Consider the following 71,237-nt stretch of genomic DNA (forward strand, 5'->3'; position numbering starts at 1 on the left):
TTTGGTGAAGATATCGGCTAGCTGGTTCTCGGTGCTAATGTGATAAATATCGATATCTCCCTTTTGCTGGTGATCCCTCAGGAAGTGATGCTGGATGCCTATGTGCTTAGTGCGGCTGTGCTCAACAGGATTATCCGCCAAGCGGATTGCACTCTCATTGTCACATAGGAGTGGGACTTTGCTCAGATTGTAGCCAAAGTCCCGGAGGGTTTGCCTCATCCAAAGTAGTTGTGCGCAACACTGTCCTGCGGCAACATACTCGGCCTCATCGGTGGATAGGGCAACAAATGTCTGTTTCTTGGAACTCCAGGACACCAGGGACCTTCCTAGAAATTGGCACATCCCTGATGTACTCTTCCTATCAACCTTGCACCCGACATAATTGGAGTCTACGTATCCAATTAAGTCAAAGGTAGACCCCTTTGGATACCAGATCCCGAAGCACGACGTAGCAACTAAATATCGAAGAATTCGCTTAACGACCACAAGGTGACATTCCCTAGGGTCGGATTGATATCTAGCACACATGCATACACTAAGCATAATGTCCGGTCTACTAGCACATAAATAAAGTAATGAACCTATCATGGACCAGTATGCCTTTTGATCAACGGACTTACCTCCTTTGTTGAGGTCGACATACCCGTCGGTTCCCATCGGTGTCTTCGCGGGCTTGGCGTCCTTCATCCCAAACCTCTTGAGAAGATCTTGAGTGTACTTCGTTTGGGAGATGAAGGTGCCGTCCTTGAGTTGCTTTACTTGGAATCCAAGGAAGTATGTCAACTCGCCCATCATCGACATTTCGAATTTCTGCATCATCACCCTGCTAAACTCTTCACAACACTTTTGGTTAGTAGAACCAAATATTATGTCATCGACATAAATTTGGCACACAAAAAGATCACCATCACAAGTCTTGGTGAAAAGAGTGGGATCAGCTTTCCCAACCTTGAAAGCATTAGTAATTAAGAAATCTCTAAGGCATTCATACCATGCTCTTGGGGCTTGCTTAAGTCCATAGAGCGCCTTAGAGAGCTTATACACGTGGAAAGGATACCTGTCATCCTCAAATCAGGTGGTTGTTCCACGTATACCTCCTCCTTGATTGGACCATTGAGGAGAGTGCTCTTCACGTCCATTTGAAACAGCCTAAAAGAGTGGTGAGCAGCATAAGCTAACAATATTCGAATTGACTCTAGTCTTGCCACAGGAGCAAAAGTCTCCCCGAAATCCAAACCTGCGACTTGGGCATAACCTTTTGCCACAAGTCGAGCCTTGTTTCTTATCACCACCCCGTGCGTCTTGCTTGTTGCGGAACACCCACTTGGTGCCACAACGTTTTGCTTTGGACGTGGCACTAGGCTCCAGACTTCATTTCTCTTGAAGTTGTTGAGCTCTTCCTGCATGGCCAACACCCAGTCCGGATCCTGCAAGGCCTCTTCTACCCTGAAAGGCTCAATAGAAGAGACAAATAAGTAATGCTCACAAAAATTAGCTAAACGTGAGCGAGTTGTTACTCCCTTGCTTATATCACCCAGAATTTGATCCACAGGGTGATTTCTTTGGATCGTCGCTCGGACTTGAGTTGGAGGGACCCGTGGTGCTTCTTCCTCCATAACATGTTCTTCTTGTGATCCCCCTTGATCACGCTCCTCTCCTTGAGGTACTTGTCCGTCATCTTGAGTCGGGGGATGCACCAGCGTCGAGGAAGAAGGCTGATCTTGTTCCTATAGTTCCTGTGGTCGCACATCACCTATCACCATCGTGCACATTGCGGCCGTTGGAACTTCATCTTCATTTATATCATCAAGATCAACTTGCTCTCTTGGAGAGCCATCAGTCTCATCAAATACAACGTCGCTAGAGACTTCAACTAATCCTGATGATTCGTTGAAGACCCTACACGCCTTTGTATTTGATTCACACCCTAGTAAAAAACCATTCTACTGCCTTGGGAGCAAATTTAGAATGTCTACCTTTCTTCACTAGAATGTAGCATTTGCTCCCAAATACACGAAAGTAAGAGACATTGGGTTTGTTACCGGTAAGGAGTTCGTAGGAGGTCTTCTTGAGAAGGCGATGCAGATAGAGCCGATTTATGGCGTGGCAATCTGTATTCACAGCTTCCGACCAAAACCGCTCGGGCGTCTTGAACTCTCCAAGCATCGTTCTCGCCATATCAATAAGCGTCATGTTCTTCCTCTCTATCACACTGTTATGTTGTGGTGTGTAGGGAGCAGAGAACTCGTGCTTGATGCCTTCCTCCTCAAGAAACTCTTCAACTTGTAGATTCTTGAACTTGGACCCATTGTCGCTCCTTATCTTTTTCATTTTAAGCTCAAACTCATTTTGAGCCCTCCTTAGAAAGCGCTTTAGGGTCCCTTGGGTTTCTGATTTGTCCTGCAAAAAGAATACACAAGTGAAGCGGGAAAAATCATCAACAATTACAAGACCATACTGACTTCCCCCGATGCTAAGATAGGCAACGGGTCCAAAGAGGTCCATGTGGAGAAGCTCCAGTGGTCTTGATGTCGTCATCACAATCTTGTTGTGATGAGTGCTTCCCACCTGTTTCCCTGCCTGACAAGCTGCACAAGGTCTATTTTTCTCAAAGCAGACAACAGTTAGTCCTAACACATGATCTCCCTTTAGAAGTTTATGAAGGTTCTTCATCCCAACATGTGCTAGACGGTGATGCCAAAGCCAGCCCATATTAGTCTTATCCATTAAGCATGCATCTAGATCGGCATTCTCTTTCGAAAAATCTACTAAATAGAGTTTGCCGTCTAATACACCCTTAAATGCTAATGAACCATCACTCCTTCTAAAGACAGATACATCTATATTTGTGAATAAACAATTATAGCCCATGTTACATAATTGACTCACAGACAATAAGTTGTACCCGAAGGATTCAACTAAAAACACATTGGAGATAGAATGCTCGGATGTAATGGCTATCTTTCCCAATCCTTTAACCTTGCCTTGGTTCCCATCTCCAAAGATAATCGCATCCTGGGAATCCTTGTTCTTGACGTAGGAGGTGAACATTTTCTTCTCCCCGTCATGTGGTTTGTGCATCCGCTGTCGATAATCCAGCTTGAGCCCCCGGATGCATAAACCTGCAAGGCAATTTACGCTTGGGTTTTAGGTACCCAACTCTTGTTGGGTCCTACAAGGCTAGTCACAATAACTTTTGGAACCCATATGCAAGTTTTGTCTCCCTTGCATTTAGATCCCAACTTCCTAGCAACTACTTCTGCATTCTTACATGAAAGAACAAAAGAAGTGTTGCAAGCATGAAAAACAGTAGTAGGCTCATTGCACATTTTCCTTGGCACATGAGACACAACATTATTTCTCCTAGGCCTACTTCTACCATGCACAAAAGTAGAGCTAGAGGCTAACATAGCATGTGAATCATTATAAGCAGTATGAACATAACTCTTATTATAATGAGGACGACTAGCAATTTTCCTATCATAAATAAAAGCATGGTTCCTTTGAGGACTACTAGCCATATGGGCCTTCCCTTTCTCCTTGTTGAGAACGGGAGCCTTTTGGCTTGTTAAGTTCTTGGTTTCCTTTCGAAAACCAGGTCCATCCTTAATTGAGGGGTGTCTACCAATAGTGTAGGCATCCCTAGCAAATTTTAATTTATCAAAATCATTTTTGCAAGTCTTAAGTTGAGCATTAAGACTTGCCACCTCATCATTTAATTTAGTAATAGAAATAAGATGTTCATCACACGCATCAACATCAAAGTCCTTACATCTATTACAAATACTAACATGATCTACACATGAACTTATTGTACTAACTTCCTCTAGCTTAGCGTTTAAATCATCATTTAAATTCTTTAAACTAGAGATTGATTCATGGCAAGCAGATAACTCAGAAGATAGCATTTCATTTCTCTTAGTTTCTAAAGCAAGAGACTTTTGTACACTAACAAATTTGTCATGTTCCTCATACAAAATGTCCTCTTGCTTTTCTAGCAATCTATATTTTTCATTTAGAGCATCAATTAATTCATTAATTTTCTCTACTTTGGCTCTATCTAAACCTTTAAATAAACTAGAGTAATCTACTTCATCATCGGAGGATTCCTCATCACTAGAAGAAGAGTACTTAGGGGAATCTCGAATACGTACCTTCTTCTCCTTAGCCATGAGGCAAGTGTGGCGTTCGTTGGGGAAGAGCGAAGACTTGTCGAAGGCCGAGGCAGCCAATCCTTCATCGTCGGAGTCAGATGAGGAGCAGTCATAATCCCACTCCTTTCCAAGGTGTGCCTCGCCCTTCGCCTTCTTGTAGTTTTTCTTCTTCTACTTCTTCCCGTACTTTTCTTGTCCCTGGTCATTATCGTTATCGGGGCATTGTGCTATGAAATGACCAGTCTTACCGCATTTGAAGCAGGAGCGCTTTCCCCTTGTTTTGTTCTTGTTGGGGTATTCCTTATGTCGTTTGAGCACGGTCCTGAAACGTTTGATAGCGCCTCCCTGCTGCTTGTTGCTTTGAGAGCAACGGGCTATGGCTCGTACACGGGTAGTGGACCATTTAGTGCATCGTCCACATATCGAGCCTCCTTCACCATCATGCGCCCGCTCACGAATTTTCCAAGGATCTCCTCGGGCGTCATCTTGGTGTACCTAGGGTTTTCGCGAATAAGATTGACAAGATGGGGGTCAATTATAGTAAATGACCTTAGCATGAGTCGGACGACATCATGATCCGTCCATCTTGTGCTTCCGTAGCTTCGGATCTTGTTAACCAGGGTCTTGAGCCTGTTGTAGGTCTGAGTTGGCTCCTCTCCCCTGATCATCGTGAACCTTCCTAGCTCGCCCTCCACCAGTTCCATCTTGATAATCATGGTGGCATCATTTCCCTCATGTGATATTTTGAGGGTATCCTAGATCTGTTTGGCGTTGTCCAAGCCACTTACTTTGTTACACTCATCCCTACAAAGTGAAGCTAGCAAGACAGTAATAGCTTGGGAATTTTTATGAATTTGTTCATTAATTATCATAGGGTTATCCGTACTATCGAAATGCATCCCATTTTCCACAATTTCCCAAATGCTAGGATGGAGAGAAAATAGATGACTACGCATTTTATGGCTCCAAAATGAGTAATCCTCTCCATCAAAGTGTGGAGGTTTTCCAAGAGGAATAGAAAGTAGATGTGTATTTGAATTGTACGGAATACGGGAATAATCAAAAGAATAATTTTGATTAACCGTCTTTTTCTTTGACGAGGAGTCGTCGTCGTCGTCATTTCTTGGTGAAGAAGAGGAGGCATCGCTGTCATAGTAGATGATCTTCTTGATGTGCCTCTTCTTCTTCCCGTCCCTCTTCTTGTGACTCGAGCCTGAGTCAGTGGGCTTGTCATCTCTTGGCTCGTTGAAGAGGGACTCCTTCTCCTTATCGTTGACCACCATCCCCTTTGAGAGCACCTAGAGGGGGGGGGTGAATAGGTGATCCTGTAAAACTTAAAACTTAACACCACAAACTTGATTAAGAGTTAGAACAATGAAATCAAGTGAGTGGAGAGGAGAGCTCTTGTGAAGCACAATAGACACAATAAGGACAAGCACAAGAGACACGAGGATTTATCTCGTGGTTCGGCCAAGTACAAAACTTGCCTACTCCACGTTGTGGCGTCCCAACGGACGAGAGTTGCACTCAACTCCTCTCAAGTGATCCAATGGTCAACTTGAATACCACGATGTTTTTCTTTACTTTACTCTTTCCCATTTGCGAGGAATCTCCACAACTTGGAGTCTCTCGCCCTTACAATAAGAATCACAATGAAGCACTAGAGTAAGGAAGGGAAGCAACACACTCAAATCCACAGCAAATACGCACACACAAGATCAAGACTTGAGCTCAAAAGAGTATCACAAGGTTCTCACTAGAACGGAGCTCAAATCACTAAGAATGTCGAACAAGTGCGCAAGAATGAAGTGTGAGTGATCAACAATGCTCAAGGAATGCTTGGTGTACTCCTCCATGCGCCTAAGGGTCCCTTTTATAGCCCCAAGGCAGCTAGGAGCCATTGAGAGCATTTCAAGAAGGCAATTCTTGCCTTCTGTCGCCTGGCGCACCGGACAGTCCGGTGCACCACCGTGCACCACCGGACACTGTCGGGTGCGGATTTCTTTCCTTCTTTGGCGAAGCCGACCGTTGGAGGTTCAGAGCCATTGGTGCACCGGACACTGTCCGGTGCACATCGGACAGTCCGGTGCCCCTTCTGACTGTTGGCTCTTGCCACGCGTCGCGCGCGGATTATGCGGCCGACCGTTGGCCCGGCCGACTGTTGGCTCACCGGACAGTCCGGTGCACCACCGGACAGTCCGGTGATTTATAGCCGTACGCCGTTAATTGCTTCCCGAGAGCAGCAGTTTGACAGACGCTAGCTTGGCGCACCGGACACTGTCCGGTGCGCCACCGGACAGTCCGGTGCACCCAGACCGAGCTGTCTTTGACTGAACAAAGTCATCTCTTTTCCAACTTGATTTCTCCTGTTTCCAGCACTTAGACACAATACATTAGTCTCCAAAACAATGTACTAAGTTTTAGAAACATACCTTTTCACTTGATTTGCACTTTGTCCATCAGTTTGCCTAGATTAACATAAGTCCACTTGTGTTGGCACTCAATCACCAAAATTCTTAGAAATGGCCCAAGGGCACATTTCCCTTTCACCCTTACCCTTAGGATCCATCTCTTCGGGCGGTTAGTCCCTTAGATGAAGAGTACGACTCCGATATCAATTGAGAGCACCTAGAGGGGGGTGAATAGGTGATCCTGTAAAATTAAACACTAAATAGCCACAAACTTGATTATCAAAGTGTTAGTGAAATCAAGTGGCTAAGGAATGCGCTCGTGAGAACAAAGCAATCACAATAAGCAACACACGAGACACACGATTTTTATCCCGTGGTTCGGCCAAGTAACACTTGCCTACTTCCACGTTGTGGCGTCCCAATGGACGAGGGTTGCGCACTCAACCCCTTTCAAGCGATCCAATGATCAACTTGAATACCACAGTCTTTTCTCTTAGAGTATTATTCCCGTTTGCGAGGAATCTCCACAATTTGGAGTCTCTCGCCCTTACAATCGAGATCACAAAGAAATCACATAGTAAGGTTGGGGAGAGCAACACACGCAAGACTCAAATCCGCAGCACAACAACGCACACAAGTGAGAACGTGAGCACACAAACACAGCGCGAGGAGTTTACAACTCGAATAGTGCTCAAATCTCAAGAACGATGATCCGATTGCGTGAAAGCGGAGTCTAGATGTCTTAGAATGTTTCTTGTAAGCTTGATTTACTCCTCCATGCGCCTAGGGGTCCCTTTTATAGCCCCAAGGCAGCTAGGAGTCGTTGGAGGCTAACTTGGAAGGCCAAACTTGCCTTCTATCGGGTGGTGCCACCGGACAGTCACTGTAGCTGTCCGGTGTGCGATCTCCTTCCTTATCTGGCGCATCCGACCGGTGGTCCTCGGGGTCGGTTGGCGCACCAGACACTGTCCGGTGCACACCGGACAGTCCGGTGTGCCCAACCGACCATTGTTGCGGGTCACGCGTCGCCCGCGGATTGCACAGCCGACCGTTGGCGCTGGCGACCGTTGGCTCACCGGACAGTCTGGTGCACCACCGGATAGTCCGGTGCACCACCAGACAGTCCGGTGAATTATAGTCGTACGCCTCTGTATTTTCCCGAGAGCAGCCAGTTCACCGCCGGCTAGCCTGGCGCACCGGACAGTCTGGTGTGCCAGACCAGAGCTGATGTTTGCTGCTCATAGCTAACCTTTTTTCAATTCAATTCTTCTTGTCTTGGTATTGTTTCTAGCACTTAGACAACCATGTTAGTACATAAAACAATTCACCAAGTCTAGAAACATACCTTTGTCTCTGATTTGCACATTTTGCCCATAAGTACTCAATTAATGTGTTGGATATCTAATCACCAAAATGCTTATAGAAATTGCCCAAAGGCACATTTCCCTTTCACTTGTCAATTCTCATGATAATGTGAATGGGCATTGAGCCATTGATTCAATTATGCGGCAATAGTTTATTGGAAACAAATATGACACGCACTCATGCCTAACATGGAGTGTTTTTGGTTCATTATCATTCTTTTTAGTTGCTAAGATGCTGTGGTTATCTGCAGCTTGAGTGTTCATTTCAGTTCAGTTTAGTCTGTGTTCATCAATTAGTGAAAACAGTATGTGTTCATTTTTCAGGTTCATTTCAGTTCGGTTGACAGAATGTGTTCAGTTCCGTTTTCAGTTCAGTTATCAGGTTTTAAGTTGAGTTTTAGTTCAGTTGAGGTTCATATAAGTTCAGTTCTGTTTTCAGTTGAGTTTCAGTTAAGTTTTCAGGTGTTCAGTTTAGTAGTAATTTGTGTACTGTGTTCACTTCAGTCTGTTCAGTAGTACTAAGTTGCCACCAAGAGCAGTCTGTTCAGGTGTTGAATTCAGAAAAGCTGTTGCCACCAAGAGCAGGCTTGACAGCAAGAGTAACTCAATTGACAGCAAGAATATGGAATTTGGCAAAATATTTTTTTCTGAATCATGTCCTCCTTTTTCTGCAAGAACTTTTTCTGAATGCTTTCACTGTAGAAATTAATAAAAAAAGTTCCATGCTTTGAACTTCAGTGGAAAAAAGGGCAAAGGCCTGGAAAAATGTCTGCTATCATCAGATAAGTGATGATGGCAATGTTTATTTCTTGATGCATGTTCATGTTCTCCCTATTTCTTCTAAAGGCGGTCTGAATATATCAAGATGTGCCCCAAAGGGACTTGAGAAGCGGACCTGGAGAAAAGAAGCCTGTGATACATGGTCCAAGAGCACAAAAGAAGCGCGTGAAGTAGAATCGACCATCTTCTACTCGAACATCAATTTCAATGACACTATCAGGTGACTTCTGCAATACTGCCTCCTTCCAACTGTACAAAAGTTGAAAGCTCTCTTCCCAGGTCCCATACAAGACTTTCAAGGCTTTTTCTTTTCCATACCAAACTGTGTCATAAGCAATTGTGCATTTGTAGGTATCTTGAAGTGTAGTTTGTAATTCCTTAGCACCAATATGTGGTTTCTTAACAATAATAGGAAGAGCTTTTGAAGCAACCCAAGCACTTGTTGGTGTGCTAGTCCTCCTCCGTCCACTAGAAGTACAAGTGTGATGATCATTCAACACTGTCACCTACAAAAATAGCAACAACAATAACACTCTCATTGTATTACTTCGAAGGTCACAACAATATAAATAAGATAAGTTCTTGACATAAACAAAAAACATACAATTATGGTCGGCGAACCATCCCTCTCAATTCTTGCATTTATGCTCCAAGGACAGCCGCCTCCACGACAATAGCCTCTATATTTCTTTGTTGTACTTGCCTCAATACCTAACTCGAACTCTTTGTGAAAGGGAAATAGGCTTACACCTTTTCCTAATTGATTTTGGTGGTTGAATTGCCCAACACAAATAATTGGACTAACTAGTTTGCTCTAGATTATGAGTTCTACAGGTGCCAAAGGTTCACAACAAACCAATAAAAAACCGGAAAAGGATTCAAATATTGAGAGCTAAAGTAAGCCGAAGTGTGCCTTGGTCTGGCGCACCGGATAGTGTCCGGTGCACCAGGGACTCCAACTTCGAACTGCTCACCTTCGGGAATTCTAGGAAGCCACTCCGCTATAATTCACCGGACTGTCTGGTGTGCTAGCGGAGCAACGACTACTTCACGCCAACGGTCGTCTGCAGAAGGCATTAAATGCGCTACAGTGCGCGCCAGAGTCAGAGCAGAGCCAGAAGGCGCACCGGACAGTGAACAGTGCATGTCCGGTGCACCACCAAACTGTCAGGTGGCCCAGAAGACAGAAGCTCCAACGGTCGGAATCCAACGGTTTGGTGACGTGGCAGGCGCACCGGATAGTGTCTGGTGCGCCATATGACAGCAGCCTTCACCAAACGACTAGTTTGGTGGTTGGGGCTATAAATACCCCCAACCACCCTCCATTCATTGCATCCAAGTTTTCTGACTTCCAACACCTTACAAGAGCTATAGCATTCAATACAAGACACACCAAAGAGATCAAATCCTCTCCCAAGTCCATAGATCATTCCCAATCAATTAGTGACTAGAGAGAGTGACTTGTGTTCATTTGAGCTCTTGCGCTTGGATTGCTTCGTTTTCTCATTCTTTCTTGTGATCAACTCAAATGTAACCAAGGCAAGAGACACCAATTGTGTGGTGGTCCTTGCGGGGACTTTGTGTCTCGTTTGATTGAGAAGAGAAGCTCGCTCGGTCTAAGTGACCGTTTGAGAGAGGGAAAGGGTTGAAAGAGACCCGGTCTTTGTGACCACCTCAACGGGGAGTAGGTTTGCAAGAACCGAACCTCGGTAAAACAAATCATTGTGTCTCGCTCTTTATTTGCTCACGATTTGTTTTTCGCCCTCTCTCTCGAACTCGTTCATATTTCTAACGCTAGCCCGGTGCTTCATTAGAGCTTAACCGCTCAAAGTGATGTCGGGAGATCACGCCAAGAAGATGGTGATCGGCGGTGAAAAGTCCGCTATAAGCCACGGAAAGGCTCCATCAAGGGAGTCTGCCAACAAGAAGAAGGATGGATCCCCTTCACGCATTCGATCGCATAAGAGTGGCGAGAAGAAGAAGAAAATGAAGAAAGTGGTCTACTACGAGACCGACTCTTCCTCGCCCTCTACATCCGGATTCGACGCCGTGTCCATCACTTCTAAGCGCCAAGAGCACAAGAAGTATAGTAAGATCCCCTTACGCTATCCTCGCATTCCTAAGCATACTCCATTACTTTCCGTCCCATTAGGCAAACCACCGACGTTTGACGGTGAAGATTATTCTAGGTGGAGTGATATGATGAGATATCACCTAACCTCACTCCACAAGAGCATATGGGATGTTGTTGAGTTTGGTGTACAGGTACCATCCGTAGGGGATGAAGATTATGATGAGGACGAAGTGGCCCAAATCGTGCACTTCAACTCCCAAGCCACCACTATACTCCTCACCTCTCTAAGTCGAGAGGAGTATAACAAGGTGCAAGGATTGAAGAGCGCCAAGGAGATTTGGGACGTACTAAAGACTGCGCACGAAGGAGACGAGGTGACAAAAATCACCAAGCGGGAGACGATCGAGGGGGAGCTCGGTCGCTTCCGGCTTCGCCAAGGGGAGGAGCCACAAGAGATGTACAACCGGCTCAAGACCTTGGTGAACCAAGTGCGCAACCTCGGGAGCACCAAATGGGATGACCATGAAATGGTCAAGGTTATTCTTAATCACTCGTTTTTCTTAACCCTACGCAAGTTCAATTAATACGTGGTGATCCTAGATACACACTAATGTCTCCCAAGGAAGTAATAGGAAAATTTGTGAGCTTTGAGTGGATGATCAAAGGCTCCAAGAAAATCATCGAGCAAGATAGCCCCTCCACACCCGAAGCACAACTGGTCGCATTCAAGGCGATGGAGGAGAAGAAGGAAGAGTCTACATCAAGTAGACTCCCCATCGACGCCTCCAAGCTCGACAACAAGGAAATGGCGCTCATCATCAAGAGCTTTCGCCAAATCCTCAAGCAAAGTAGGGGGAAGGACTACAAGTCCCGCTCCAAGAAAGTTTGCTACAAGTGTGGTAAGCCCGGTCACTTTATTGCAAAATGTCCATTATCAAGTGATAGTGACAGGGATAACGACAAGAAGGGCAAGAAGAGAGAAAAGAAGAGGTACCACAAGAAGAGGAGCGGTGATGCCCATGTGTGCCGCGAGTGGGACTCCGACGAGAGCTCCACCGACTCCTCCTCCGACGAGGACGCTGCCAACATCGCCGTCGCCAAAGGACTCCTCTTCTCCAACGTCGGCCACAAGTGCCTCATGGCAAAGGACGACAAAAGGAAAAAGGTAAAATCCAAATCCTCCACTAAATATGCAACCTCTAGTGATGAGGATAATTCTAGTGATGAGGAGGATAATTTGCGCACCCTTTTTGCCAACCTAAACATGCAACAAAAGGAAAAATTAAATGAATTAATTAGTGCTATTCATAAGAAGGATGAACTCTTGAACTCCCAAGAGGACTTCCTAATTAAGGAAAATAAGAAGCATGTTAAGGTTAAGAATGCTTATGCTCTAGAGGTAGAAAAATGTGAAAAATTATCTAGTGAGCTAAGCATGTGCCATGATATTATTGCCAGCCTTAGAAATGAGGATGCTAAACTAATTGCTAAGGTTGATTCAAATGCTTGTGATAATTCAATTTCCAATCTTAGAGATGATAATGTTAGTTTACTTGCTAAGATTGAAGAATTGAATGTCTCTCTTGCTAGCCTTAGAGATGAGAATGAAAAATCAATTGCTAAGGCTAAGGACTTAGATGTTTGCAATGTTACCATTTTCAATCTTAGAAATGAAAATGACATTTTACATGCTAAGATTGTTGAACTAAAATCTTGCAAACCCTCTACATCTACCGTTGAGCATGTTTCCATTTGTACTAGATGTAGAGACATTAATGTTGATGCTATTCATGATCACCTAGCTTTAATTAAGAAACAAAATGATCACATAGCTCAACTTAATGCCAAAATTAATGAGCATGACTTAGAAAATGAAAAATTTAAATTTGCTAGAAGCATGCTTTTATAGTGGGAGACGCCCTGGCATCAAGGATGGCATTGGCTTCCAAAAGGGAGACAATGTCAAACTTAATGCCCCTCCTAAAAGATTGTCAAACTTTGTTAAGGGCAAGGCTCCCATGCCTCAGGATAACGAGGGTTACATTTTGTACCCTGTCGGTTATCCCGAGCACAAGATTAGGAGAATTCACTCTAGGAAGTCTCACTCTGGCCCTAATCATGCTTTTATGTATAAGGGTGAGACATCTAGCTCTAGGCAATCAACCCGTGCTAAATTGCCTAAGAAGAAAACTCCTATTGCATCAAATGATTCTAACATTTCATTTAAGACTTTTGATGCATCTTATGTTTTAACTAACAAATCCGGCAAGGTAGTTGCCAAGTATGTTGGGGGCAAACACAAGGGGTCAAAGACTTGTGTTTGGGTACCCAAAGTTCTTGTATCTAATGTCAAAGGACCCAAAACCGTTTGGGTACCTAAAATCAAGAACTAAACTTGTTCTGTAGGTTTATGCATCCGGGGGCTCAAGTTGGATCATCGATAGCGGGTGCACAAACCATATGACAGGGGAGAAGAAAATGTTCTCCTCCTACGAGAAAAACCAAGATCCCCAACGAGCTATCACATTCGGGGATGGAAATCAAGGTTTGGTCAAAGGATTGGGTAAAATTGCTATATCTCCTGACCATTCCATTTCCAATGTTTTTTCTTGTAGATTCTTTAGATTATAACTTGCTTTCAGTTTCGCAATTATGTAAAATGGGTTACAACTTTTTTTTACGGATATAGGTGTTACTGTCTTTAGAAGAAGTGATGATTCAATAGCATTTAAGGGAGTGTTAGAGGGTAAGCTATACTTAGTAGATTTTGATAGAGCTGAACTCGACACTTGCTTAATTGCTAAGACTAACATGGGCTGGCTCTGGCATCGCCGACTAGCACATGTTGGAATGAAGAATCTTCACAAGCTTCTAAAGGGAGAACACATTTTGGGACTAACAAATGTTCATTTTGAGAAAGACAAGATTTGTAGCGCATGTCAGGCAGGAAAGCAAGTTGGGGTTCATCATCCACACAAGAACATCATGACGACTGACAGGCCACTCGAGCTCCTACACATGGATCTATTCGGCCCGATTGCTTGCATAAGCATCGGCGGGAGTAAGTACTATCTAGTTATTGTGGATGACTATTCTCGCTTCACTTGGGTGTTCTTTTTGCAGGAAAAATCTCATACCCAAGAGACCTTAAAGGAGTTCTTGAGACGGGCTCAAAATGAGTTTGGCTTAAGGATCAAGAAAATAAGAAGCGACAACGGGACGGAGTTCAAGAACTCACAAATCGAAGGCTTCCTTGAGGAGGAGGGCATCAAGCATGAGTTCTCTTCTCCCTACACACCACAACAAAATGGTGTAGTGGAGAGGAAGAATCGAACTCTATTGGACATGGCAAGGACTATGCTTGATGAATACAAGACTTCGGATCGGTTTTGGGCCGAGGCGGTCAACACCGCGTGCTACGCCATCAACCGGTTGTATCTACACCGAATCCTCAAGAAGACATCATATGAACTCTGAAAGCTCTCTTCTGGGTTTTGGTGGTTTGGATGACAACCCAATTAAAGGACTAACAAGTGTGCTAAGTGTTGAACAGGTGCTTAATGCAAAGCTAACAGGGTTCAACACAAGTGAACAAGTGTGATGGTCCAAAGACTGGATTATCTATAGATAATGGACATCACAAGTAAGATGGACATTGCTTAAGTGAGACTCGGTGTGCGTAACTCAGAGACAATCGATCAAGCCAAGGATGGAGGCAAGAAGAGGTTCGAGGTACCGAGTGCATGGGAGAAGGTCAAGGAGACCAGGAACCCAAAGCCAGGGGTGAAGAAGAAGACTTGCAAAGTCAAGGTTGATCGAGTTAAGAAGAGTTATGGTGCATCAAGGATCACTACATAAGGACATGACTTACAACCAATGAGGTAACATCTACAATTATGTGGTGTAAGTCATAAGGCTCAAGATCAAGCTCGAGAAGTGAACGGGGGTTGGGGCTCAGATATGTCAATCTAGATCAAGTCAAGTTGACTTGATGGTTTAGAGTCCAACATCGACCTCAAACAAGCCAAATTGGGTAAAACGATGAAAAAGGTTAAGTATGTAAGGTTTGAGTGTTCAACCATTTTGCATACACCTCTTACTACAAGTTTGGTGCTTTGGTTTGCTCTCTAACTCTTTCTGTAGAGAAAGTACCATTCTGAGCTCTGCTGGAGGAGAAATAGAAAAGCTAGGAGAAGAACAAGAAAGATGTAAGTTTCTAGGACTAAATCAATTGGATTATACTCTAAATGTGTTTGTTTAAGTCTCAGGAAAATCCTCCCAAAAGTTGAAGTCAAACGGAGAAAGAACGGAGGAAAAAGCACTTAGTGTGCTGTTGGATGGTGCACAGGACAGTGAATAGTAGCTGTCCGGTGCACAGGACAGTGAATAGTAACTCTGTCCGGTGCATAGGACAGTGAATAGTAATTGTGTCCGGTGCACAGGACAGTGAATAGTCGCAGCGTCCGGTGCACAGGACAGTGAATAGTAGCTGTGTCCGGTGCACAGGACAGTGAATAGTGACCTATCCGGTGCACAGGACAGTGAATAGTAACCTGTCCGGTGCACCAACGGCTAGCTGTTCCAGAGGAGGAAACTGTCAATCAGATCCGTTACTGTTCACTGTCCGGTGCGCCACCGGACAGTCCGGTGCACCCGCAACCAGGGAAGGCTGGGAGCTTCCAAATGAAGCTCTAACGACTCCTAGGCCATTTGGGGCTATAAAAGGGACCCCTAGGCGCCTCAAACAAAAACACAAGTGCAGCCAACAATTGTATACATCACTCGGATCGATTCTCTCTCTCCCTCTTGTGTAAATCTCTCTAGTTTGTGTGAAGGCAAAGTTATAAGCCTTTAGAGAGTGGAGAGGTGCTGCAAAGAGCTAGAGCAAAGTCTTGAGCGCATTGTTACTCCGCCGGAGTGCTGTCAAGAAGATTGTAAGCAGTCGCGGCTTTGTTGTAACCCAACTCAACATAGTGGAAGGCTCTATCTGTCATACTGACAGATCTGAGCAAACGGAGGAAGGAGTTGAAATAGACTCCAAGCCCAGGTGTGGCTAACTCCAACGAGGACTAGGCAAGCATTTCAGGCTTGGCCGAACCTCGGGATAAATTCCTGCGTCTGTGCTTCGCTCTGTATTGTGTGCTGACTCTCTGTCTTACTCACTTTTTATATCTGCACTTCAACACTTATCTGTGGTACAAGTTATATTTGAAGTGCAGGGCATTTTGAGACAGGATCTTCTATTCCGCTGCAACCTACTCGAAGGATCTTTCATTCCACTGCGATCTGGTCTTTGAGTAGAGTAAGAACTAAAGTTTTAAAGTGATAATTTTTTATTCGCCTATTCACCCCCCCTCTAGGCGACATCCAGATCCTGTTCCCGGGCAAAGGGAACTTTCAAACTCCTAACCGGTAAAAAGCCCAATGTTTCATATTTTAGAGTCTTTGGTAGCAAATGTTTTATTCTTGTTAAAAGAGGTAAAAAATCCAAATTTGCTCCTAAGGCCGTAGAAGGCTTTTTACTAGGATATGATTCAAACACAAGGGCATATAGAGTCTTTAACAAGTCCTCTAGACTAGTTGAAGTTTCTTGTGACATTGTGTTTGATGAGACTAACGGCTCTCAAGTAGAGCAAGTTGATCTTGATGAGCTAGACGATGAAGAGGCTCCGTGCGTCGCGCTAAGGAACATATCCATTGGGGACGTGTGTCCTAAGGAATCCGAAGAGCCTCCACAAGCACAAGATCAACCATCTTCCTCCATGCAAGCATCTCCACCAACTCAAGATGAGGATGAGGCTCAAAATGATGAAGGAGAAGATCAAGAAGTTGAGCCACCTCAAGAGGAGAGCAATGATCAAGGGGGAGATGCCAATGATCAAGATGAGGAAGATGAACAAGTTCCAAGGCCGCCACACCCAAGAGTCCACCAAGCAATTCAATGAGATCACCTCGTGAACACCATCCTCGGCGACATTCAAAAGGGGGTAACTACTCGATCTCGTGTTGCTCATTTTTGTGAACATTATTCTTTTGTTTCCTCTATTGAGCCGCACAGGATAGAGGAAGCACTTCAAGATTCGGATTGGGTGATGGTGATGCAAGAGGAGCTCAACAATTTCACAAGGAATGAGGTATGGCATTTAGTTCGACGTCCTAACCAAAATGTTGTAGGAACCAAGTGGGTCTTCCGCAACAAGCAAGATGAGCATGGTGTGGTGATAAGGAACAAAGCCCGACTTGTGGCCAAGGGGTATTCACAAGTCGAAGGTTTGGATTTCGGTGAAACCTATGCACCCGTAGCTAGGCTTGAGTCAATTCGCATTTTACTTGCCTATGCTACTTACCATGGCTTTAAGCTTTATCAAATGGACGTGAAAAGTGCCTTCCTCAATGGACCAATCAAGGAAGAGGTCTATGTTGAGCAACCTCCCGGCTTTGAAGATAGTGAGTATCCTAACCACGTATATAAACTCTCTAAGGCGCTTTATGGGCTCAAGCAAGCCCCAAGAGCATGGTATGAATGCCTAAGAGATTTTCTTATCACTAATGCCTTCAAAGTCGGGAAGGCCGATCCTACTTTATTTACTAAAACACTTGCAAATGATTTGTTTGTATGCCAAATTTATGTTGATGATATTATATTTGGGTCTACTAACGAATCTACATGTGAGGAATTCAGTAGGATCATGACACAAAAATTCGAGATGTCTATGATGGGGGAGTTGAAGTACTTCTTGGGATTTCAAGTGAAGCAACTTCAAGAGGGCACCTTCATTAGCCAAACGAAGTATATTCAAGACATTCTAAACAAGTTTGGGATGAAGGATGCCAAGCCCATCAAGACACCCATGGGAACCAATGGGCATCTCGACCTCGACACGGGAGGTAAATCCGTAGATCAAAAGGTATACCGGTCGATGATAGGATCTTTACTCTATTTATGTGCTTCACGACCGGATATAATGCTTTCCGTATGCATGTGTGCAAGATTCCAAGCCGATCCTAAGGAAGCTCACCTTAGGGTCATAAAACGAATCTTGAGATATTTAGTTTATACTCCTAAGTTTGGGCTTTGGTATCCTAGGGGATCCACATTTGATTTAATTGGTTATTCGGATGCTGATTGGGCGGGGTGTAAAATTAATAGAAAGAGTACATCGGGGACTTGCCAGTTCTTTGGAAGGTCTCTAGTGTCTTGGGCTTCAAAGAAGCAAAATTCTGTAGCTCTTTCTACCGCCAAAGCCGAGTATATTGCCGCAGGCCATTGTTGCGCGCAATTGCTTTGGATGAGGCAAACCCTTAGGGACTATGGTTACAAATTAACCAAAGTTCCTCTTCTATGTGATAATGAGAGTGCAATCCGCATGGCGGATAATCCCGTTGAACATAGTCGCACTAAACACATAGCCATTCGGTATCATTTTCTAAGGGATCACCAACAAAAGGGGGATATCGAGATTGCATATATTAACACCAAAGAACAATTAGCCGATATCTTTACCAAGCCACTAGATGAACAAACATTTAACAAACTTAGGCATGAGCTAAATATTCTTGATTCTCGGAATTTCTTTTGATGTCTTGCACACATAGCTCATTAATATACCTTTGATCATATCTCTTTTATATGCTATGACTAATGTGTTTTCAAGTGTATTTCAAACCAAGTCATAGATTGAAAGGGAATTGGAGTCTTCGGCGAAGACAAAGGCTTCCACTCCACTCCATCAAATTACTCATCCTTCGTCGTCACTCCGAGCAACTCTCCAACTTTGGTATAATCTTCACTCATATGTTATTTACCATAGGGAGAGAAAGTAAAAAGGGCTTATATTTCACTCTGAAAGTCGCCTAGAGGGGGGGTGGTGAATAGGGCGAATCTGAAATTTATGAACTTAAGCACAACTACAAGCCGGGTTAGCGTTAGAAATATAAACGAGTCCGAGAGAGAGGGCGAAAAACAAATCGTGAGCAAATAAAGCGTGAGACACAAGGATTTGTTTTACCGAGGTTCGGTTCTTACAAACCTACTCCCCGTTGAGGTGGTCACAAAGACCGAGTCTCTTTCAACCCTTTCCCTCTCTCAAACGGTCACTTAGACCGAGTGAGCTTCTCTTCTCAATCAAACGGAACACAAAGTTCCCGCAAGGACCACCACACAATTGGTGTCTCTTGCCTCGGTTACAATTGAGTTGGTCACAAGAAGAATGAGAAAGAAAAGAAGCAATCCAAGTGCAAGAGCTCAAATGAACACAACTGTCGCTCTCTCTAGTCACTATTTGATTTGGAGTGATTCCGGACTTGGGAGAGGATTTGATCTCTTTGGTTGTGTCTAGAGTTGAATGCTATATCTCTTGTAATGTGTTGAAGGTGGAAAACTTGGATGCCATTGAATGTGGGGTGGTTGGGGTATTTATAGCCCCAACCACCAAAAGTGGTCGTTGGAAGGTTGCTGTCGCATGGCGCACCGGACAGTCCGGTGCGCCACCGGACACTGTCCGGTGCGCCAGCCACGTCAGCCAGCCGTTGGGTTCTGACTGGTGCGTCCTCTGGGATGTCCGGTGGTGCACCGGACAGGTCCTGTAGACTGTCCGGTGCGCCTCCTGCGCGTGCTCTGTCCTCTGCGCGCGCAGGCGCGCATTAAATGCGTTGCAGTCGACCGTTGCGCGCGAAGTAGTCGTTGCTCCGTTGGCACACCAGACAGTCCGGTGAATTATAGCGGAGCGGCCTCCCATCTTCCCGAAGGTGGTAAGTTCAGCTTCGAGTTCCATGGTGCACTGGACACTGTCCGGTGGCACACCGGATAGTCCGGTGCGCCAGACCAGGGTGCCTTTAGGTTGTCTTTTGCTCTCTTTGTTTGAACCCTTTCTTGGTCTTTTTATTGGCTTATTGTGAACCTTTGGCACCTGTAAAACTTATAGACTAGAGCAAACTAGTTAGTCCAATTATTTGAGTTGGGCAATTCAACCACCAAAATCAATATGGGAAAATGTGTAAGCCTATTTCCCTTTCACACTCTAGTATCCGTTTTTGGCGATCTATGCCAAAGGGGGAGAAAGTATTAGCCCAAAGCAAAAGGACCGCACCACCACCAATTTTCAAAAATTTGAGTTAAGAAAAGATTTTTCAATTGGTGATTTTTCAATCGATATCTTTATTTTGATACAATTTCAAATTGAAACAACCTCTTCAAAACTAATATAAAAAACCCTCTTGAACACTAAGAGGAGGATTTAATTGAGGGGGAGTTTTGTTTAGTCAAAGGAAAAAGCATTTGAAACAGGGGGAGAAAATTTCAAATCTTGAAAATGCTTCTCAAAATCTTATTCATTTACCTTTGACTATTTGCAAAAGGACTTTGAAAAGAATTTACAAAAGAATTTGCAAAAACAAAACATGTGGTGCAAGCATGGCCCAAAATGTTAAAAATAAAGAAATCAATCCATGCGCATCTTATGAGAATTTATTGGTTCAATTCTTAGTATCCTTTGCACTTACATTATGCAAACTAGTTCAATTATGCACTTCTATATTTGCTTTGGTTTGTGTTGGCATCAATCACCAAAAAGAGGGAGATTGAAAGGGAAATAGGCTTACACCTTTTCCTAATTGATTTTGGTGGTTGAATTGCCCAACACAAATAATTGGACTAACTAGTTTGCTCTAGATTATGAGTTCTACAGGTGTCAAAGGTTCACAACAAACCAATAAAAAGACCGGAAAAGGATTCAAATATTGAGAGCTAAAGTCAGCCGAAGTGTGCCCTGGTCTGGCGCATCGGACTGTCCGGTGCACTAGGGACTCCAACTCCGAACTGCTCACCTTCGGGAATTCTGGGAAGCCACTCCGCTATAATTCACCGGACTGTCCGGTGGCTCACCGGACTGTCCGGTGGCTCACCGGACTGTCCGGTGTGCTAGCGGAGCAACGGCTACTTCGCGCCAACGGTCGTCTGCAGAAGGCATTAAATGCGCTACAGTGTGCACCAGAGTCAGAGCAGAGGCAGAAGGCGCACCGGACAGTGAACAGTGCCTATCCGGTGCACCACCGGACTGTCCGGTGGCCCAGAAGACAGAAGCTCCAACGATCGGAATCCAACGGTTTGGTGACATGGTAGGCGCACCGGACAGTGTCCGGTGGCGCACCGGACTGTCCGGTGCGCCATACGACAGCAGCCTTCACCAAACGGCTAGTTTGGTGGTTGGGGCTATAAATACCCCCAACCACCCTCCATTCATTGCATCGAAGTTTTCTGACTTCCAACACCTTACAAGAGCTATAGCATTCAATACAAGACACACCAAAGAGATCAAATCCTCTCCCAAGTCCATAGATCATTCCCAATCAATTAGTGACTAGAGAGAGAGTGACTTGTGTTCATTTGAGCTCTTGCGCTTGGATTGCTTCTTTTTCTCATTCTTTCTTGTGATCAACTCAATTGTAACCAAGACAAGAGACACCAATTGTGTGGTGGTCCTTGCGGGGACTTTGTGTCCCGTTTGATTGAGAAGAGAAGCTTACTCGGTCTAAATGACCGTTTGAGAGAGAGAAAGGGTTGAAAGAGACCCGGTCTTTGTGACCACCTCAACGGGGAGTAGGTTTGCAAGAACCGAACCTCGGTAAAACAAATCATCGTGTCTCGCTCTTTATTTGCTCACGATTTGTTTTTCGCCCTCTCTCTCGGACTCGTTCATATTTCTAACGCTAACCCAGCTTGTAGTTGTGCTTAAGTTTATAAATTTCAGATTCGCCCTATTCACCCCCCTCTAGGCGACTTTCACTTTGTCTATGGCATATTGTCTCATTGCCAGCCTAAATTCAGTCATAGATGCATACAAGTTGCCAACCTCCATCACTGGATCATTAGAGTCATAGACAACTCTGGTCTCCTGTTGCAAAAAATCAACACAAGGCAAAGCTGCGGAACCATCGCCACCAAGTTGATCTATATTATTTCCACCAACTCTACGATTGCAAGCATCCTCTCTCTCTTTATTTTCTCGTTCATCCTCGGCAGCTAATCCAAGTTTGTGGTACATAACACTCTCATTGGGTACATGCTGAGGTCCCTCTTCTTGCCATCGCAAATCCGGTAAAATTCCCTCAAAATCATTTCCTTGAGTTGACGAATCCGCTACCGAATGACCCTGCTCTACATCATTAATGGGAGAGGGTGCACTGATATCCTCAGGCGCGGCTGGTGCCTCAATCAACAAGTGTTCAACATATTCAATGGTGACAAACCAATTTGCATCTGTCGCATTGTGCTTAACATCTCCATTGCTGTCGAGAGTCTCCATTGCAGTACCTGCCTGAGAGTGATAGATTAAACGTGATGTCTACATATTTTCTATTTTACTTCAGCAATTGAAAGCCTTATGTTTTGCTATTAGATTGGCATAATGAAATAGCAGCTAAGTGGACAATGAGATCCGAGCACCAGGGACAGTAGGAGGGCCGAGAAGAGGAGGGGAGGGCCGACGACCATGTACCTGAGGCGCGTCGCCGAGCACCAGGGAGAGGCGCGCTGTCCGAGGAGGAGCGCTCTCCGAGGAGCGCCTGGAGGGAGAGAGCAGGGCAGAGAAGACCGTCGGGGAGGGAGCTCGTCGGGGAGGAGCCAGGGAGGAGCAGCGCAAACGAGCGTCGTGGAAGACCGCCGGGGAGCACCAGGGAGGAGCAGCGCAGACGAGTTCGACGAGCGCCGGGAGGGAGAGGATAGAGAGAGGGAGAGGAAGGCGAGGCGCGGCGCAGACAGGCGCGGCGCAGACAGTCGGTCGTGGATCCGTTCTAAGAAACGGACTGCCGTAACAACAAGTTGAGCGCCGGCTAAATCTGACTCAGATACCAAAAATCCAAAGTTCAACGAGTTATAATACTAGAATTACAATTGCGTTGTTTGGGATATCTATTTTCAGAAGCCCAATTTTGGTGATATTACGGTTCCAAAAAGCTCCACCATTGACTCCTTCACACCCCCTCGGCAGAATTGTAACGTTTTAGTAAATAAACTAGGTATATGCCCGTGCGTTGCTACGGTGATGCATAAGAAAATGGTGTTCTGTTTTAGTAGTTACCTTTGGAGAATGATGCGTACAAGTTTTCGCAGCCTGTCTTCAGGATCACAACATCGTCAGAGAACACAAGATGGTTCTCGGAGTCGACACCCCATAAGAAAGGGATGCTACCATTAGCGTCCTGCATTTAAACATGGCATTATATTTGTGCAGTTGGATGGTAGCTAGTATCCAGGTCAGCTTAAGCAGCACGCACTCCATTCATCCACTGGCTTGCAAGTGCAGGGAACAGATCGGGTTGTAGCATATTACTTCCACAGCTCCGTGTTCCATCTTCTAACATCGTAAAACAAGGAATAACACCAGTCCCATTTCATCTTGGTTTCTACCCCAAGACATGCCTATATACATTACATGCACCTTTAGTCTTGCTTGGTCATCCGCTAGAATGCTACACATAGGTACATTGCGTGAACATCTACCTGACTGAGACCAACTCGGTTCTGGACAGGACAGACATGGATGGGAATTAGGATTAATCTTCAAGCGTGCGCCAGCTCCCTGGCAATCAGGCTTCATACTAATGCACATTGCCATTTAATTTTGTTCTAGTTTCATAGATTGGCTGACAATGCAACAATATGTGAAGTAGGGTGAAAATCTTTGAAAATGATAAAGCAAGTAGTGACATATGTTGAGGTTGTGAAAACTGTAGACACAATCAAGGCAGTTGAGAAACCCCATACTTTGCGGATCGCCTTTGCAAAGATGTATGAGAAACCCCATACTTGTTACTGTTTCTCTCAACAAAATGATAACCCATGTATTTCAAATGTGAGTTTGCTAATAAGTCATGGAGTAACTTATATATGATATTAACTACTCAGTCAACAATCCCCATTCGCACAAAAGAAGTCAACAGAAAGAAAAGTTGAAGAAATAGTATTTCCCTATGACATGTCCTTATTAAGTCATCCTGCCAAATGCATATGCAATTGTTAATACACATACGAAAATGTATGCCATGGAATAAATGTACAACAACAATAGAATATACATTTTTGATATGTTATGCTAACTAATCGCATACGAAGACCATGGAAAAGACACACCTCAAAGTTTTTTTTGTTGTTCTTGGAACAGCTTACATGTTGAAACTGAGATTGCATGAAACCATGTGGTGCACCATCTTGTATTTGCATGGCAGAATAAAATATGTGGTTATTGTCGCCCTGGTTTTGCTAGCTGAACTTGAATAGTAATATTTATTTATATTGTCGATAATTATCATAGGATGTTAAGAATAGTGTAGCAGAACTGATAATTACGAACGAACACCTAGTACCTATGGGAAGCTGCAGTACCAAGCACATGCAGTACGTGGGATGAAGGCGTTTGACCGAGAAGCACAAATTCAGATGTTATCATGGAGTCCACCAGCTTGGTCACCTCTTAGTGTCTCCTTTTTCTCTGCACCAGTTGTTCGCAGTAAAAATCTGGAATGCTTCTGTATATTAAGGCATGGGTTTAAGGATAATCCGGCAAAGAAAGCAAATATTTTGCTTTTAGTCTAAAAAATCCTTAAATACTGAAGAAAAGCTAAACAATGTGAACATTATACCGGTATAGGCGTACAACAGAGAAAAATATAAAGTTAGGCAAAAAATACATAACACTTTCAATTTGTAATAACAAAGCAAGAAATAGAACAATAATTTAGTATTCTTAAAAAGAAACAAATCAACATGTGCAGATCAGAGTTGTATAGAAATGTGTTATTGTGTAGTATAAAGATTGACAATTTTTAGCGTGTCGTGCTCTTATACAGCATAATCAGAAAGAGCAGGGTGTGGAAAATTACACCTTGAAATATATGCATCCCTAAAGTATGTCTCTCATTAAATATGTGTATACATGCAAACATGTGGAACTGTAATAAAAAAATACAAATTAGTAGCAGGAGCATCTATAAAAATACCATATGCACTCAACATTTAAATAACTAATTGATTTACAGGAAACAAAGAAGCTGACATTGGCAAACACTTACAGAAGAGTGGGGAAGAGTCACAAAGGACCTAATGACTTAACGCTCTTTGTTGCAGAGGTTTATATGAACAAAAAATGAGTATTTCCAATTCCAGACATAATACATAAGCAAAGGAATACATTTTAAGGACATTAAATCGGTAATAAGATTCTCATGTGACAGTTAGGTAAGGGAACACATCATCCAGTGTCGGTGTTCTCTTCGGCTGATTTCTAGAATGCAGGGTCTGATAGACTCTGCTTGTCGCTAGATGGAAACACCAGCAGGTTGGTTGATGTCGACAACAAGTAGAAGGGGACGCCTTATGATTTTTGCTCAAATGCAATTTTCTGATAACAGATTGTCACTCATTTTAGGTTTAGCTGTGACTTCATAACCAGAAGATGGGCTTTAAGAATTCAGAACATGATAGTGTTTAGTGTGAGTTATTGAGGGGTGGGGACGCAAAAGATTTGGTTCTGGCTCGGGCATTTGTGAACTTGTACAGAGGTCCAAAAGCTGATGAGAATTGTGTTTGTCACCATATACATGATCTTCAGACAATAAAATAACTATGCTTGTTGAATAATAACTATGGTCGTCGAATATTTAGTGCATATTTGTGAAGATGTGGTACTACAACATCAAATAAATAAATAATTAAAAGCCACTCTTTATGCAATAGAGTAAGTTTTGTACCAAAGGATAAGTTACGATATCTTCAAAGAGAGGCATTACAACTATTTAAAAGTTGCACATATGCTAGGGATAATAAAGTTTGACAATGTGGTGGGTATTCTTTCCCAAGGTACAGAGGAGAAAACAAATCAGACATCATAACCACTTAACAGGAAACAAAACGGAACACTCCATTCTAGATTACTTGAAATTGCTACAACTCTACTTTACAAACTTTATAATGGAGTAGCTAAATAATTAGTTACTGACAATGAAACTGATGAAGAACATAAACAAAAAATGGAATGAACAGATATGCTTACCTGAATAAGGATTGTTATCAAAAAGAGAGGACCAGATCAAGATAGTACTTAAACGAGCTTACCTGGTAGAATCCAGTAGTTGAATCCGAAACTCAGGTTGAGAAGGCTAATTGACGTGCTATTCAGCAACCCAAAGAGTATCATTGTTTGTCCATCAACCATCTTGGGCTAAAAAAATGCAAGCGCTATGTCACATCCCACATGAAGGGTGCAGAAGGCCACCATCAGATGTCAGCTTGTTAATGTTGTAGCTACATAGGTTCATACACAAGACAAGTCAACATCCTGCTCTGAGCAGCTATACTTGATGCTTTGTTATTCAAGGTGCACTGATGCATGGGAAAAACAAAGTATGTTGTACTAACCGAACAGAAAACCAAGCGTGCAGATGAGAGCTTTGTTGCAGATGACAATAGCAACTGAAGATGCAATAGAGAGTGCAAGTGACCTGATCACACCGAGCTGGAAACCAGCTAACATCTTGACCAACTGGTGTTTCTCTGCTTGTCTGTCCGTATCCAAATATGTAAAGAGTAGTTTTCCATGGTGACCAGAATAATCATGTTGCCACCATGAAGATAAGGATACTTGAACAAGAAAGAACTGTATAATAAGTAGACCTGACCAAGTACCTGCCCAAGTACCAAATGCTTGAGCGCCGACGAGTAGGCCAAGAAGTCAAACTTGGTGCCCGTCAGATTTGCTACAGCTGTAACCAAGTTCAAGCTACTAAAGAAACACCCACTCTAATAAAAACCATCAGATTTGCCATTATATTGCATGATCACATCCTTTTCTCTGCCGGTATAAAGCTCCTAGCTTGTATATGTATTTCAGGGTTGTGCTTACAATTCTTGCCCCCACAAACCAAGCAACAACAATTATATATATGCAAGAAAAATTTCTCAAAAAACTGATGGGTACGATGAAGATTAGCTAGCCAAGAAGGCTGGTGCCGACCGCTAATGCTTTCACGTCTCCATGGCAAGGGAGACCGACCACTAATTTACTTGAGGCGGCTGCGACACGTCTTCTCCCCTAACTCAGACGAACCATCCTCTTGGTGTTTCCATCGGAGTTGGCGAAGAGCACGGCCAGTATCATCCTCTCTCCGGCCTCTTCTTCGCCGATGGTGTCTGTGTGTGCTGGCTGGATCTTCAGCAGTAACGTAGGTGCGAAGCAGTTCTCTCACCTCTCGGCGAAATGAATAGAAGACCAAGAGACATGATGTGGAGTCGTTTGCTGACTCACCTTGCCGCACCAAGGACAGAGATGCCGATGGCGGAGAAGGTGATGGAGGCGGCGGTGGGGGCACAAGCCACGGAGCGTCGCATCACCGTCACCATCCCACGCGAGCATCGTCAGGAGGCGGTTGCAGTGTGCAGGGAGGGCTGAGGACGAAGACGATGATGCTGATGGCGGAGAAGGTGTAGGAGGAGGCGGTGGGGGTGCACGCGGGCGAGGAGAGGCGCAGATCCTCCTACGGTGCCGGGGCCAAGGTGGACGGGGGTGGAGGCTGGGTGGTTCCATGCGCGAGTGCGGGGAGGGGTGGATTGAGCGGAGGCGGGGGCAGGCACGGGGGAGGCGGCGCCACGGAGGCACGCTAACTGTAGACGTGAGGGAGGGCGTGCGCGGCGAGATTAGCGGGGGATCCACGCCTCCGCGGAAGGAGCTCGACTGCCAGTGCCGACCACCGACGCTGGGGAGGAGCTCGTCCAGTCGTCCTGACAGGCGAGCGCGTGACCTGGGCGGAGCTCGGGGCGGCGACGACTCCATCTAGGCGTGGTTAGGTCCGATTGGCGCCGGTGGCCCGAGGCAGTAGAGCTCGGAGGCGTGGCGAGGGAGTGCGGATCTCCGGGCTTGGACCGCGCTGGTGATGGCTGCGGGCTGCGGGCTGCGGGCTGTGGGAATGGGGCGGGCGCGGCTCGCTCGCGAGATTGGCGGGTGAGGGAGCGCGAGGGTGAGGGCGGAGCCGTGGTGAAGCAAATGTGGATGCCCTCCTTACACTCTTAAGGAGTAGTAGAGATTAGTCCTTTGAAAATTAAAAGGTACCTCTATTTTTGGACAGATGCATACTAATGTCTGGACTCAGGACTTTCAAATGGCAGCCGAATCCGAGGTGACGGGCTGACGGCCCTGCCTATCCACCTCATACCGCCTGCCCGCCTGCCGTGTTCAAAATTCGAACGTCCTCCGCCGCCCCAACGATACCATCTTCCCCAGTTCCCCACGCCGGCACACCCAAGCTCGGCCACTCGTCTTGTTGCGACCAAACCCAAAATCCGAACACCCTCTCGTTCCCCATCCCCGGCGTCCGGCGCTGACCGCGTGATCCTCGCCCCGATGGCGGCCGCCTCCACACCCGCCCGTTCTTCCGCGCACCTTTCGCAGCCGGTGCGCGTCGTGCTGCGTGTGCGCCCGTTCCTGTCGTCGGAGGCCGCCTCAGCGACAGCGCCTTGCGTCTCCCTCCTCGGCTGCCACCCCGGCGGTGGGGTCACCGTCCAGCTCAAGGACCAGCACACAAGGTACGCTAATCGGCTCCTCAGCGTACCTGCGCACGATCTGGAGCGCTCGTACCTGTTCCTGCGCTAATTGCAAATCACCACGATTAGTAGCTCCATTTAACCTACCAGGAATTGGTGAACTGCTTGCACGGAAAATTGATACTCCTAGCTAACACAGTGAAGGGTCGTCTCTCATGTTTGATGGCGTTTCCTTGTTTACCTTGGTGTACTGGTGCATTTATGCAGTCGGAGTGAACAGTACAAACTGGATGCGTTCTTCCGTCAAGAGGACAGCGTCAGCCAGATATTTGACCAGGAGGTTCGTGCAGTGATCCCAAGCATCTTCGAGGGGATCAACGCGACGGTCTTTGCCTATGGGGCAACCGGCAGCGGCAAGACCTACACAATGCAGGTGCCCACTATTATCTTGACTGCAATATGTTTGACGAAATGTCACTTTTGGCAAAACAACCTTTCACTGAAACACATCTGAGTGGCTGCTGGACAGGGCACAGAGGATTTTCCAGGGCTAATCCCCTTGGCAGCTTCGACCATCCTAGCACTCTGCACTGGCACATGGTGCTCTGTTGAGATCTCGTACTATGAGGTGTACATGGAGCGGTGCTATGACCTGCTGGAGCCTAAAGCGAAGGAGATCATGGCCTTGGATGACAAAGATGGTAACATGCAGCTGAAAGGCTTAAGCTGGGTAATGTGATGCTGCCTGGTGATTACTGAATGTCTTCGTTGGAATTCAATCGGCTGCTTACTGTTTCCCTTTGATGGCTGAAGGTCCCTGTGCGATCCATGGAGGAATTCCAGGAGCTCTATTCCATAGGCGTGCAGAGGAGAAAAGTTGCCCACACTGGACTGAACGATGTTTCTAGTCGGAGCCACGCTGTGCTCTCACTCAGGGTCAGCAGCACTGATGTGGTGAAAGGGAAGCTTAATCTCATTGATTTAGCTGGTACATCTCTTTGGGAGTCCGAATTTTGAACCACACATGCTTAAGCTGTATCCCTCTACTTAAAACTCATATTGTGCTTGATTGTTGTTTCTAGGTAGCGAGGACAACAAAAGGACTTTGAATGAGGGCATACGCCTTCAAGAAAGCTCCAAGATCAACCAGTCATTGTTTGCGTTGTCCAATGTCATTTCAGCTCTAAATAAGAATGAGCATCGGATACCATATAGACAGAGTAAACTGACTCGGTTACTTAGAGATTCTCTAGGAGGCGGTTGCCGCACTGTGATGATAGCTTGCCTGGTGATTTTTCTCAAACTTTTTTCTTATGGATGTCTCATCTTGCATAACTTGGCTAATTGTTTTTTGTTGTTGTTTCAGAATCCTGCAGAATACCAGGAGTCGGCCAACACAGTAAGTCTGGCGGCTCGTTCATGCCATATTGAGAATTTCACCAGTTCAAGCAAACAAGAAACTCCCAAACTTAAGATCGACATGGAAGCCAAATTACGAGCATGGTTGGAATCAAAGGGGAAAACAAAGAGCATCCAAAGAATGGATGGTCTTTTCTCCCCAATTGCCAGCAAGACTCCATTGTCTGTGAGCCATATGAAGCAACCAACATCTTCAAGAATTCCTTGTAGAGTTAAGGCAATGGATCAGGATGGTGGTAAAATCAAGAAGTTAGTATTTTTTATCATTCTCTTTATATATTACATGGAACCATACATAGTTCTTATTTCTTTATCTTCTCCTGCACAGGATACTTTTTGATCCAGTAGTCCATGTTCCCACTGAAAATATACCACGAGAGCACAGGCAGACAGAAGTAAATACACCAAAGAAAGGTACTGTAGGAAACTTCAGGAGCATTATATCTGTGTGAAATAGTGGTTCAAAATATGAAAAGTTGGTTGAAATTTACTCAGAACAGCCTCTGAAATTTTTTCACCAGTGTGTTCACGTGTGCATCTGATGTCTAAAGGTCTCGAGATTTTTTACCTGTGTTTTCACATGTGAATCTGATGTCTAAAGTCTTATGCAGTGGTGCTTCCTTCAGTTACTCCATGCAATGAAAAACATGAAGCTTCTCTCAGGAAAGCTCTTTCTCCAATTTCTTCAAACATGGTGCCTGTAGAGCAGCAAATACCTGATAATGGCAATTGCCCCGTTTTATTGGAGCCCCAAACTCCAATAGAAAAACGTAATATAGTCGAGGAGACTCCTGGTGCAACACCACTAGAGAGATTTAATGCACTAGGGTCTAACCTAAAGGTTTGTATGGTTCCCCTTCTCATTCTATAGACAAGATGTTTGCTACTTTAAGATTTATCAATTGACATTATGAACTTTTTAGGAAGCTCTAGTTCAGCAGTACCTTGACCTTTTAAATGTTGCAAACAAGTAAGTGCGAATTCTACAAACTTTTTTGTTGGCACCCCAGTGTTCCAGATTTTTATTGAACTTGGCTTTATTTGATTGATGCGTAAAATGGATGATGCTGTACGTATTGCTGAAAACTGACTAAAATAGCACAAGGGAAGCAAAAATGCAGTGGATCTAAATTGTAAAAAAGACCCCCTGATCTAAAAAGGCATGTTCATCACTCTAACTTTTAGGCTAATCTTTCTTCTCTAGCATCTTGTATGCTTGTGGTGTAGCTTCAACCGTGACAAAAAAACATGGACATATCAGTTATGGTTTGTGAACATCACAAATTAACTAAGGATCAATTGCAAACATGACCTGACATTTTGGGAGGTGGGTGTGGGGGTGCTAATGTAGTTTCCTAGTTTTTAGTTCAAGTAATTTGCTCCCTAGATGTCAGTTCGTATGAGAGGATCACATTATGAAACTTCATCTGTCATTCTTCATTGTTATAGTCTGTAAAACTCTGACTATTGGCTTGTCTGTTCTTAGGTTGACCTTATGTCACAAAAAATATCCAGTTTTTTCCAGTCTTTATTTCTAATGTTTATCTCCCTTTACCTATGAGCAGGGAAGAGCTACAGCAGCTGAAAGTACGATCCTTTTCATCTTAATAGCATTTCGATCACTATTGTTCCAGCCTTTTTTCTGAGTAACTTCCCCTCTTGTTTGTTAGGGAATTGGCGCGAGGAGAGCAGAATATATTCTGGAATTACGGGAGGACTCACCAAAACCATTCAAAACTGTAAGATATTTGCAGAAAGCAAAATGATCCAGATCTTTTTTCCAAAAGAAAAAAAAGGAAAAAGAATTCAAATGTCTGAAATGGCCTTCTAATCCAATTTGCTTGTCCAGCTTGAAGATTTGGGAAACATCGGCCTCTCGTCAAAGCAGGTAATCTTTGTTTTATCCGATAAGGCGAAGGGCATGCATCTCGGGCCAAAGTTATATATACCACTTGACACTAGTAATTGTCTTCGGCTTTCTTGTTCGTTTTTCTTTTAGATCCGAGACATCCTTAAGAAGACGGCCACTGGGATCTTCAAATGATGACCTCAATGGATGATGATGTATTGGCGCTAGACATTCATAGGTGTAACAGCTAAATGACTGGCTTGTGTTGCTGACGGAGAAGTTAGTTCAATGTTTGTGTTGGTGACTTCAGGCAGTGCCCTGCTGCTACTTTCAACTAGATTCCCTTGATTGTGTGTAGAATTGCAGTTGAAGTGTTGAACAAGTAAACTATCGGAGTTGTGATGCTACTTTTACGTCCAGGGGAGTTTTTATGGAACGAGCTATTCGAACATTTTATATGATGAAGTGGAGCATCAGTTTTGCTCATTTGAATAATGATAACAAGCAGAGTTTTTATCATTTGATAATGTCAACATGTTCCGCAGGCAGAGTTTTTATGAACGAGCTATTCGAACGTTTTATATGAAGTAGAGCATCACTTATGCTCATTTGTCATTTGATAAGAATAACATGCTTCGCAGGAAACCAACTGACAATTTGTAATAATGCAAAAATGAAGATATGAGGTTAAGAGCCTTGCGCTCTACCAACTGAACTAGATGTTTTTTTTTTTGCAGTTTGATGTTTTTTCTAGGTTATAATTAGTTCATTAATACGGCCATCTCCCTGCAAGTCTGCAACCATACGATTCCACCATCGGCAGAAACGTGGAAAAGGTCGGCACAATCGTTTAGCACACGAACCAGCAACAAAACTTCAATCCTTTTCTTCGGCCTACTGCCAAGTGCCAACCGTCGACGTCTTTTAAGCATAGACTTTCATCCATTGATCTAGATGCTAAACTTGTTAAGTAGCCAAGGCACACCGAGAATACCGGCCCCGTGATGTTCATTTGAACCTTCTTTATATTTTCTTAAAGCGGGAAAATTCCATTGAATCAAATGTGTAATGTGCCTCGTGATGATGTTGATATGCCTTTGTTATTTTCACTAGCTTGCCACTACGGTCTAGTCTAATGAAGAGTTGAAGAGTACAAGAGACGTTTAGGCGTCGGCGCATAGCACGCCGTAATTCACGTACCTGTTGCTTATAATTGTCCTAATAATTCATGTAGTACGTTCGTTTGACTCCAGTAGCCAATGATCGTCGTAACTCGGCAAGATCAACCGTCCGCCTGACTCGACTCGTCCTATCGTACCGGTGCCCGTGCCCGACCGCAACGCCACCTCGCCACGCTCGCGCTCGGTCGTTCACGCGACGCGCACTCACCCCGCTCGTTCGCCTGCACACGCGCCACCCCGTCCTCCTCACCCCGCCTCCCTCTCTCGTCTCGCCCCCATTGCGCGGCGCGGGCGGCAGCGATCGCGCGCGGGGGAGGCCTAGACCTAGTTCCGGAGGGGCACCGACCCAATGCAGGGGCAGGCGTACAGCCGCCTAGGCAGCTTCGGCGCCGCGGCGAGCGCGCCGCCGCCGCCTTCGGCTCCGGTGCGGCCTGGGGCCGGCGCTGGCGGGGCCAGCCGGACGCCCGCGAAGGCTGGTCCAGCGAGGGCCATCCCGGGGACCGCGGCCTCGGCGACGGCGGCGGCGCGGGCGGGGGTTGCCCACCGTGGTGGCGGCGGCGCGGCGCGGAGGGTGGCCAGGGCGGTGCTCGCGACACTGCTGCGGAGGCAGGCGGTGTTCCTCTTCGCGCCGCTCCTGTACGTCGCAGCGATGCTGCTGTACATGGGCTCGCTCCCGCTCGACGCCGTGCCGCGGATTATCGCGCGCCAGCCGCCCGGGTCCGTGTACCGCAGCCCGCAGCTGTACGCGCGGCTCCGCGCCGACATGGACGCCGACAACTCTACCGGCGCGGTCAGTGTCTCTGTCTCCCTTCTCCTCGCACATTTTGTTGCAGCGTTTTGATTTTGTCTGTGGGGCTTGCAATGTGGCGCGAATGTTTGGCCGTACTGATCACAGAATGGCTGAAGCATGGTCGAACTTATGCATAGGCATTAGGCGGCGTAATGCTTTTGCATATGGTGGTCGAGCAAAGATGGTGTAACATGCTCTTTACATTATATTAAATGGTGTTGATCAATCCGAATTGGCACCTGGTCGTCTTCTAATAGTGAGGAAATGGGTGGCAGTGGACATGTGCTTGAACCGTGGGCTTTATATTGTTGTTTGCTTGTTTATGTGATTGCTTTGTGTCATGGGATGACACGAACGACCAATTTATCCCGTCTTCTGAAACTTGGTTCAGGTTGGCAGGCATGTTAGAATGTTATTGGTCCTTGTTACATTGCAAGATCACTTGTTGGTTTAGTCAATTTGTCTCATCCAAATTAGTATGTGCTATTCTGCCCTTTGCTCTTAATAAATACAAAAAGTGTGGTTTCTTTATTGATTACACCATGCTCTCATAAGGGATGTTCATTTCACTTGCCCTCGTCGTCATAGAGAATATTATTACTCAGTTTTTTTTAAAAAAATTGACAGTTTCACGCACATAATGGGATACTACACAAGGGAAATCTTGTGACGCCTGAAACCAAATCTGATACAATCATGATCAAGAAGCTCCAGTTGCACTTGCACCACAACAAGCAAACTTCACCTGCATTTCTTGTGTTTAAGGCCCCGTTTGGTTAGAGGGACTAATCTTTAGTCCCTGTTTTTTTAGTCCCATTTAGTCCCTATTTTGCCAAACAGAAAGACTACAGTAGGGGCTAATTGGCTTTAGTCTCTAGTCCCTCACATGGGAGCTAAAATGGACTAAAGGACACCATTTACTCCAATTGACCTTGGCTAGAAAACTGGCATCATACACAGGAAACAAGAAAAAGGGTATTTCGGTCTTTATTTGTTGCATTTAATGTATTTAGAATATGTTTAGTCCCTACAACCAAACAAGGTAAGTTTAGTCCCTAGACTAAACTTTAGTTCTAGGTCTAATGTAACCAAACGGGGCCTAAGTGTTCTGCGTCTCATTTGCTGTCATCTTCACCACCTTTTTATTTGTTTATGGCTTAAAAATCCTCTTATTATGCCCTCAAATGAAACAATGTAAACCATGGTTTGGCATGCAAAATAAATGAATTTCAAATTCTCTGATGCAAAATGTGGGTGAATGGACCAAGAATGAACCAAAGAAATGAGTTCCAATATGCAATCTGCTGAAATCTGTTTATGTCCATGGGATACAATTCATGAATGAAAAGATAAAACGTCAAATCCATCAGCAGCTAGGCCTTTCCTTTTATCATTCCAAATGGAATAAGACCATTGGGTATATATTTGCATCCATTTACATCTTTCATTACAATATCCATCAGAAGATATTAACTGGACGACATCCAGGAATGAAGTAGAAAAAAAGGCCTAAGGCCTTGTACTTGTGTTCCATGTTTTGATGATTATAGTTCTATGCTTCTTATCTGTGTTACTTTTGCATATATGCTTCTTTCTCTCACATTCTCATATTTTTCTAGCTAGCAACTGTATGGAGGCACACTTACAAAGGTGGCACATGGTGGCCCTGCATAAACAACATGACAAATGGTGTGCCACTTTCTTGCGGTTCTTCCATTTGTTTGACTCTTAACTAAACATGGTGCATCAGATGTGCAGATTTCGTGAATTTGTCATTTGTAATTTTGTTTGTTCCTTCTAGCGTCTTGTTTTAGGGTACTTATAATGTGTCTTTGTCTCTTTGATGCAATTCAGGTTTTTTTGTTTCCTTTCTGATATGTAGATTGTAAAACCCCTGAACACATTCATTTTTTTTACTCTGAGAACTCATTCATATTTGTGAATGGAAGACTTTTTTGTTGTATTACAAAAATTAATTTACATGGCCTTATGTTTCGATGTTAACAAATGGCTTGTTGTTGCATGCAGTTACATAGAACTGCAAACAGGCAAACAGTAGTTCTGCTACTGGCCTACTGCTTATTATGCACTGTAATGAGTTTATGATTTTTTTTTGGAAAGGAGCATAACAATGCTTTTAGAAAACAATATTGGTTACAGAACGGCTGGGGTTGCTAGCTTGAACAAAGTGTAAAGGGGTAACAAGCCAAAGACCCTAACCCTATTACAACAAAGCTAAATTTCAGAAATGCCGTAATGAGTTTATCATACAACTTACAAGCAGGCAGCAGCACATATTGGGGTTATGGTTCTTGGCATATGATTGACAAGTGTTTATGGTTAATGGATCATCGTCCTGATATAAGAATAGTTCTCTTCTTTATATGATTTGTTTTTTACCAAGTTTACACTTGGAAGAGTCAGATATGTTACTACCTCCAGTGTTTTTGTTATTAAACTCACAATGTAGAAATTATTCGAACCATATTAATTTGGACACAAGATATTTTACAGGCTAGGTTATTTGGAGAAATGAAATTTTACCCTAATAGTATCCAGTTTTGAAAATCTTACCTTAATAGTATCCAATTTTAAAAATCTTTTCAGGATACGGAAATTTAGTGGTTAATGTAAGTGTCACTGTGAAGGCAGAAACATCATTTTGATTTCGTGACTGGAATTAGTTCCATACTTCCATTTAGAAAACTTGCATATCTATTCCTCCTAATTTATCTCTGTCTAATAATTTATTCCATACTTCTGTTAGGTTTACCTGAATCAAATGGCTACATATACGTTGAGGCAAATGGTGGTTTAAATCAACAAAGGACATCAGTAGTCGTCTTACCTTAGTGTTTCTTGTTACTCCTGACATTTTACATTTTCTGTTAACTGGTATGTGGTATCTTTAGTTATTAACTTATGCCTCTATTTTTTGTTTTTTTTGTTTTTTTTCAGATATGCAATGCAGTCGCCATTGCTGGTTTTCTGAATGCTACTCTTATCATCCCAAATTTCCATTTCCATAGCATTTGGAGGGATCCTAGGTGCATTCCCCACCTCTCAACTCAAATTTTTATTAAGTACTGGAACATACCATCAACTCCTGTAAGCTAAATGGATTTCTCCCAATTCATGATGTAAAACCATAATATGTCATTTTCTTCTAGTATGTATGGTGATCTTGTTTGATGCAAATGCAAGATATGACCTTTCATTCTTGCAAACACTCCTGCAGTTTAAGATTTGACCTTTTAAGTTCTCTAGAATGTTGAATTCACACTTTATCTCCTGTTTGCATCATTATCACTCTCTGTTTTCAAGTCGTCCGACTAATCGCGATTAGTTGGGCTGGTCGGTTTAGGGTGGCCGATTAGGAAAGCCGGCCCAATCAGAACACCTGATCGCCCTGGTCGTCCGACTAGTCGACGACTAGGGACGATTAGTCGCTCGATCAGGTGCTTCTGAGTGACCAGGGTCTGAAGCCTGTAAAAAATTTTAGTTGGATGAATATCTTCTTTAGGTCACTAGTAGCATGGTAGTAAGTGTTTCTTTGCTGTTTTGAACGCCTGCATTACTTTAGGGTCATTGGGGAGCTACTGTTTTCAGATGGATGAACAAATATCTTATATTAAATGAGTATTGCAGAATCCATGTCATGTTTACCCTTTATATATAGTTATACACTATGTTATATACTCTATAATATTGTTATATACTATGTTATAAAGACCGCCCTCCTGGTATTATATTAAGAAGAGACCGAAACAACCCTGGTCCCCCATCACTAGCGGGCCGTCACCGTCCACTCTGCAACGACCCAACCGGAGGGTGGCGCACAGGATGTAACCCGAGAGCGGGCGGGGCACAACGAGGGGATTCTTTTAACCAAGGCCGAAATTCGCCCCCGAGAGGGATCGAACCCGTGACCTCCTGGTACTCGAAAGCCTTAACCATTACGCTAGAGGCCCTTTCGCATATAATATGTTATATACTATATACTATTGTTATATACTCTATACATATATGGTCTCAGTGGCGGACCCAGGATTTGAAGACAGCCTAGGCGAAATTACACTGCTATACTCTACGCCTGTGCCTAGACCCTTTGCTGCTCTGCTTGCTTGCTTGTGGGTATGATGTTTGCTTGCTTCTGTCCATTGTCGCAGCCGAGGCAGCCCAGGCCACCGCCTGTGGTGCCTGGGCGGTAAGTCCGCCACTGTATGGTCTTATATACCATATATACTCTACACATATATCCTGGATGAACAAGACGACTAGTACACGAGGTCGATTAGTCGACCTAGTCGTCAATTAATCGAGATTAGTCACCTGGTCGGACCCCTAGGTCGACCAGAAAACATAGTTATCACTCTAGAATATTGAATTATTGATAGAGAAAGACCATGTATTGGAGCTATTCTGCAGGCTGCTGTGCTTGAGAGCAGTTTACTGCTGGGGCTTTATCGCTCTAGGAGCTGATGCTATGGTCGCTCACCGTGGTCAATTAATCCTCCTATATAGCAGAGGTGCTGGTGGTGATCGTTTGTAGTGTTTGGTGGCGTGTCTTTAGCTAATCCTTTGCTAGGCGTGTGTATGCTGGGTTGGGGCGAAGGCATTCTGCCTCTCCCTTGCTTTATTCTCTTTTTTCTCAGTTAAATGACATGCAGCTTTCTTGCATAGCTCGAGCCTTTTTTTAAACATGGTTTTGCATTATAGTATGGTTTCAAGTAAAGCTGAGGGAGTTGTCTGCACAATGGACAAAATAATGTAGATCTGAAGTTAGTTGTGCACTATGTTGCTAGTTGTTGTTGACTGCACAAGTTATCATATCATAAAGGACCAAAACTGGTATAGGTTATCCTTGTTTGCATGTTGTGCTGGAAAAAACTTCGCTTCAGTGATTGAATTCTGGTTTCTTGTTATGATTGCTGAGAAATTTCTAAAAGGGTTATACCAATTAGTCTAGGAGGAAAATAATACCTTTAATGGTTGAATTTCTTTACCTATTGTTGGATGTTGTATACATTTGGCACTTGGTTGGATTGAATGGCTCTGCCTTTTGTTGAGTTGTTTCACTTTCTTCAGGTTTTGTCAGTTCAGGTTGGTGTATAAATATTATTGATTGTTTCAACACCATCTTTCGGACAAACAGAATGCCCGACGAGTGGCGGCGGAGTACGTTAGTACCAATCTTCAAGAACAAAGGAGATGTTCAAAGTTGTACTAATTACCGTGGAATTAAGCTCATGAGCCATACAATGAAGCTATGGGAGAGAGTCATTGAACACCGCCTGCGGAAGATGACGAGCGTGACCCAAAATCATTTTGGTTTCATGCCTGGGAGATCAACTATTGTTATGACCGGCCGCCACTATAGGCGCCGGGCAACAACATAAAGCATGCAGATAAGGATTAGAAGATAAGATTGCATGCAGATAAGGATTAGAAGATAAGATTGCATGCAGATAAGGATTAGAAGATAAGATTTGTTAGAGAGAAAAGAGGAGATCTATCTCATTAGATAAGGATTAGAAGGGAGTATAAATAATTGTAAGCACCACTCTATAGATCAAGCAGAAACAAGATTGTTCCGGCTTCCCAGAGGGAGCCGGGAGATTACTGTGACCTAGCTGCCCTTTCCTCGCGCCTCTCTCCTCTCACGCGCGGTGAACACGGCGACCCGCCGCTGTGCATCGCGCCCCAAACCCCGGCCACCAATCACCCACCACTACAACCTGCGATCAATCCGGGAATCAGCCCCGATTCCTATCAACCTGGTATCAGCAATTTCAGGTTCGATCACCATGTCCAGCCCCAACCCTCCACCTTCTCCCCACCACCCGCAGCCGCCACCATCTCCGGGGCTGTCCCAGCCGCCGGGTGCCCAGCTACAGGCACCGGCATCCCAGGGGACGACCGCCCCCATGCTCGGCGATCACACGGCGGCCGCACTGGTGCCCACTGCGCCGCCAGCCGACGTCCTGGCAGGCTCTTCCCGCCTCCAGGCATTCACGCCTCATGAGATGACGGCGGCCATCTTGGAGCTGGGCCAGGCGGTGGCCGGGATCCGCGCCTTCCTGGCAGGACCCTATACGCCGCCACCGCAGCTACCTCCGCCGCAGCAACCGCCCGCGTCGGCGCCCTCGTACCAATACGGGATGCCGCCGGACTGGGCAGGTTCTGCTTCATCTTCTTCACCACAGGCGTCCCAGGGCCTCCCCATCCATATGGTTCGATTTCCGCCCTCGCCCTCACCACTGCCGGCGTGGGCGACCGTGACATCGGCGCCCGTCTTCGGATCGGCCGCCATACAACCACACGTACCGTTTCAGCCAGCCGCTGGGGGAGTTCCCTCTCACGGGGGCTCATCGGCGGCCGGTGTCCTCTACGGCGGGGTGGATGGGTCGCCGTTCCACGGCAGCAGCGTTCCGCCCCCGGGGTCCAGGGGCCAGTGCTCGTCCCCGCCAGCAGCAGCACCGACGGCACCCGCGGCATCCGATCCCCTGCCTCCACGATTCTACAAACTGGAGTTCGCAACATACGATGGCGCTGCTGACCCCGTCAATTGGCTCAATCAATGTGAGCAGTTTTTTCGGGGCCAACGCACGCTCGCTTCCGACCGCACATGGCTGGCCTCATACCACTTGAGGGGCACGGCCCAGACGTGGTACTACGCCCTCGAGCAGGACGAGGGCATGCCGACGTGGGAACGGTTCCGAGAACTCTGCCACCTGTGTTTCGGACCGCCAATACAGGGCAGCCGACTTGCGGAGTTGGGTCGGCTTCCCTTTCAGTCCACGGTGCAGGAGTTTGCCGAGCGCTTCCAAGCGCTTGCGTGTCACGTCGACAGTGTATCCTCGGTTCAGCGGGCGGAACTATTCGTCGGCGGCCTTCCCGACCACATACGGGTGCAAGTGCAGATGCACCATCCACGGGATCTTCAGACCGCCATGTACTATGCTCGCGCATTTGAGCTATGCACGGCGACCGCACAGCCGGCTCCGACATCCCGCCCCACGCGACACGCCCCTCGCCCGCCCCAGCAGCCACCGGCGCGTGCGCAAGTGGGGGGGCAACCTCCTGCAGCGGCGCATACACTTCCAGGGGGGCACCCCTTTCGTCGGCTCACACCGGCGGAGATGCAAGAGCGACGCCGTCAAGGGCTGTGCTACAACTGTGACGAGCCATATGTTCCGGGTCACGTATGCCAGCGCCTCTTCTATTTGGAGTGCGGGGACTACATCGTCGACGAGGGCGCGCCCGCGGCTACCGATGACGCAGGACTGCAGGCTGCGTCCGTACAGGACCCTGAGGCCGCTATTGCTTTTGTGGTCTCCCTCCAGGCACTCGCAGGCATTCGCACAGAGAGCTCCATGGTGCTTCCGGTGATGGTCAAGGGGGAGCGACTTATGGCTCTGCTGGACACCGGCTCAACGCATAACTTCCTCCAGAGTGCCACCATGCGTCGTTTGGGGCTGGTACCCGCCGCAGGGGAGCACCTCAGGGTCACTGTCGCAAATGGTGACAACCTTCGCTGCGCCGGGGTGGCCCGCGATGTGCCCATCTCCATCGAGAACGAGCACTTCTCCATCACGTGCGTCGGCCTCGACTTGGGTTGCTTCGACTTCATCCTCGGCGTCGACTACCTGCGGACCTTAGGGCCCATCACTTGGGACCTCGAGGCCATGACGATGGCCTTCCAGCGCGACGACCACCGTGTATTGTGGCGGGGCATCGGGGGTGCCGACCCTCCTGACCCTCGAGCCTCCGTAGCAGCGGTGGTAGCCGCAAGTGACCAGCAACCCATGCTGGACCGGCTTCTTCTTCAGCATGCCTCCACATTCGAGGAGCCCCGAGGCCTGCCGCCGACCCGACCATACGACCACCGCATCCATCTGCTCCCAGGAACAGCACCGGTCGCCGTGCGACCATACCGATACCCCCAGCTGCAGAAGGATGAGCTGGAGCGCCAGTGCGACGCCATGCTCACCCAGGGGATTATCCGCCCTAGCACTTCGCCATTCTCGGCGCCGGTACTCCTTGTTCGCAAGGCGGATAAGTCCTGGCGTTTCTACATCGACTACCGCGCCCTCAACGCCAAGACTGCCAAGGACAAGTTTCCCATACCCGTCGTGGACGAGCTTCTCGACGAGCTCCATGGGGCTCGCTTCTTCACCAAGCTCGATTTGCGCTCGGGCTATCATCAGGTGCGGATGTGCGTCAACGACATCGCCAAGACGGCGTTCCGCACTCATCATGGCCACTATGAGTTCCTAGTGATGTCGTTTGGGCTTTCCAATGCCCCGGCGACATTCCAGACCTTGATGAACGACGTCCTACGGCCGTACCTAAGGAGGTTTGTGCTCGTCTTCTTCGACGACATTCTTATCTACAGCTCGTCATGGGCAGAGCATCTGTAGCAAGTCGCCATCGTCCTGAATGAGCTTCGGGCGCACCAGCTCCACCTAAAGCGCTCGAAGTGCTCATTCGGGGCGCCTTCGGTGGCCTATTTGGGCCACGTCATCTCCAAGGACGGTGTGGCCATGGATGTCGCCAAGGTGGCGGCAGTCACCTCGTGGCCAACACCGCGCTCCGCCCGGGGTCTCCGTGGTTTCCTGGGCTTGGCCGGTTACTACCGGAAATTCATCCGGGACTTCGGCCTCATCGCAGCGCCCCTGACACGTCTTCTGCGCCGAGACGCCTTCGCATGGGATGAGGAGGCCGCGGAGGCCTTCCAAGCGCTCAAGCACGCCCTCACGACGGGACCGATCCTCCAGATGCCCGACTTCGACAAGGAATTCATGGTGGACTGCGACGCCTCCGGCGTGGGGTTCGGCGCTGTCCTACACCAGGGCGCCGAGCCTCTCGCTTTCTTCAGCAGGCCGTTCGCCGTTCGCCACCTCAAGCTGGCGGCATATGAGCGCGAGCTGATTGGGCTGGTGCAGGCAGTACGCCATTGGCGCCCTTACTTGTCGGGGCGTCATTTTATTATTCGTACTGACCATTACAGCTTGAAGTTCTTGCTGGACCAGCGCTTGTCGACCGTGCCTCAGCACCAATGGATCAGCAAGCTCTTTGGCTACGACTTCGACGTCATGTACCGTCCAGGACGCCTCAACGTCGTAGCGGACGCCTTGTCCCGCCGCGACACTGAGGAGGGAAGCACCAGCTTCGGGTCGGCCTTATGCGTGCGCTCGGGGCCGTCTTTCACCTTCATCGACGACATCCGCCGCGCGACGTCGCACGCGGACGATGCTAAGGATGTGCGTCGGCGCTTCGAGGCGGGCAAGCTGCAGGGCCCATGGCGCATCGACGACGGGCTACTACTCCATGGTAACCGCATCTACGTGCCGGGCCATGCTGACCTGCGCCACCAGGCCCTCTCCCTGGCCCACTCCGCCGGCCATGAGGGCATCCAGAAGACTCTACATCGCCTACGAGCGGATTTCTACATCCCCGGCGACCGGGCATTGGTGCGGGACTTGGTGCGCACCTGTACCACATGCCAGCGCAATAAAACGACAACATTGCAGCCGGCAGGGCTGCTGCAACCGCTGGAAGTGCCCTCGCAAGTCTGGGCTGATATCTCCATCGACTTCATTGAAGGATTGCCCAAGGTGGGTGGCAAGTCGGTGATCCTAACGGTCGTCGATCGCTTTTCCAAATATGCACACTTCATCGCGCTCGGGCACCCCTACACTGCGACAACGGTCGCTCGAGCGTTCTTCGAGGGCATTGTTCGTCTACACGGCTTCCCCTCCTCCATCGTCAGCGACAGAGACCCCGTCTTTACGGGGCACGTCTGGCGCGACCTCTTCGGGATGGCAGGCGTGAAGCTGCGTATGAGCACCGCCTTCCATCCACAGACGGACGACCAGTCCGAGGTGGTCAACAAGGTGCTCGCTATGTACCTACGCTGCGTCACAGGCGATCGACCCCGTGCGTGGGTCGACTGGCTCGCGTGGGTGGAATACTGCTACAACACCTCCTTCCACACCGCTCTGCGAGCCACCCCCTTTGAGGTGGTCTACGGTCGTTCCCCGCCGCCCATCCTGCCCTATACACCAGGGTCAGCGCGGACAGAGGCGACTTAGACTCTTCTACGCAGTCAGGACGAGATACTTGCTGAAGTCCGTCAACGTCTTCTTCAAGCCCAGCAGATGTCCAAGAAATACTACGACGCCAACCACCGCGACGTGGAGTATGCTGTGGGAGACTGGGTTTGGCTGCGCCTGCTGCACCGAACGGCGCAGTCCTTGGACCCCCGTGCCAAGCGCAAGCTTGGGCCGCGGTATGCGGGACCATTTCAAGTGGTGGAACGCATCAGCAGCGTCGCCTACCGTCTACAGCTTCCGGACGGGGCGCGCATCCACGACGTTTTCCACGTAGGGCTGCTGAAGCCTCACCATGGCGAACCTCCAGCAACTCCGGCCTCCCTTCCGCCGGTCATGGATGGACGCATCCTCCCGGGGCCGGAGCGCGCCCTTCAGGCGCAGCAGCGCCGGGGCGTTTGGCGCGTGCTGATCAAGTGGCACGGCCTCCCTGAAGACGACGCAACGTGGGAGACAGTCGACGAGTTCCAGGCGCACTACCCAGACTTCCAGCTCGAGGACGAGCTGTTTGCGCAGGCGGGGAGAGATGTTATGACCGGCCGCCACTATAGGCGCCGGGCAACAACATAAAGCATGCAAATAAGGATTAGAAGATAAGATTGCATGCAGATAAGGATTAGAAGATAAGATTGCATGCAGATAAGGATTAGAAGATAAGATTTGTTAGAGAGAAAAGAGAAGATCTATCTCATTAGATAAGGATTAGAAGGGAGTATAAATAATTGTAAGCACCACTCTATAGATCAAGCAGAAACAAGATTGTTCCGGCTTCCCAGAGGGAGCCGGGAGATTACTGTGACCTAGCTGCCCTTTCCTCGCGCCTCTCTCCTCTCACGCGCGGTGAACACGGCGACCCGCCGCTGTGCATCGCGCCCCAAACCCCGACCACCAATCACCCACCACTACAACCTGCGATCAATCCGGGAATCAGCCCCGATTCCTATCAACTATGTAGGCCATTTTCTTACTAAGACAACTTATGGAGAGATTCAGAGAACAAAAGAAAGACCTGCATATGGTCTTCATAGACTTAGAGAAGGCTTATGACAAAGTACCTAGGAGTGTAATGTGGTGGGCCTTGGAAAAACACAAAGTATCAACAAAGTACATTAATCTTATTAAAGATAGGTACACTAATGTTGTGACAAGTGTCCGAACAAGTGATGGAGACACCGATGACTTTCCAATTAACATAGGACTACATCAAGGGTCGGCTTTGAGCCCTTATCTTTTCGCTTTGGTGATAGATGAGGTTACAAGGGACATACAAGGAGATATATCGTTGTGTATGCTTTTTGCCGATGATGTGGTACTTATTGAGGAGAGTAGGAGTGGTGTTTCGCAAAAGTTGGAATTGTGGAGGCAGACGCTGGAAGCAAAAGGTTTTAGGCTTAGTAGGTCTAAAACAGAGTATATGAAGTGTGATTTCAGTGCCATGGGGTATGAGGATGGCGATGTTAGTCTTGATGGTCAAGTGGTACCCAAGAAAGACATTTTTCGTTACTTAGGATCAATGCTTCAGAAGGAGGGAGACATCGATGAGGATGTCAGTCATAGAATTAAAGCTGGATGGTTGAAGTGGCGGCAAGCTGCGGGTGTCTTATGCGACCCCCGGGTACCACACAAACTAAAAGGCAAATTCTACAGGACAGCAATCCGGTCGGCTATGTTGTATGGAGCAGAATGTTGGCCCACTAAAAGACGATATGTCCAACAACTAAGTGTGGCAGAGATGCGTATGTTGCGCTGGATATGTGGCCACACAAGGAGAGATCAAGTCTGGAATGATGATATACGAGAGAGAGTAGGAGTGGCGCCAATTGAGGAGAAGCTTATGCAACATCGTTTGAGATGGTTTGGACATATCCAACAAAGACTTGAAGAGACACCAATGCATATCGGAATAATTAGGCGTCCCGAGAATGTGAAGAGAGGTAGAGGTCGACCAACCTTGACGTGGACAGAGGCTGTGAAGAGGGACCTGAAGGAGTGGAATATTGATAAAGAGCTCGCCGTGGATAGGAAGGGGTGGAAGTGTGCAATTCACGTGCCAGAACCCTGATTTGTAGTTTCGCTTTTCCTCCTTAATCGTTTGACCTTTTCTTGTGCCCCTTTAGATCTTGCTGGTTCTTGTGGGTTTTATCTCTTTTTATGTGTTTCCCCGTTTCATCATTTTTCGGTTCTCCTTTGCCTTTGTCTCCCTTTTCTTTTCTTTGGGAGTTGAGCTCTGAGGTTTTCATATGGGGTTTCATCTCTAGCCTACCCCAACGTGCTTGGGACAAAAAGGCGTTGTTGTTGTTAGCTGATGAAAACGCCACCTGCCAGTAACTGCACATTATACTTTTCTGGATGTAAATTGTATTAACACCAGACATTTCATTTTGGATACAGCAAATTCAGTGATATCTATGATAAAGATCACTTTGTACAACGTCTACAAAATGATGTTCGAGTAGTTGACGAAATTCCGGATTTCATGATGGAGCGATTTGGTCATAATCTCAGCAATGTGTTCAATTTCAAGATAAAGGCTTGGGCACGCATTCAATATTACAAAGATGTTGTTCTTCCAAAATTAGTTGAAGAAAGGTGAGTTTAAATACAGTTCAGTTACTACTTCTTGAATCTTCTGTTATCTTGGCACCCAAATAATCCCCTTGCTGGCAACCCTAAAAATAGTAGCAAGGTTTGGGCTTGTGGCACCTTTGGTTGGTTTGGGTGTGGTTGGCAGCCCGTTGAGTTAGGGTCTGTGCCAGGTTACAATGCAACCCCATAGGGTGAAACCAGAGTTCTTTCTCGGAGTAAAAACCACGGGGGCGGTCTTCCCCCAATGGCCGAGTATTGTATGGGTTCATGTTATATCTAGTCCTCAGTTGCTTATGTTCCATATGATTTAACTGGCGTACTAATCCAAATTTTATAGCTTTTTTAATTGGTAACACTACTCTTTATCTTATTACTATCTTTTTTTCTCTCGATTCTCGAATGTGCAGGAGAACTACGCCTCATTATATTAAGATAGGAAAAAAGGTCTAAAATAGACCAGCCCAGATACAACAATCCCCTTACGGGGGCCAAAAACAGGCTTATAAAAAAGGATCCATCTATAGACTATGACCCAGAACACTACCCTTATGAATCCGGTCGGGAGGCTGTCAGGTAGGAGAGGTATTTGGTTCCTGCCATCTCTGAAAAAGCATCTCTTCTCACCTGCTGATCTAAGGGCTACCGCTAAGCTGGGCGCCCTGACATAAAAAACACATTTGTTTTGGTGGTTCCAAATTATCCAAGCTCCCAAAATAATGATAGAATTGAGTCCCTTCTTGATAAGACTATCCATTGCTTCTGAACCTTCTTGCAACCAGTTCATGAATGCTGAAGAACATGGCTGTGGGGCTAAACTTTGCAACCCGAATTTCCTCAAAAGGAAGAACCAAAATTCTCTTGTGAAGACACACGACACTAGAAGATGATCAATTGTTTCAACTTCTTGATCACACGAGGTACATCTATCTGGATGATTAAGACATCTTGGTTCTTGCCAATCTATCAGCCGTCCAGCACCTCTTCTGAGCTGCAAACCAAAGGAAGAACCGGCATTTTGGTGGGGCCCAGGATTTCCACACCCTTTTATAATGGCCAAAGGAACTTGATCCTAAGAAAATGGCCTCATAAGCAATTTTGGCCGAGTATTTATCATCTGATGCCAAACAGAAAATATGTTTGTCTTCTATGCCAGGCTGCAGCTCAACATTTGATAGTAAATCCCAGATATGGAGGTAGTCCACTAAAGCTCCAACTGGTAGAGCTCCTATGATGTCTGAAATCAATCTCCTATTAAAGTAAGGCTTCATGAACAGTCCTTTTATTAATAATCCTCTTTGGAATTGATTCAAATAATGTAGGAGCAAGCAATGTTAGGGATCCTTTTTCCATGGAGCCACTTATTTGTCCAAAACTTTGTATTTGACCCATCCCCTATTTCGGTTACCAAAATCGTAGAAAAGAAAGCTCAAGACTTGCCTGGAACCTGGATGGGGAGACCTGATCAGGGGCGTCCTGAGTCAGTCCTTTGAAGTCAAATATCTGATTACTGTCATTTACTGTAGAATAGAGAGCACTTATAGTATGTTGGATACGAATTTGATATTAAACTTGACATGGGAATCTGTAAAAACAAATATGATATATTTATAACCACTACAACCTTTTTATTGGACTTGCTATGATATTGATATATAGTTAACGTAGGATATCTTATATTAAAAACATTAGTGGTGTTTGGAGCATTTCTTCAACTATATCCTCTTAAATTTATTATAGAAGGATACTAACTCTTTATTCCTGAAACTTATCTTCGGCAATCATTTCCTCTGACTCGATCAATTCTTTCATTCTTTGTTATCAAAATTCTCTGTGACCTGTTGCTTGTGAAAGCTGACTTTCGAGGACTTCTAAATTGTTGACACTCCTTTTAATGATGGAATTAGGTGTGAAATCATTTCCCTGATTATAAGGGCACCACTGTTTAGCTAGGAGTTTCTATTTTGTCATTTCTATTTTATTAAGTATCATGAAGTGTTCAATTCAATTATAATGCATTTCTATCTGATGCTATGCTCTTTAGTGCAGAGTCATCAGGATTTCTCCTTTTGCCAACCGACTCTCATTTGATGCACCTTCTGCTGTTCAACGGTTGAGATGCTTGGCAAACTTTGAAGCCTTAAAATTCTCTAAACCAATTGTATCTTTGTCTGAAACCTTAGTTTCTCGAATGAGAGAGAGAAGTGCTGAAAGCGATGGAAAATATATCTCAGTGCATCTTCGGTTTGAGGAGGTTGGATCTCTTTCATGAAACTTGATGCTTATAATGTTTAGGAACCAGGGATCCACATGATATATTTGAGTCTGTGCGTAACATGCTGCCAGTGTTCTGAAGTGTGGCATCTGCTAATTGTTATCTTGCAGGATATGATTGCCTTCTCATGTTGTGTTTATGACGGTGGTGATGAGGAGAAGAAAGAAATGGATGCAGCCAGAGAAATAGGTTGGAGAGGGAAATTTACTAAGAGAGGACGGGTAATAAGGCCAGGAGTTATCAGAATGAATGGAAAATGTCCTCTTACACCTTTGGAGGTATGTCAGTATCTAATAACAGAAGGTAGAGCAACTGTTGTTGTTGACATATTCAGTTTAAAACAAATTCATTTAGGATTACAGCAGAATTTGTCTTGAGATGCTTATCTTGTTATCTTTAGGTTGGGTTAATGCTTCGTGGAATGGGTTTCAGCAATAAGACTGCAATTTTTTTGGCGTCTGGAAAGATTTACAGAGCAGAGAAAAACATGGCTTCTCTTCTTGAAATGTTTCCTCTCCTACAGACAAAAGAGACACTGGCATCCGAAGAGGAACTTGCTCCATTCAAGGTAGTAACTGCAGGATTTTTTTTTGTTCTGTACTTCCAGACGTTGATTGTTCTGAAATGACTCATTATTCCCAGAATTTCTCCTCAAGGATGGCTGCTGTTGACTATAGTGTTTGTGCCCAAAGTGAAGTTTTTGTGACCACACAAGGTGGAAATTTCCCACATTTCCTTATGGGTCACAGGAGATACTTGTATGGTGGGCATTCAAAAACAATCAAACCAGACAAAAGAAGGCTTGTCGTACTCTTTGATAATCCACGTATAGGGTATGATTAACACTAGTTGTCCATAGTGTTGTTTTGGTTTATCTTGAGTTCTAAACACTTGCCATCTTGTTTGTTAAAATCACAATTTTCACTTATGTGCAGGTGGAAGGCATTGAAGCGGCACTTGCTTAATATGAGAGCACACAGTGATGCCAAGGGGATTGAAATGAAAAGACCAAGCGAATCCATATATACATTTCCATGTCCTGACTGCATGTGCCGCTTGAACAGAACAGAACACTCTAAATCCAAACACAGTAGATAGTATCTCATAGTTGCATTTCCAGACTAACCCTATTCTTTCTGACATCCACTTTAGTCTGTTCATTCTTCATTTGCTGTGCGGCTTTTCACTTCATCAGCAAGCATACTCGCCAGTTGCCACAGCATTGAGAGCAACCTATTCTCCGTATATAGCGGTTTTTCCTTGTATAGCATATGCCAGAATAACCCCAGATTCGTCCGTGGAGTATTAAACCAATTGTGATGCTAACTATACATCATCTGACTATAATTCTCAACAACCGATCTGGCCCCAGTAGGACAATGAAGTATCAAATGTTTTTGGGTAGTAGTATTGCTGTTGTACATGGTTCATTAGCAGTCTGTCATCATGTACAAATTTAAAATGGTAAACAGGCATTGTAAAAAAATTATCTTGCCCTAAACATGGGCCCATAGCCTCTCTGTATTCTTTTAGCTAGGCTTTCACGGTTGTAACTGTGTCTTACACTTCTATTCACAATTCTAACAATAGAACTGCTCAGTGCAACTTTATTCTTGCTTCATCAGTATAGTCGCAATCTTTCTTCTTTTTTGATATAATGTGTTCAAAAGCTGCTTGCTGAGTATTCTTTTAATTGTCATTATCCGATGGTCTTGACATCGACCCATTGTGCTTAGGGATGGCGACCCTAGCCGGCAGTGTGGATGTGGGTCCAAAATTTCATCTGTGGACAGTATAAGATTCTATCCGTTAGTCTATGTAAGGATATGTTGTTTCACATATTAGTACTTGAAATAAAAAAGATTATGTATCATATCTCAAAGTCGACTAGAAGGGTGAATAGACAAATCTGAAATTTATAAACTTTAAGCACAACTACAAGCTGAGGTTAGCGTTATAAATATAATCGAGTTCGAAAGAGAGGGCGAAAATAAATCACAAGCGAATAAGGCGAATGACATGGTGATTTGTTTTACCGAGGTTCGGTTCTTGCAAACCTACTCACCGTTAAGGTGGTCACAAAGACCGGGTCTCTTTCAATCCTTTCCCTCTCTCAAACGGTCACTTAGACCGAGTGAGCTTCCTTCCTTGATTTCCCGTGTCACTTAGACCCCACAAAGACCATCACACAATTGGTGTCTCTTGCTTTACTTACAAGGCTTTGAGAGTAAGAATGAGAGAAAGAAGAAAGCCAACCAAGCAACAAGAACAACAAAAGAACACAAGTCGATCTTCTCACAAGTCCTAAAAACTAGAGTTGAATTGTGGACTTCGGTTCGATCAGAGGCTTTGACATGTGTCTTGGAGTGTTGTGTATTGCTCTTGTATTGAATGAGGAGTAGTGAATGTTTGGATGCCTTGAAGAGTGGTGGTTGGGGGTATTTATAGCCCCAACCACCAAAATGGTAGTTGGGGAACTATGATGTCGACGGGCGCACCGGACAGTCCGGTGCGCCAGCCACGTCACCCAACCGTTAGGGTTCGACCGTTGCAGCTTCTGACATATGGGCCACCGGACAGTCCGGTGGTGCACCGGACAGGTCCTGTTCACTATCCGGTGCGCCATCTGCGCCTGCTCTGACTTCTGCCCTTGCAGTCCGTACACTGTAGCGTTGTCAGCCGACCGTTGAACTCGACCGTTGCGCTGGCGACCGTTGCTCCGCTTGGCACACCGGACAGTCCGGTGAATTATAGCGGAGTGGCTTCCCAAATTCCCGAAGGTGGCAAGTTTGGAGTTGATTTCCCTGGTGCACCGGACACTGTCCGGTGGTGCACCGGACAGTCCGGTGCGCCAGATCAGGGTAGCCTTCGGTTGTCTTTTGCTCTTTTTATTTGAACTCTTTCTTGGACTTTTTATTGGTTTGTGTTGAACCTTTGGCACCTGTAGAACTTATAATCTAGAGCAAACTAGTTAGTCCAATTATTTGTGTTGGGTCATTCAACCACCAAAATCATTTAGGAAAAGGTGTGAGCCTATTTCCCTTTCAATCTCCCCCCTTTTTGGTGATTGATGTCAACACAAACCAAAGCAAATATATAAGTGCAGGATTGAACTAGTTTGCATAAGGTAAGTGCAAGGGTTACTTGGATTTAAACCAATATTCATTTCATAAGATATGCATGGATGCTTTTTTCATTTTTAACATTTTGGACCCCGCTTGAACCACTTGTTTTGTTTTTGCAAATGTTTTGGAAATTATTTTTCAAAGTCTTTTGCAAATAGTCAAAGGTATATGAATAAGATTTTGAGAAGCATTTTCAAGATTTGAAATTTTCTCCCCCTGTTTCAAACGTGTTTCCTTTGACTAAACAAAATCTCCCTCAATGAAATTCTCCTCTTAGTGTTCAAGAGGGTTTTAGATATCAATTTTGAAAGGGGTCATACCAATTTGAAATTATATCAAAAATAAGATACCCATTTGAAAAACTTCTTTAATACAAATTGAAAGAACATAATTTTTGAAATTGGTGGTGGTGCAGTCCTTTTGCTTTGGGCGAATACTTTCTCCCTCTTTGGCATGAATCGCCAAAAATGGATACTTGTTAGTGAAATATAAGCCCTTTTTCAAACTTTCTCCTCCTTTGGTAGATAATATAGGAGTAAAGATTATACCAAATTGGAGAGCGGTGTGGAGCGACGGCGAAGGATGAATAATTCGATGGAGTGGAGTGGAAGCCTTATCTTCGTCGAAGATCCCATTTCCCTTTCAATCTATGACTTAGCATGAAATACACTTGAAAACCACATTAGTCATAGCACATGAAAGAGATATGATCAAAGGTATATAAATAAGTTATGTGTGCAAAATATCAATCAAAATTCCTAGAATCAAGAATGTTTAGTTCATGCCTAAGTTTGGTAAAGGTTTTCTCATCTAATGGCTTGGTGAAGATATCGACTAATTGTTCTTTGGTGCTAACATATGCAATCTCGATATCCCCCTTTATTGGTGATCCCTCAAAAAGTGATACCGAATGGCTATGTGCTTAGTGCGGCTATGCTTGATGGGATTATCCGCCATGCGGATTGCACTCTCATTATCACATAGGAGAGGAACTTTGGTTAATTTGTAACCGTAGTCCCTAAGGGTTTGCCTCATCCATAGCAATTGCACGCAACAATGGCCTGCGGCAATGTACTCGGCTTCGGCGATAGAAAGAGCTACAGAATTTTGTTTCTTAGAAGCCCAAGACACCAAGGATCTTCCCAAGAACTGACAAGTCCCTGATGTGCTCTTTCTATCAATTTTACACCCTACCCAATCAGCATCGGAATAACTAATTAAATCAAATGTGGATCCCTTGCGGTACCAAAGGCCAAACTTAGGAGTATGAACTAAATATCTCAAGATTCGTTTTACGGCCCTAAGGTGAACTTCCTTAGGATCGGCTTGGAATCTTGCACACATGCATACGGAAAGCATAATATCCGGTCGAGATGCACATAAATAAAGTAGAGATCCTATCATCATTCGGTGTACCTTTTGATCTATGGATTTACCTCCCGTGTCGAGGTCGAGATGCCCATTAGTTCCCATGGGTGTCTTGATGGGCTTGGCATCCTTCATCCCAAGCTTGGTAAGAATGTCTTGAATGTACTTCGTTTGGCTAATGAAGGTGCCCTCTTGGAGTTGCTTGACTTGAAAGCCTAAGAAATACTTCAACTCCCCCATCATAGACATCTCAAATTTATTATCCATTATCCTACTAAACTCTTCACATGTAGATTTGTTAGTAGACCCAAATATAATATCATCAACATAAATTTGGCATACAAACAAATCATTGGCAATTGTTTTAGTAAAGAGAGTAGGATCGGCTTTTCCGACTTTGAAGCCATTAGCAATAAGAAAATCTCTTAGGCATTCATACCATGCTCTTGGTGCTTGCTTGAGCCCATAAAACGCCTTAGAGAGTTTATAGACATGGTTAGGGTACTCACTATCTTCAAAGCCGGGAGGTTGCTCAACATAGACATCTTCCTTGATTGGTCCATTGAGGAAAGCACTCTTCACGTCCATTTGATAAAGCTTGAAGCCATGGTAAGTAGCATAGGCAAGTAATATATGAATTGACTCAAGCCTAGCTACGAGTGCATATGCTTCACCGAAATCCAAACCTTCGACTTGTGAATAACCCTTGGCCACGAGTCGGGCTTTGTTCCTTGTCACCACACCATGCTCATCTTGCTTGTTGTGGAAGACCCACTTGGTTCCTACAACATTTTGATTAGGACGTGGAACAAGATGTCATACCTCATTCCTCGTGAAGTTGTTGAGTTCCTCTTGCATCGCCAACACCCAATCTGAATCTATTAATGCATCTTCCACCCTGTATGGCTCAATAGAAGACACAAAGGAATAATGTTCACAAAAATGAGCAACACGAGATCGAGTGATTACCCCCTTTTGAATATCGCCGAGGATGGTGTTCACGGGGTGATCTCTTTGTATTGATTGATGGACTCTTGGGTGAGGCGGTCTTTGACCCTCATCATCTTCCTTGTCTTGATCATTAGCATCTCCCCCTTGATCATTGTCCTCCTCTTGAGGTGACTTCTCTTGATCTTCATTTTCATAATCTTGGGTTGGTGGAGATGCTTGCATGGAGGAAGATGGTTAATCTTGTGCTTGTGGAGGCTCTTCGGATTCCTTTGGACACACATCCCCAATGGACATGTTCCTTAGCGCGACGCATGGAGCCTCTTCATCATCTAGCTCATCAAGATCAACTTGCTCTACTTGAGAGCCGTTAGTCTCATCAAACACAATGTCACAAGAAACTTCAACCAGTCCAGTTGACTTGTTAAAGACTCTATATGCCCTTGTGTTTAAGTCATAACCAAGTAAAAAGCCTTCTAAAGCATTAGGAGTAAATTTAGATTTTCTACCTCTTTTAACAAGAATAAAGCATTTGCTACCAAAGACTCTAAAATATGAAACATTGGGCTTTTTGTCGGTTAGGAGTTCATATGATGTCTTCTTGAGGATTCGGTGAAGTAGAGACGGTTGATGGCGTAGCAAGCGGTGTTGATTGCTTCCGCCCAAAACCGGTCCAAAGTCTTGTACTCATCAAGCATGGTCCTCGCCATGTCAAGTAGAGTTCTATTCTTCCTCTCCACTACACCATTTTGTTGAGGTGTGTAGGGAGAAGAGAACTCATGCTTGATGCCCTCATCCTCAAGGAAGCCTTCTATTTGTGAGTTCTTGAACTCCGTCCCGTTGTCGCTTCTAATCTTTTTGATCCTTAAACCGAACTCATTTTGAGCCCGTCTCAAGAATCCCTTTAAGGTCTCTTGGGTTTGAGATTTTTCCTGCAAAAAGTGAAGTGAAGCGAGAATAATCATCCACAATAACTAGACAGTACTTACTCCCGCCGATGCTTATGTAAGCTATCGGGCCAAATAGATCCATGTGGAGTAGCTCAAGTGGCCTGTCGGTCGTCATGATGTTCTTGTGTGGATGATGAACACCAACTTGCTTCCCTGCTTGACATGCGCTACAAACCCTGTCTTTCTCAAAATGAACATTTGTTAGTCCCAAAATGTGTTCTCCCTTTAGAAGCTTGTGAAGATTCTTCATCCCAACGTGGGCTAGTAGGCGATGCCAGAGCCAACCCATGTTAGTCTTAGCAATTAAGCAAGTATCGAGTTCAGCTCTATTAAAATCAACTAAGTATAGCTGACCCTCTAACACTCCCTTAAATGCTACTGAATCATCACTTCTTCTAAAGACAGTAACACCTATATCTGTAAAAAGACAGTTGTAACCCATTTTGCATAATTGAGAAACAGAAAGCAAGTTGTAATCTAAAGAATCTACAAGAAAAACATTGGAAATAGAATGGTCAGGAGATATAGCAATTTTACCAAGTCCTTTGACCAAACCTTGATTTCCATCCCCGAATGTGATAGCTCTTTAGGGATCATGGTTTTTCTCGTAGGAGGAGAACATTCTTTTCTCCCCAGTCATGTGGTTTGTGCACCCGCTATCAGTTATCCAACTTGAGCCCCCAGATGCATAAACCTACAAAACAAATTTAGGCCTTGTTCTTAGGTACCCAAACGGTCTTGGGTCCTTTGACATTAGAAACAAGCACCTTGGGTACCCAAACACAAGTCTTTGAGCCCTTGTGTTTGCCCCCAACATATTTGGCAACTACTTTGCCTGATTTGTTAGTGAGCACATAAGAAGCATCAAAAGTCTTAAATGAAATATTTGATTCATTTGATGCTATAGGAGATTTCTTCTTAGGCAATTTAACATGAGTGGATTGCCTAAAACTAGATGCCTCACTCTTATACATAAAAGCATGATGAGAGCCAGAGTGATACTTCCTAGAAATGAATTCTCCTAACTTTATGTTCGGGATAACCGACAGGGTATAAAATGTAACCCTCGTTATCCTAAACCATGGGAGCCTTACCCTTAACAAAATTAGACAATTTCTTAGGGGCATTAAGCTTGGCATTGTGGTCATTTTTGAAGCCAATGCTATCCTTAATCCCAGGGTGTCTACCACTATAGAGCATGCTTCTAGCAAATTTAAATTTTTCATTTTCTAAGTCATGCTCATTAATCTTAGCACTAAGTTGAGCTATGTGATCATTTTGTTGTTTAATTAAGGCAAGGTGATCATGAATAGCATCAACATTAATGTCTCTTCATCTAGTACAAATAGTAACATGCTCAATGGTAGATGTAGAGGGTTTGCAAACATTTAATTCATCAATCTTAGCATGTAACATGACATTTTCATTTCTAAGATTGGAAATAACATCATTGCAAACATTTAAATCTTTAGCCTTAGCAATTAATTTTTCATTCTCAATTTTAAGGCTAGAGAGAGATGCATTCAAATTGTCAATCTTAGCAATCAAATTAGCATTATCATTTCTAAGACTAACAATTGAATCATCACAACTATCTAACTTCTCAACCTTAGCAATTAATTTAGCGTTCTCATTTCTAAGGTTGGAAATGATATCATGGCAAGTGCTTAGCTCACTAATTAATTTTTCACACTTTTCTTCTTCCTGAGCATAAGCATTTTTAACCTTAACATGCTTTTTATTTTCTTTAATTAGGAAGTCCTCTTGGCTATCCAAGAGTTCATCCTTTTCATGAATGGCTCCAATTAATTCATTTAGTTTCTCCTTTTGTTGCATGTTGAGGTTGGCAAAAAGAGCTAGCAAATTATCCTCATCATCACTAGAGTTATCCTCGTCACTAGATGACGCATATTTAGTGGAGGCTCTAGATTTTACCTTCTTTTTGCTGTCCCTTGCCATGAGGCACTTGTGGCCGACGTTGGGGAAGAGGAGACCCTTGTTGACGGCTGTTGGGGTTGTGCTTCGGTGCGCCGAAGGTCTCACACGAAGAAACAGCTTCGGCTGAAGTCGTCTCCAAGAGATGGCCGAAGGTCCCTTTTCATGGAGCTTCGGCGTTTTAAACCGACATAGAGATAGAATGACCTTTTTATACATATAGGTCTGAGTCAATGCTGTAAACTTTCGCAAGGGACATAATTGTAATTTGTCACAGGCTGCGACCTGTGCCTATAAATAGATGAACAGTACCTCTGTACTGTTCACGTGAACCTGTCATTTGCTTTCACATCACGCTTGTACTTTTGCCTTCTGCAAGACCGAAGGTACATTTGTAATTCAAAGTCATTTATATTCATTTATACAAGTAGAGATAATTCTATGACAATGTTTAAATGTTTATTTCATATTCTATGATTTATGCGAATGCTTCATTCTTCGTTGTTATGCTTACGAAGGTATGTCCTTCGTAACCTTCGTCCGAGATGCTTTATATCCCGAAGGGATATATCGTTATGGAGGACGAAGGACCTTAACACTTAACATTTTTTGTGTTGCCTTGTTCTTAATTCTTAGCATTTGAGAACAAGTCCCCAACATTGGCGCCCACCGCCGGTAAACTCACTTCCACCTTTCTGAGCTGATGGCTTCGTTCAACACCCAAGCTGGAGCTGCTTCGGCTTCGAAGCTGGTGCTCCCGATAACAGGCGGTTCTTGCTCAGAGCCAGCTAATAAAAAGCAGAAGAAGGAGGCTCAGAGAAGGGTGCAGCATGTTGGAGTGCAGGGACCCTTCATTAAGTCAAAATGGTCTCACATTCCAATTACCTTCTCTCAGGAAGATCTTCAGCTCAAGGACTATCCTCACAATGATGCTATGGTCATTTCTTGTGTGATCAAAGGGTTTCTGGTTCACAATGTCCTAGTTGACACAGGCAGTGCAGCTGACATTATATTTGCCAAAGCCTTCAGACAGATGCAAGAGCCTGAAGACAAGATTCATGATGCTACGCACCCTCTTTGTGGCTTCGGAGGGCGGCAGATTGTGGCACTCGGGAAGATTACCATGCCGGTAACCTTCGGATTTGTTAATAACACAAGGACTGAGCAAATTGTGTTTGATATTGTTGACATGGAATACCCCTACAACGCCATCATTGGTCGTGGTACTCTAAATGCTTTTGAAGCAATTCTTCACCCAGCTTATCTCTGCATGAAGATACCTTCGGACCAAGGGCCTATTGCTATTCATGGGAGTCAGGAAGCTGCCAGAAGGGCCGAAGGAAGCTGGACTGATTCCAAGGCAATCCATAATATAGATGGAGTTGAAGCTTGTGAACAGTACAAGTTCAGGAGGGAAAAAGCAGCTTCGGCTGATCAGCCGAAGCCCATGCTGCTGTGTGAGGATATAGCAGAGCAGAAGGTGCTATTGGGCTCGCAATTATCTGAAGATCAAGAGAAAACCTTGATAAGGTTTCTATTCAACAATAAAGATGTTTTTGCATGGTCAGCCAATGATCTTTGTGGAGTGAATCGGGATGTTATTGAACATTCGCTCAATGTTGACCCATCCTTCAGACCCCGCAAGCAGAGGCTTCGGAAAATGTCTGATGACAAGGCCGAAGGGGCTCGCAACGAAGTAAAAAGACTCCTAAGTGCAGGAGTTATCAGAGAAGTAAAGTATCCAGAATGGCTAGCTAACACTGTTATGGTGAAGAAGGCCAATGGAAAGTGGAGAATGTGTATTGATTTCACAGATCTCAACAAGGCTTGTCCGAAGGATGAGTTCCCGCTGCCAAGGATAGACTCTTTAGTTGATGCAGCAGCTTCTTCGGAACTCATGAGTCTCTTGGATTGTTACTCAGGCTATCATCAAATCTGGATGAAAAAGGAGGATGAGCCGAAGACTAGTTTCATAACCCCAAGTGGTACATATTGCTATCTTCGGATGCCGGAGGGGCTTAAGAATGCTGGAGGGAGTTTCAGCAGGATGACTGCGAAGGTTCTCCAATCTCAAATAGGCAGAAATGTGTTGACCTATGTTGATGACATTATTGTAAAAAGCACGAAGCAAGAAGACCATATTGCTGATCTGCAGGAGACCTTCGCCAGCTTCAGACAAGCTGGTCTGAAGCTGAATCCAGAAAAATGTGTCTTCGGAGTGAAGAAGGGTAAGTTCCTTGGATGCTTGGTTTCAACAAAGGGAATTGAAGCTAACCCAAATAAAATCGAAGCTATACTTCGAATGGAGCCACCAACCACAAGAAAGGGGGCCCAAAGATTGACAGGAAGACTGGCTTCTCTTAACAGATTTATATCCAGATCAGCGGAAAGAAATCTACCCTTCTTCGAGGTGCTAAAATCAGCTGAAGTCTTTCAATGGGGCCCAGCTCAACAAAAAGCTTTCGAAGAACTCAAGCAATACCTGATAGATCTAACAACATTAACTCCACCAATGCCAGGGGCTCCTCTGTTGTTGTATGTGGCAGCTTCGCACTCAGCAGTAAGTGCGGCACTTGTGCAGGAGAAGTTTGATGGACAAATCAAGAAGCAGGTCCCAGTATATTTTGTATCTGAAGTCCTTAGTGTCTCAAAGAAAAATTATACAGAACTGGAGAAGGTGTTGTATGCCGTTCTAATGGCATCCAGGAAGCTTCGGCATTATTTTCAGGCATATAATATTATTGTTCCTTCTTCGCAGCCGTTGAAGGATATCATGAGAAATAAAGAAGCTACTGGCCGAATTGGAAAATGGGCTGCGGAGCTTAATGAATTTTACATTGATTATGTGCACAGATCCTCGATCCAGTCTCAAACATTGGCGGATTTTATTGCCGACTGGACGCCAGGGGCTCAGGGCGAAGAAGCAAATAAAGATGCCGAAGCATGGACAGTGTTTTGTGATGGCTCCTGGGGAACCTTCGGAGCAGGAGCAGCTGCTGTTTTGGTTTCACCGTCCAAGGTTAAAACTTGCTATGCAGCAAGACTGGACTTCAGTTGCACAAATAATATTGCTGAGTACGAAGCCTTGCTCCTGGGCCTTCGGAAACTAAAGGCGATGGGAATCAGGAGGGCGATCCTTAAAACTGATTCTCAGATTGTTTCGGGTCATATTGACAAAAGTTGCAAGGCTAAAGACCCGAAGCTTGAAAAATACTTAGACACAGTCCGAAGGATCGAAGCTTCCTTCGAAGGATTTTCTGTTAAGAATATCCCTCGAGGGCAAAATGAACATGCTGATTTGTTAGCCAGGTCTGCAGCACAGGGGCTACCGCTACCTTCGGATGTATTCTTCGAAACAATAAAGGCACCTTCAGTGGAGTTACTTGAAAGAGCAGTTCTTACTATCTCTCCCGTGTACAGTGAAGATTGGAGAACTGAAATAATTTCTTACCTTCAGGGCAACTTCCTATCAGATGACGAAGCTTATAATAAAAGAATAGAGGCAAGAGCTCGTCCGTATATCATTATAGAAGGGGAGTTATACAAGCATGGAGTTTGTGCCCCGCTGCTCAAGTGCTTGTCTAGAGCCGAAGGTATAGAGTTGATGAAGGAGATACATGCAGGCCTTTGTGGATCCCACATCGGATCCAGGCCGTTACTTGGAAAAGTGTTCCGACAAGGTTTTTATTGGCCGAAGGCAGCTTCGGATGCAGCTGAGTTAGTTCAAAAGTGCGAAGGTTGTCAGAAATGTGCAAGAGATCAAAAACAACCTTCGTCTTTGACACAGCTAATACAACCCATCTGGCCATTGCAAAGGTGGGGCCTCGATTTGCTGGGCCCATTACCACCGGCTCAAGGCAATCTGAAATATGTTGTAGTTGCTGTGGAATATTTTTCCAAGTGGATTGAGGCGAAGCCATTAGCTACAATAACTTCGGCCACTGTCCAAAAATTTTTCTGGCAGAATATTGTCTGTCGCTTCGGAGTGCCGAAGGCTATAACTGTAGATAATGGAACACAATTTGACTCCGAAGAATTCAGAAATTTTTGTGATCAAATTGGCACGAAGATCCACTTTGCGTCAGTCAGGCACCCGGAGTCGAATGGGCTTGTTGAAAGGGCCAACGGCATCATAATGACAGGAATAATGAAGCTAATCTTCAATCAACCAAGGGGAAAGTGGCCAGATCAGCTTACCAAAGTGGTATGGAGCCATAACACAACAACATCAAGATCTACAGGCTTTACCCCATTTAAGTTATTATTTGGTGACGAAGCAATAACCCCGGAAGAAGCCAAAGCTGGGTCAATAAGAGTGGTAGCTTCGGCAGAATCAAGTCCCGAAGATGCTTGTCTCGTAGAAAAAGATGCCTTAGAAGGGATCAGGCTTCAGGCCGTGGAGAATATCAATAAGTACCAGGCTGAAACAGTCAAATGGCGAGATAGAAAGGTCCGGCTAAAAAATATTGAGCCAGGACACTTGGTGCTTCGGAGAGTGGCCAATCCAGATACAGTGGGCAAATTGCAACTGAAATGGGAAGGGCCTTTCTTAGTAGCATCTTCGTCAAGGCCTGGTTCGTACAGACTGAAGGACATGGATGGCAATGAAATTCCAAGATCTTGGAATGCGGATGAGCTTCGGCGGTTTTATGTATAACTCGATGTAATTTTGACTTTTCTTTTCTTTTTCATGGCACCCTTTTCCTTTCTAAAGGGGGAGAAAGGTTTTTAATGGGGCCATCGTATGTAATTTCCTTTTTAGTTTTATAAGAGCAAAATCCCCCAAAGATGTACATGTAAAAGCTGAGAACGCACCATCGAGTGCCGAAACTGAAAAAGAGAAAAAGCTCCGAAGACGTCCCTAAGGGGATGCAGAGCTTACAGCGAAAAGTCAACGCTGATTCCGCCGAAAGTAAAAGGCGAAGAAGCTCCAAAGACGTTCCCAAGGGAATGCAGAGCTTATACCGTCTAAGTAAAAGACGAAGAAGCTCCAAAGACGTCCCTAAGGGGATGCAGAGCTTACAGCGAAAAGTCAACGCTGATATTGCCTAAGTAAGAGGCGAAGAAGCTCCAAAGTCGTTCCTAAGGGAATGCAGAGCTATTGTGTGGTTGTTTCCAAGTAATGGCTGACAATATGGCTTCGGACATATGCTTCGGACATTCATTCGTGCATTACATTACATCATAACATTCGCATGCATAAGCATTCATTCATAGCATTTGTGTTCCCAAGTGGCTGCTTCGGCAAAAAAGCTTCGGAGAAGTGCCTTTATATGACTTGTTACGCTATGTTGTGTGCAAAAGTGAAAAGTTCCGTTGCTTTGGCACAAAGAAAAGTTTCAGTATAAGGGAGAACTGGATTTTTATGAATCATTGTGTAAAAGAGTAGTAGTCTCTTATGTTTTGTCATGTAAAGGAAAACTTTGGCAGAAAAGAGTAGTAGTTTTTTATGTTTTGTAAAGCAAAGCTTCGGCAGAAAGAAGAAGTAGTCTTTTATGTCTTGCTATGTAAAAGCTTCGGCAGAAAGAAGAAGTAGTTTTTTATGTTTTGCTATATGAAGAGAAGCTTTGGCAAAAAGAGGAAGCGACCGTTTAGGCTTCGTTGTGTACGAAAAGAAGGGAAGGTGTTTTTTCGCCTTCGGCTCAAAATGCTGATTTCGTCCACATCAAAGCGACTCAATCGAAGGGTAAGGATATATTACAAGGTATGTACAAAGTTCCTTGAGAACAGTTCAATTGTATTTACAAAACTTGTTACAAAAGTATCCTGAGTTTTTTTTTCTATAGTACATTTCTACTGATCTTCATTAAGCTTCAGCTTCGGCGACAGTTTCGGCGACATAACTTAGGCATCATCTTCACCTTCGTCAACCTACATAAATCAAGGAATCGTGAGTAAAAATCAAGTGCAAAGAAAAAGGTAAGTACGAAGTATTATCTCTTACTGGTTCAAGATGGCTTCGTGCTTCATCTCCAGCCTTTTCCCGCCCGCCTTTTGTCCATATCATTTTTATAAATCTGTTGGAGATACTTCGGGCAAGGTCAGGCATATCATCCAGGATTGATGGAGATAAGGCGAAGTTGGGCCTGTTAACAACTTTTCCATGTTCACAGCCAGCCTTCATGAAGGCTGCAGCAGTCCCTCGAGAAGCTACCCAGGCACAGAAATCACCATGCCCAGCTATGACTTCGTCGAGCTCGTCAATTTCCCCCTCAATGTGTTCCAAGGTTTGTGGTAGGTCTTCAGCTGAGGGGGTAAATTTTTCGCTGCTAGCTCCAACCGAATGAAAAATCTTTCTTAGTCGCTGAATGCACTTGTTGCTAAATTCTAGGCATTTTTCTTGAAGATTTGTCAGTAGTTTTCTCAAATCCGAATTTTGCTGAGCTTCGGCTTCAAGTTTTGCATTGAGATCTTGTTTTTCTTGTTCGAACTGCTCAGACTGGCGGAGAAGCTTTGTGTTCAGTTCTAATATTTTTGCTTCAGCTTCCGCCAGTAAACCTTCGGCTGCCTGGAGTTCGAAGTTCTTTTTCTCAAAAGCATCTGATTGTTCCTTTATTTTGTTTTCCAAATTTTCAATTATAACTTCATGCTTTTTATCTTCAAGATCCTGCTGCATTTGCAAGGCCTTGCTCAATAGCATACTCTACACAAACACAACCTTCATCAGACATGTTTTTGTTAGGAGCAATAAAAGTTAGGGGACAAGTCATTTACCTTGAAGTTGGAGTAAAACAAACTACCAACGACATGCTGTCGTCGGTAGCGGCTGATATCTGCTTCTAGCTTCGGAAATCCAATACTCTTGGACAGAGTACTAATAACTCTGGCCCCTGTTTGGTCCCGAATACACTTTAACTTCTCATCATCAACACCTCCGAAGAGGAGTGCCCCAGGTTTGTATCCGCAGGATTGGGCATACTCTTTAAGCTCTTCTATTTCAGCTTTTGTTAGATGTTCTCCAACTAAGTTTTGAAACGCGAAGGTTTCGTTTTTTGAAGCTTCGTCAGCAATTTCTTTTCCTTTCTTTGACGCTACGGTCACAGTTTCTCCGACAGCAGTAGCAGCTTCTTCTGCAGCCATGTCTAGCAGCATTTGGTCAATATGTTCAATTGTGCTCTCTAAATTAAAATCTTCAGCTGAGGTAACTTCGGCGGCTGCGGCCTCCGAAGGTGCAATTTCAATATCTGCTCCCTCTGCAGCCGCTCGTGTTTTTTGGGCCGAAGCTCTCGGCGGCGTTTTGTCAATTACCTCTGTCACGGTAATGATTCTTTGTTTCTTCGCCTTGATTGTTTTCCTTGATTTCTCGGGCTCCTTGTCCTTCTGAAAAAACTTTGTCAGTTGAGGACCTAGTGGACTTAGCTTCGCAGGTAAAGATTCAGTCATTACCTTCAGAATTTCCCCAACAACAGCAGCAGAAGGCGATGCGGGGGTTTCTTCTGCTTCGGATATTTGTTGCTTCGGAGAAGAAGTTTTCTTTTTCTTTTGAATTTTCTTCTTTATTGGTTCTTTTTCACCTTCATCTAAGGCTTCAGTTGCTCTTTTCCTTTTTTGGCCCTTGGCACCTTTGTTCAGATCTTCGTAGTCTGGATATTCGAAGCCCAGGGCGTCCAATACTCGATTCAGCCTTCGTTTTGGACGGCTGCCGAAGGCTGCAGTCATCAATTGATCCTCTTTCTTGGAATAATTACCAAGTATTTCGTTGCACATCACTTCAATCGTATCTAGCCACTCTTGGCAAGGAGTTTTAAAGAATTTCTTAAATTTGAAGTAGTAAGGCAAGCGTACAAGTTCACCCTTTTTCTTTTCCCCCTCCAGCTTCGGCATTTCCCACTCTTTTACACTAGGGAAAACTTTGAAAGCCAAGAATTCCTGGACCAGGTCCCTTGTACTGATATTTTCTGCAATTATTTTGAATTCATACATTGCTTTTTGAGTTGGACCCTCTGGTAACATGTGGCACTGGGGGCGGGTTTCTCCGAAGGTCAGTTCCAGTGGGCTTTGCACAAGCTTCTCTTTATCATCATCAACCTTAACATAGAACCATTCCGATTTCCACCCTGCTGCCCATTTGCTTCGGTAGCTAATCACAGGACACTTTGAAGTTTTCCGATAAGCAAAATTATAGCAACCAAAGTTGTCATGTAATCCATCCTTTCTAGCCTTTGTTTGATAGTGCAGTTCATGAACTCGGCAAAAGCTGTCCGCAAACGGTTCCACCGCCTGGCTTCGGAGTGCCCAAATATAAACACTAAGCCTAACGATAGCGTTAGGGGTTAGCTGGTGAAAATAGATTCCAAAATTATTCAATATCTCTGCAATAATCCCGTGAAGGGGGAATCTCAACCCAGCCTTTAAGAAGCTTTTAAAAATAACAATTTCATCTTTCTCCGGCTTTGGGGTAGTCTCTTCTCCTCCGAAGCGTAGTAGCTTCTTTTGATTTTCAGTAAAATAGCCTGACTTTATCATCTTGGACAAGTCAGCCTTCGAAACAGTAGATTTCCCGAAGTCCAAATGGCTGGGTTTGCTTGGTGTGGCAAGGTGATAATCATCTTCGGAGTTTGTTTCCTCAGCTTCTTCTCCTTCTGCTTCAGCGATTGCTTGTTCTGCATCATCAATAGGAATCTTTTCCGAAATCACTAGCCCGGACCGTTGCATGGCTTCGGAGATAGGGACGGTCTCCGAAGCTTCAGTTTCCTCCCCCTCGCGTTCAATCCTAGCAGTAGAACGGATTCTGGCCATTTAACTATGAACTTGTGAAACTTTAATACTTTTTTCTCCGAAGCAGGTTTCAAGATGGAGCTTCGTTCAATTCTGACAAACAAGCTTCGGCGATGGTTAAAAATTTTGGCAGCAAAACAGTGCAAATAGCAATGAATGCTGTGGTAACTTCACAACTACTTGTCAGTTTATATAGTGCTGCAGGTAAGAAGGCGAAGCGGCGGAATTGTTACACCAGGCGCGCAGTAACTTGTACCCGCTGCGCAGTGGACCGCAAGGATCAAACAGTAACTCTGCAAGGTGGGACCGACACGCGCTCGGAAGTCGGATCGTTTCTCCGCAACGAGCTCAGGGAAGGTGTTTTTTGGACCTTCGGCTTCCCGAAGCTGAAGAGGCTTTTTTCACGGGTCAAGCTCGTTACGAAGAACGATCTAGCACCGCGAAAGGGGCTACTGTTGGGGTTGTGCTTCGGTGCGCCGAAGGTCTCACACGAAGAAACAGCTTCGGCTGAAGTCGTCTCCAAGAGATGGCCGAAGGTCCCTTTTCATGGAGCTTCGGCGTTTTAAACCGACATAGAGATAGAATGACCTTTTTATACATATAGGTCTGAGTCAATGCTGTAAACTTTCGCAAGGGACATAATTGTAATTTGTCACAGGCTGCGACCTGTGCCTATAAATAGATGAACAGTACCTCTGTACTGTTCACGTGAACCTGTCATTTGCTTTCACATCACGCTTGTACTTTTGCCTTCTGCAAGACCGAAGGTACATTTGTAATTCAAAGTCATTTATATTCATTTATACAAGTAGAGATAATTCTATGACAATGTTTAAATGTTTATTTCATATTCTATGATTTATGCGAATGCTTCATTCTTCGTTGTTATGCTTACGAAGGTATGTCCTTCGTAACCTTCGTCCGAGATGCTTTATATCCCGAAGGGATATATCGTTATGGAGGACGAAGGACCTTAACACTTAACATTTTTTGTGTTGCCTTGTTCTTAATTCTTAGCATTTGAGAACAAGTCCCCAACAACGGCGATGTTGGCGACGTCCTCGTCGGAGGAGGAGTCGGTGGAGCACTCATCGGAGTCCCACTCCCGACAAACATGGGCATCGCCACCCTTCTTCTTGTAATATTTCTTCTTTTCCCTCCTCTTTCCCTTCTTGTCGTCACCCCTGTCACTATACCACACTTGTAGCAAACTATCTTGGAGCGGGGCTTGTAGTCCTTCCCCCTCTTTTGCTTGAGGATTTGGCGAAAGCTCTTAATGATGAGCGTCATCTCCTCGTTGTCGAGCTTGGAGGCGTCGATGGGGAGTCTACTTGATGTAGACTCTTCATTCTTCTCCTCCGTCACCTTGAATGCGACGGGTTGCATTTCGGGTGTGGAGGAGGCGCCTTGCTCGATGATTTTCTTGGAGCCTTTGATCATCAATTCAAAGCTCACAAATTTTCCTATAACCTCCTTGGGAGACATTAGCTTGTATCTAGGATCACCACGAATTAATTGAACTTATGTAGGATTAAGAAATACAAGTGATCTTAGAATAACCTTGACCATTTCATGGTCATCCCATTTGGTGCTCCCGAGGTTGCGCACTTGGTTCACCAAGGTCTTGAGCCGGTTGTACATTGCTTATGGCTCCTCCCCTTGATGAAGCATGAAGCGACGGAGCTCCCTCTCAATCGTTTCTCTTTTGGTGATCTTGGTCACCTCGTCTCCTTCGTGTGCGGTCTTTAGCACGTCCCAAATCTCTTTGGCACTATTCAACCCTTGTACCTTATTATACTCCTCTCGACTTAGAGAGGCGAGGAGTATAGTAGTGGCTTGGGAGTTGAAGTGCCGGATTTGGGCTACCTCATCCGAGTTATAGCCTTCATCCCCCACGGATGGCTCCTGCGCACCAAACTCAACAATGTCCCAAATACTAGCGTGGAGTGAGGTTAGATGGTGCCTCATTTTATCACTCCACATACAATAATCTTCACCGTCAAAAACCGGTGGTTTGCCTAGTGGGACGGAAAGTAAAGGAGTGCGTTTGAAAATGCGAGGATAGCGTAAGGGGATCTTACTAAACTTCTTGCGCTCATGGCGCTTAGAAGTGACGGAAGGCGTGTCAGAGCCAGAGGTGGAGGGCGACGAAGAGTCGGTCTCGTAGTAGACCACTTTCTTTATTTTCTTCTTCTTGTCACCACTCCGGTGCGACTTGACGCGGGGAGGTGACTCCTCCCTCTTCTTGTTGCCGGACTCCCCCGATGGAGCCTTCCCGTGGCTTTTGGCGGGCTTCTCATCGGTCACCATCTCCTTCTTGGCGTGAGCTCCCGACATCACTTCGAGCGGTTAGGCTCTTATTGAAGTACCGGGCTCTGATACCAACTGAAAGTCGCCTAGAGGGGGGGGGGGAATATGCAAATATGAAATTTATAAACTTTAAGCACAACTACAAGTCGGGGTTAGCGTTAGAAATATAATCGAGTCCAAAAGAGAGGGCGAAAACAAATCACAAGCGAATAAGGCGAATGACACGGTGATTTGTTTTACCGAGGTTCGGTTCTTGCAAACCTACTCCCCGTTGAGGTGGTCACAAAGACCGGGTCTCTTTCAACCCTTTCCCTCTCTCAAACGGTCACTTAGACCGAGTGAGCTTCCTTCCTTGATTTCCCGGGTCACTTAGACCCCGCAAGGACCACCACACAATTGGTGTCTCTTGCTTTGCTTACAAGGCTTTGAGAGTGATAGTCGCCTAGAGGGGGGGTGAATAGGGCGAAACTGAAATTTACAAATATAAACACAACTACAAGCCGGGTTAGCGTTAGAAATATAAACGAGTCCGCGAGAGAGGGCGCAAAACAAATCCCAAGCGAATAAGCAAGTGAGACACGGAGATTTGTTTTACCGAGGTTCGGTTCTTGCAAACCTACTCCCCGTTGAGGAGGCCACAAAGGCCGGGTCTCTTTCAACCCTTCCCTCTCTCAAACGGTCCCTCGGACCGAGTGAGCTTCTCTTCTCTAATCAAAGCCGGGAACAAAACTTCCCCGCAAGGGCCACCACACAATTGGTGCCTCTTGCCTTGATTACAATGGAGTTGTGATCTCAAGAACAAGTGAGAAAGAAAAGAAGCAATCCAAGCGCAAGAGCTCAAATGAACACGGCAAATCACTCTCACTAGTCACTAGGGCTTTGTGTGGAATTGGAGAGGATTTTATCTCTTTAGTGTGTCTAGAATTGAATGCTAGAGCTCTTGTAGTAGTTGAGAAGTGGAAAACTTGGATGCAATGAATGGTGGGGTGGTTGGGGTATTTATAGCCCCAACCACCAAACTTGACCGTTGGCTGGAGGCTTCTGCTCGATGGCGCACCGGACAGTCCGGTGCACACCGGACAGTCCGGTGCCCCTGCCACGTCATCACTGCCGTTGGATTCTGACCGTTGGAGCTTCTGACTTGTGGGCCCGCCAGGGTGTCCGGTGCACACCGGACATGTACTGTTTGATGTCCGGTGCACCGGTATGGGCGATTCTGACTTCTGCGCGCGCTGCGCGCGCATTTAATGCACCGCAGGGAGCCGTTGGCGCCGCAGGGAGCCGTTGCTCCGCTGGCACACCGGACAGTCCGGTGTTCACCGGACAGTCCGGTGAATTATAGCGGAACGGCTGCCGCGCGAACCCGAGGCTGGCGAGTTCAGGAGGCCGAGCTTCCTTGGAGCACCGGACATGTCCGGTGCACACCGGACAGTCCGGTGAATTATAGCGCGCCGGCTTCCGAGAAATCCCGAGAGTGAAGAGTTGGAGTCTGAGTCCCCTGGTGCACCGGACAGGTACTGTTCACTGTCCGGTGGCACACCGGACAGTCCGGTGCGCCAGACCAGGGGTGCCCTCGGTTGCCCCTTTGCTCCTTTATTGAATCCAAAACTTGGTCTTTTTATTGGCTGAGTGTGAACCTTTTACACCTGTATAATCTATACACTTGGGCAAACTAGTTAGTCCAAAGATTTGTGTTGGGCAATTCAACCACCAAAATTATTTAGGAACTAGGTGTAAGCCTAATTCCCTTTCAATCTCCCCCTTTTTGGTGATTGATGCCAACACAAACCAAAGCAAATAGAGAAGTGCATAATTGAACTAGTTTGCATAATGTAAGTGTAAAGGTTGCTTGGAATTGAGCCAATATAACTACTTACAAGATATGCAAGGAATGTTTCTTTCTTATATAACATTTTGGACCACGTTTGCACCACATGTTTTGTTTTGCAAATTCCTTTTGTAAATCCATTTCAAAGATCTTTTGCAAATAGTCAAGGGTAAATGAATAAGAGTTTGTAAAGCATTTTCAAGATTTGAAATTTTCTCCCCCTGTTTCAAATGCTTTTCCTTTGACTAAACAAAACTCCCCCTAAAAGAGATCCACCTCTTAGTGTTCAAGAGGGTTTTGATATACAATTTTTGAAATACTACTTTCTCCCCCTTTTGAACACAATAGGATACCAAATGATAAATACTCTTGGAAAGCACTAAGTGTTTTGAATTTGGTGGTGGTGGTGCGGTCCTTTTGCTTTGGGCTCATTTCTCCCCCTTTTTGGCATGAATCGCCAAAAACGGAATCATTAGAGCCCCCGGAGTAATTTCTTCCCCCTTTGGTCATAAGTAAATGAGTTAAGATTATACCAAAGACGAAATCCGGTCCTTTTGCTTTTGAGCTTTTACTCTCTCTCCCAAGGATGAAGTCCTTTTCCTTGATGCTCATTTCTCCCCCAAAGAAGAGAGAGTTGCTCGGAGTGATGGCGAAGTATGAGTTACGAAGTGGAAGCCTTTATCTTCGCCGAAGACTCCAATTCCCTTTCAATATACCTATGACTTGGTTTGAAATAGACTTGAAAACACATTAGTCATAGCATATAAAAGAGATATGATCAAAGGTATTCAAATGAGCTATGTGTGCAAGCTAGCAAAAGAAATTTCTAGAATCAAGAATATTGAGCTCATGCCTAAGTCTGGTAAAAGATTGTTCATCAAGTGGCTTGGTAAAGATATCGGCTAATTGATCTTTAGTGTTAATGTAAGAAATCTCGATATCCCCCTTTTGTTGGTGATCCCTAAGAAAATGATACCGAATGGCTATGTGCTTAGTGCGGCTATGCTCGATGGGATTGTCGGCCATTTTGATTGCACTCTCATTATCACATAGCAAAGGGACTTTGGTTAATTTGTAACCGTAGTCCCGCAGGGTTTGCCTCATCCAAAGCAATTGCGCGCAACAATGACCTGCGGCAATGTACTCGGCTTCGGCGGTGGAAAGAGCGACCGAATTTTGCTTCTTTGAAGCCCAAGACACCAAGGATCTTCCCAAGAACTGGCAAGTCCCCGATGTGCTCTTCCTATTGATTTTGCACCCCGCCCAATCGGCATCCGAATAACCAATCAAATCAAATGTGGATCCCCGAGGGTACCAAAGCCCAAACTTAGGGGTATAAGCCAAATATCTCAAGATTCGTTTTACGGCCGTAAGGTGGGATTCCTTAGGGTCGGATTGGAATCTTGCACACATGCAAACGGAGAGCATAATGTCCGGTCGAGATGCACATAAATAAAGCAATGAACCAATCATCGACCGGTATACCTTTTGATCCACGGACTTACCTCCCGTGTCGAGGTCGAGATGCCC

At 45.1% G+C, this 71,237-nt stretch overlaps 2 protein-coding genes across 7 annotated transcripts; both read left to right on the top strand.

Annotated features, from left to right (window-relative positions):
* The first annotated feature begins 27,926 nt into the window (after positions 1 to 27,926).
* LOC103635760 (kinesin-like protein KIN-10C) lies at positions 27,927 to 32,100 on the top strand. Of its 4 annotated transcripts, none has more exons than XM_008658137.4 (13): positions 27,927 to 28,355; positions 28,581 to 28,746; positions 28,843 to 29,043; positions 29,127 to 29,301; positions 29,396 to 29,601; positions 29,680 to 29,981; positions 30,061 to 30,146; positions 30,344 to 30,573; positions 30,656 to 30,702; positions 31,298 to 31,319; positions 31,403 to 31,471; positions 31,582 to 31,620; positions 31,732 to 32,100. In XM_008658137.4, exons 1-13 carry the CDS (start codon positions 28,174 to 28,176, stop codon positions 31,774 to 31,776), a joined length of 1,770 nt encoding a protein of 589 aa, XP_008656359.1. In that variant the 5' UTR covers positions 27,927 to 28,173; the 3' UTR covers positions 31,777 to 32,100. The 4 variants fall into 4 exon arrangements, 3 of the variants coding, with proteins under 3 accessions (XP_008656359.1, XP_008656361.1, XP_008656360.1); XR_557609.4 differs by having other exon boundaries at positions 27,938 to 28,355; positions 31,219 to 31,319; XM_008658139.4 differs by lacking the exon at positions 30,656 to 30,702 and having other exon boundaries at positions 27,938 to 28,355.
* Positions 32,101 to 32,969: 869 nt separating this feature from the next.
* On the top strand, positions 32,970 to 50,146 carry LOC103635761 (uncharacterized protein). Of its 3 annotated transcripts, XM_008658140.4 has the most exons (10): positions 32,976 to 33,552; positions 35,172 to 35,241; positions 36,320 to 36,387; positions 36,511 to 36,599; positions 46,059 to 46,256; positions 48,300 to 48,504; positions 48,636 to 48,803; positions 48,926 to 49,093; positions 49,168 to 49,358; positions 49,461 to 50,146. In XM_008658140.4, exons 1-10 carry the CDS (start codon positions 33,112 to 33,114, stop codon positions 49,621 to 49,623), a joined length of 1,761 nt encoding a protein of 586 aa, XP_008656362.1. In that variant the 5' UTR covers positions 32,976 to 33,111; the 3' UTR covers positions 49,624 to 50,146. The 3 variants fall into 3 exon arrangements, 2 of the variants coding, with proteins under 2 accessions (XP_023156627.1, XP_008656362.1); XM_023300859.2 differs by lacking the exon at positions 49,461 to 50,146 and having other exon boundaries at positions 32,970 to 33,552; positions 49,182 to 49,300; XR_004852018.1 differs by having other exon boundaries at positions 33,088 to 33,552; positions 35,176 to 35,241; positions 36,320 to 36,660; positions 48,295 to 48,504.
* Positions 50,147 to 71,237: the final 21,091 nt, after the last annotated feature.

The sequence above is a fragment of the Zea mays genome, chromosome 8, assembly GCF_902167145.1.
Source record: "Zea mays cultivar B73 chromosome 8, Zm-B73-REFERENCE-NAM-5.0, whole genome shotgun sequence".
NCBI classification, from domain to species: domain Eukaryota; kingdom Viridiplantae; phylum Streptophyta; class Magnoliopsida; order Poales; family Poaceae; genus Zea; species Zea mays.

What these genes read in the sequence shown, in the direction of transcription:
- LOC103635760 (XM_008658137.4), top strand. Translation starts at nt 28,174, where the DNA reads ATGGCGGCCGCCTCCACACCCGCCCGTTCTTCCGCGCACCTTTCGCAG. An exon ending in GATGGTGGTAAAATCAAGAA is followed by an intron (nt 29,982 to 30,060) that starts GTTAGTATTTTT and finishes TCTCCTGCACAG; the next exon opens with GATACTTTTTGATCCAGTAG. An exon ending in AAGAGCTACAGCAGCTGAAA is followed by an intron (nt 31,320 to 31,402) that starts GTACGATCCTTT and finishes CTTGTTTGTTAG; the next exon opens with GGAATTGGCGCGAGGAGAGC.
- LOC103635761 (XM_008658140.4), top strand. Translation starts at nt 33,112, where the DNA reads ATGCAGGGGCAGGCGTACAGCCGCCTAGGCAGCTTCGGCGCCGCGGCG. An exon ending in CATAAACAACATGACAAATG is followed by an intron (nt 35,242 to 36,319) that starts GTGTGCCACTTT and finishes TACTTCTGTTAG; the next exon opens with GTTTACCTGAATCAAATGGC. An exon ending in AGCATTTGGAGGGATCCTAG is followed by an intron (nt 36,600 to 46,058) that starts GTGCATTCCCCA and finishes TTTTGGATACAG; the next exon opens with CAAATTCAGTGATATCTATG.